Source organism: Oryza brachyantha, chromosome 7, assembly GCF_000231095.2.
Source record: "Oryza brachyantha chromosome 7, ObraRS2, whole genome shotgun sequence".
Lineage (NCBI taxonomy): Eukaryota > Viridiplantae > Streptophyta > Magnoliopsida > Poales > Poaceae > Oryza > Oryza brachyantha.
This window is the reverse complement of record NC_023169.2, coordinates 18853465-18908528: the sequence shown is the minus strand read 5'-3', so window position 1 is coordinate 18908528 and position 55064 is coordinate 18853465. Positions and strand designations below refer to the sequence as shown.

General features: G+C 41.7%; 7 protein-coding genes across 7 annotated transcripts; 1 reads left to right on the top strand and 6 right to left on the bottom strand.

The window, feature by feature from the left end:
• Positions 1–2590: 2590 nt before the first annotated feature.
• On the bottom strand, positions 2591–4394 carry LOC102711280 (NAC domain-containing protein 87-like). Its single transcript, XM_015839485.2, has 3 exons — positions 4097–4394; positions 3697–3974; positions 2591–3574 (listed from the first exon to the last, which is right to left on the bottom strand). Exons 1-3 carry the CDS (start codon positions 4269–4271, stop codon positions 3071–3073), a joined length of 957 nt encoding a protein of 318 aa, XP_015694971.2. The 5' UTR covers positions 4272–4394; the 3' UTR covers positions 2591–3070.
• A 15484-nt stretch (positions 4395–19878) lies between these two features.
• On the bottom strand, positions 19879–20952 carry LOC102717912 (ricin B-like lectin R40G3). Its single transcript, XM_040525699.1, has 2 exons — positions 20499–20952; positions 19879–20401 (listed from the first exon to the last, which is right to left on the bottom strand). Exons 1-2 carry the CDS (start codon positions 20871–20873, stop codon positions 20168–20170), a joined length of 609 nt encoding a protein of 202 aa, XP_040381633.1. The 5' UTR covers positions 20874–20952; the 3' UTR covers positions 19879–20167.
• Positions 20953–23199: 2247 nt separating this feature from the next.
• Positions 23200–24965, bottom strand: LOC102717632 (ricin B-like lectin R40G2). The gene is made up of 5 exons (XM_015839857.2): positions 24746–24965; positions 24529–24651; positions 23919–24437; positions 23608–23836; positions 23200–23526 (listed from the first exon to the last, which is right to left on the bottom strand). Coding segments are annotated over exons 1-5 (1032 nt in total). The 5' UTR covers positions 24905–24965; the 3' UTR covers positions 23200–23524.
• Positions 24966–28108: 3143 nt separating this feature from the next.
• On the bottom strand, positions 28109–30320 carry LOC102711003 (ricin B-like lectin R40C1). The gene is made up of 6 exons (XM_040525698.1): positions 30002–30320; positions 29783–29905; positions 29105–29677; positions 28894–29016; positions 28548–28776; positions 28109–28431 (listed from the first exon to the last, which is right to left on the bottom strand). Coding segments are annotated over exons 1-6 (1227 nt in total). The 5' UTR covers positions 30179–30320; the 3' UTR covers positions 28109–28429.
• A 2192-nt stretch (positions 30321–32512) lies between these two features.
• On the bottom strand, positions 32513–34689 carry LOC102710717 (NAC domain-containing protein 2-like). The gene is made up of 3 exons (XM_006658910.3): positions 34402–34689; positions 33974–34290; positions 32513–33452 (listed from the first exon to the last, which is right to left on the bottom strand). The coding sequence occupies exons 1-3, from the start codon at positions 34574–34576 to the stop codon at positions 32913–32915; spliced, it is 1032 nt and encodes a 343-aa protein (XP_006658973.2). The 5' UTR covers positions 34577–34689; the 3' UTR covers positions 32513–32912.
• A 9635-nt stretch (positions 34690–44324) lies between these two features.
• On the bottom strand, positions 44325–48516 carry LOC102710425 (probable apyrase 2). Its single transcript, XM_015839286.2, has 9 exons — positions 47860–48516; positions 47633–47761; positions 47496–47552; positions 47319–47411; positions 46445–46650; positions 45720–45814; positions 45145–45359; positions 44866–45055; positions 44325–44781 (listed from the first exon to the last, which is right to left on the bottom strand). Exons 1-9 carry the CDS (start codon positions 48163–48165, stop codon positions 44672–44674), a joined length of 1401 nt encoding a protein of 466 aa, XP_015694772.2. The 5' UTR covers positions 48166–48516; the 3' UTR covers positions 44325–44671.
• A 1192-nt stretch (positions 48517–49708) lies between these two features.
• On the top strand, positions 49709–53731 carry LOC102717357 (uncharacterized protein At5g39570-like). Its single transcript, XM_040526129.1, has 6 exons — positions 49709–50492; positions 50593–50769; positions 51177–51320; positions 51453–51635; positions 51929–52093; positions 53375–53731. The coding sequence occupies exons 1-6, from the start codon at positions 49845–49847 to the stop codon at positions 53441–53443; spliced, it is 1386 nt and encodes a 461-aa protein (XP_040382063.1). The 5' UTR covers positions 49709–49844; the 3' UTR covers positions 53444–53731.
• The last annotated feature ends 1333 nt before the right edge of the window (positions 53732–55064 follow it).

The following is a 55064-nucleotide window of genomic DNA, read 5'->3' as shown; positions in this document are numbered from 1 at the left end:
GATTAATATTTTATTGTTACTAAGTGATAAAATATGAATACTACTTTATGCGTGACTAATTTTTTAAAGTTTTTTATAAATTTTTCAAATAAGAAGAATGGTCACACGTTGGACACGGAAAAACGAAAAATAAAGTTATTATGAGACTGAGGTATCCATCTACTCCTCAATCATGCATCCAACCTAGCTCAATTAGCTTGTGTATCTTAATTGGACAAGGATGTGTGATGTTAACTGTAATATCGTACTTAGTAACTCCTCCAAATTTAAACATACTTAAAATGGTGATTTAAATTTGTTATAAACTTTATAAGGTTTCTCTCTACTACTGTCTAGGTGGGGTAATTAATTAAATTTACCCCAGCTGTAGCCTGTAGGGAAAACCCTGACTGTATACGGTTTCTCTCTATAGGAATTTATGATTCATGGGATGGATCGATGATGGATGCATGAATAATAATGCTCTCGTACGTTCAGTGGGGAGTTTAACTTTTTAAGTGCTGTCTCGAATGAACGACAAAAAAGGGCGTCGCTATTGATTAATCGAGGAAGTCGATCGACCGATCGATCCTGAATATATACCCCACATGCATATGAATATGATCGATGAAAATTATGATTGTCTAATTACGAGCTATAGGTAGACCTGATGAAATCCAATTCTCGTGATGGATGGCTAGCTAGTTGGTAGAGAAGAATAAGAGAGTGTGATTGTTTGGTTTTTTTTGAAAAAAAAAATCAAACGATATATTTGTAAATAAAAAATAATCTATAGATAATTTTTTATATATATTTTTGATGATCGAAAAGCCTAGGCTGAAAAATAAAGTTCAATGAAAAAACTCAGAGTTATTTTTAAATTTAAGGTTAAAAATTTAAATTTTATTAAATGGACATAAGCAGAAGCGAGAAGATCACGACGAGAGTACAGTACAGGAGGACTGGCTCTGATCAATCGATTCGTAGGTTAATGGCATGCAGCACTGCAGGGGCCCGTTGACGATGATCATATTTATCAGTAAATCCGAAAGCAACGTGGACGATCGAGCCAGTGCATGCAGCGCACAAAGTTTTGCAGAGCATGAAGCAGATTAATTAATTAGTAATACTAATTATGAGTAGCTAGCTAGCAGCCAGCTGCCAACGTAGCATAATTCAATACGTACAACTCGCCGTGTGTTTAATTAATTACATTAGATTAGGAGCACTGAACAACTCCTAGATTGCGAGTCCAAAGGAATCACACATGCATGTATGTATCCTTGCTTGCTGTAGAGCTTGGCCCTAAATTAGGCAAGGCAATTAAGCAGACTAAATTCAGTACAATGTTACTCACACATAGCATATCGATTAGAGAGGGAGATATAACAAAATAGAGATAGGTATCACTCGCTCGCCTTATAATTTGCTTTGAACAGAGTTTAGAATGCTACGTTTAGATTAAGCGGTTGAGAAAATAGATAACCTATAACTATTTTTAATATAGCTTTTGGGCACTATCAGTATACCCTATCTTTCTGTTTGTGCTTATGATTATGATTATATACTAAAATTTAAATTTTCAATCTTAAATTTAGAGTTGATTTTAGGGTTTTTTACCAAAGTTTATTTTGTAGCGTTGACTTTTAGATCGCTAAAAATACGTATATAACAAATTTATTTACAAATTATGTTTTATTTGTAAATATACAATTTAATTTACTTTTTCGACGAAAAACATAAACAAACCCCGTAGTTCTGCCCTTGATAGCAAGTTGATTGAAGTTTTTCCATACCATTGAGTAGTAGATACGTAGGATTATAGACTATATTTACGAAGCTCCTAACCGCTACACAGCTTCTTCTAGAATCGTTAGCTATGTCTTTGTTAACAGTATAGATTTATAGATATGAGAGATTTTCGAACACAAGTGTATTTTATTCGGGTATGTGGTGGTATATAGAGCTGAGGCCGGGCGCGAATCCCGGGCAACCTCTTGTTTTGCTTGGGTTGGGTTGCGCCAAATGCAAACAAGATTTGATTTATAGACATGGTTTTGTTTGTTGCGTCGAATACAAAGCAAGCCAAGGTGATCGAAGTGGAGAGAGAGAGATTAGCGACATTAATTAAATTCTGCATGCAAGCAATTTCACAAGACGATATATACATATATAGATACAAGAACGCTTAAAAAAATAATAAGCACGACCATAAAAAGTAGTACTCCATCTTGGATTGATTTTAATAAATCATCATCCTCACCACCTTTAATTTCGCCTTCCTATGTAATGTACTGTACCAGGGAGCAATTAACCGCAGGAGGCGTTGCTAATTATAATTACTACTAGTAGTATTTACCTTTACCTTACCTGATGCTGCGTTCAATTCGACTCAATTGCCCAAGTGGATTCATTCCACGACAAGGACCTTCTCGATCTGCCGTTCCAATCATTGCCTCCAAACTAAACAAACCACTAAAATTCCTGGTCGGATTTGGATGAACAGCTAGCTAATTAAGCTAGCATCACATGAGTTAGTAGTGTGAAGCAGCAATGTAAATCACGTACGGTTGGTCAGTCGATCTATCCATTTAGTAAACTGATCATCATGTAATGTAAGCAAACTGATCATACATGGTACGTTTACAAGAGGGTTTAGTTTTTACTCCATCCATCCACACACACAAACACACAGGCCCAACCCAATCACAGGATCAGATTAACCAGCCAACCTTGTCATAACTTTGATGATAGATTTGATTAATCCCTTTCTATCTCACTCCACTAATCACTTCACCACGACTAGTAATTAGCCTATATGTATCATCCCAATCAGAAGATAACTATGTACACACACACTAGCTAGCTAGCTAGCTACCTAATTTAGTTCAGATCGATCAACGAATGAACTCGATCCATGCATCACCCGCTCCATCTGATCTGGACAACTTGATCAGACCAGATTAGCGCGACCTAATCAATCTCTCTCTCCCAGATTAAACCCAAACCTTAATTTAACAAAGTTAATAAACCAACTAATTGAACAGGATCACCATGAGCTGATTGCGGATCCGAACCACCGATCGATGAATCAATAGTTGATCATCTCGTCGGAGTTCTTCCATATGTGGGAGTAGTCCGGGATGGCCGAGTCCGTGTAGTACAGGAGCTCGTCGTCGACCGGATCCAGGCACTGCTGCCTCGCCACCGCCGACATGTCCGCGCCGGCGGCCGACGTGCCCGCCGCCTCCGCCTTGCAGAACCTCCGGATGGCCTGGTCGGCGCTGGAGGGCTGGTGCAAGAAGCCGGCGCCGGTGGTCGCCGGGAGGGAGAAGTAGGTGGTGGGCTGCGGGTGTTGCGGCTCCGTCTTGACTGCGGCGGCGTGGTGGTAGCCGTAGGCCGTGGACGGCGGCGTGGAGGTGGGGGCGTCGGCGAAGGGGTCCATGAGCGCGGGCAGGTCGGCGTCGTCGAGGAAGTCGCGGAGGATGTCGAAGGAGTCGGAGCGGGGCATGGGCGGGGCGTCGAGGGGCGGCGCCATTTGGGCATTCTTTGCCGCCAAGTCTTTGTTGAACACCCGGCAAACCGCCCATTCGTCCTGCTCGCACGCAACAACATCCATCTCCATGAGAAGAAAAAAAAGAGTTTTTTTTTTAAAAAAAAAAGTGGGCGAGCGCCATGGCCGGCCGGCAGCGGCAGGTCGAGGGAGGAGTGGTGTACCTTGGCGGAGCGGGGGAGGTTGGGGGGCAGCTTGCCCTCGAGGCGGTACTCGTGCATGACCCAGGGCGTCTTCTCGCCGCGGGGGGCGCGGCCCATGTAGAAGACGAGCGTCTTCTTCATGCCGACGAGGACGCCGCGGCCGCGGAAGATCTCCTTGTCCTTGCCCGTGGCCTTCCAGTAGCCGCTCGCCGTGGCGCGGTTCGTCCTCATCCCCGTCGGGTACTTGCGGTCCTTGTGGCAGAAGAAGAACCACTCCTTCTCCCCCATCTTCGCCTTGCCTGCGCACGCATCATCCGTCCAATCCAATCAGTAACTAACCAAATCATCAGCGAGCTAGCTTGCGAGGGAGGAAGGAGGAGATCGATCGAAGCTTCTTGCTCGTGCTCCTACTACTACTTACTTGGAAGGTCCCATGGCTCGCAGTTGTTGAGGTTGACGTCGCCGATGACGACGCAGGAGAAGCGGCGGTCCTGGGCCTTGCGGGTCAGGTAGTGGGTCACCACCTCCTCGTCGGTCGGGTGGAACCGGAACCCCGGCGGCAGCTCCAGCTGCGCCTCCTCCGACACCTCCGACATGGCTGCTTAGCTAGCGAGCGAGCTATAAGTCACAGGAGCACTTCAATTGATTGAGCTCTCTAATCAGAAAGAAATGGAGGCTAGCTAGAGAGAGGAGAAGAAGAAGAGATTGAAGAAAGTAGCTAACTGGGCCGGCCGGGTTTAGGAAGAAGGAAACGGAGGCCATGGCGGGGAGCTTATATAGAGAGATGAGAGGGAGGAGGGTTCACATCGCGGGAGCTTGCCCAAGAGTGCCGTGATGGGGAAGACAACTTGCTGCGTAAGCTCTCCCTCCCATGATACTCCTCTAATTACCGCACTTAATTCTTACTGCAGTAATTATTGCTATTGATGCTGCTAATTAATTGGTCTCATCTTTTCACTTTTGCTTATAGCTATAAACCAAAATTTTTATTTTAAATTTAAAGTTAATTTTGTGATTTTTTATTATAGTTTATTTTTCAGCCTTAACTCTTATATCATCGAAAATATGTATATAAAAATTTTATTTATAAATTAGTTTTCGTAAATATGTTAATTGACTTAGGCCTGATGCAGCTACTCACCCTGATGATACAACTGGTGGCTAATGCTGATTAATTAAATTAAATCAATCATTTAATCTAATCTAGTCCAAACCACATCTTCCCTTTTCCCACTGTTTGACGATTTATGCATGGGGGTTTAGATGCAGCTTTGAAAGGTCTTCTTTTTCATAATACTAATTAACTCTTCACTCCAACATGCCAAACAAGGATGCATGCATACTGCTAGGAATCTTTTCTAAATTTCGTTAGGCGTTGATTTCTTCGTCTCTTTTCTAAATTTCCGTCTCCAATGCTTATCTTTGGAGACGAGAAAAAATCAACGGCCGAATGGCCAATTAAAGAGCAGTTGATTTTGAGCGTTCTACTAGATTGTTCATCGATTTGAGATCCTCTTTTTTCTCTCTCCCTCACAAAGATATCAAAGAAACAATAATTACTCTAGATATATATCTACCTAGCTGATTTGATAGATGCCGCCTATCTAATCTGCAGCCTTTTTTAAAAAGTAAATTAAGGAACTGTTTTATTTCATTTTCAGATGATGAACAGTAGGTAATATGTGATCGGCGATATATATCTGCAGCCAAAGCAAAGGCTGCAATTTGATGGGGGTGATGCTTCAAGCTGTCTGCTGCTAGACAGCTTATGAGGAGGCATCAAGGGTAATAATTACAAATTCTTCAGTAGTACTATACTATAAATCCTTTTCTCACCCAGTTTTCTTGTCCTTTCAGGTATCAGCAATAACAGTGTTAGCTACAGGAAAAACAAAACATTTGGCCGGCTTAATTGCTTTGTTTAATCAGATTAGCTGTCTGTTTCCAGTAGATTAATTAAGTCAAGAAGGTATGAATTTAATAGAAATCAGCTCGGATTTGAGCTCCAAAAACTATTTGACAGTAGAAATTAAAATATAGCAACCACATATATACGCGTCAAGATGCCTAATACTTAATCATCAAGTAGCACTAAGCAGAGCTCCAAATGGGAAAAGGATAATCGGGGTGATGGAGTAATTAATTAGCTGCAAGCTAATTTAATCATCGAGGAGCATTAGTGTATCTGTTGATTACCGTACGCGTCCATTTTTTAGCACGCAAAGACCAAATCTAGAAGAAAATGTCATCCACGACGAACCCAAAAAGAAAAAAAAAAACATTCTTATCTGACAATTTTTCAGATCGATGCAGTGCTCGCTACGGAAAATTCAGTCATCAGTTCTGTTATGTGACGCAGGAAAATTCTTTTGTCATTCATTTGGGTAACGAATTCATGCCTTGTCAGCTCCAGTCAGATCAAATTCGTTACATACAGAGCATTATCCTCTTAGTATATTTAGGACTGTCATGAGAATTTTGTGACATTAGCTCAAGAAATTGTGTGACGACATATATAGGCGATGACCTACAGGAAATTTCTCCCCACATGAGCCACTTGCTACTTATAAAAATGAAATAGTATTCCGTATTTTGATGAATCTTGAGTACTACGACAAAATAGAAAAATCCCATCTGTTTAGCGTAAAATAGCTAAATTAGTACCGGCATTTTTTTCCATCCAATAGCATGATGCAACCTAGCAGCTTCCTGCCACACCACAAATTCAGCTGAGTGGATTGAGATGTACATGTTCTGATGTTAATCAAAACAGAATGAAGAGCTTACTACTATTCTACTGCCTATAACATATATGGACAAATTAAGAATAGTAACCAGGCATCTACAATTGGTCACTGTGGCAACAATTATCGTGGCCTAATTTGCTAGTACCAGAAGCAGCCGGCAAGAGAGAATATAATCTGCAAAAGGTTTTAATTCTTGGTGGACCTGATCATCAGAGTCTCTGTCAGCACCACCACAATATCATCAGTTTGGGAGCAGAGAAGTCTTCCTTATCATTCTTTGACAGCAACACTGTACCTTCCTTCCTCCATTAAACAAGTCTTCCTAGCTGCTGCTGCTACTACTCCCTCAGCCTCAAGATTGATCACGGATGGATGAATTGAAATGGAAGTTTTCTGGGGGGCATTAAAATTTCCAACGTGACATTTAAAATCCAATTAATCGCCAGAATATTCTCTGGAAATGTTTTACTCCAAAGCCCGGGCAATTTAATAGTACAATATGCTATATGTGGTTTGGCATGAACACCGGCCGGCCAGGCAGACAAAAGGAAGTGTTTTGATCGATTTGCTTGATCCCAAAGGGCAGAAACAAACAGTGCTGAATACTACATGGCAGATGAAAAAGCCTTCTCCCCTAAGGATTTGTGCAGCAATAGCGCCCATTAATCCTTACTCGACACTTGTAGCATAGCAAAGATCGAATGTCGATCACTGTCTCAACTTCAGAAAGGCAAAGAGCTGATGAGAGTATGGCGGCTGTTCATGAAAAACGATCTCTAATAATATAGCTAGCACTGGTACTTCTTTAAGCCGCAAATGCAGCTGCTGTTGGCAGAAGAACATGCCATTCTCTTGACGAAGTAGCAGCAGAGTGCAACTTCGAGCTGTGCTTGAACCGGCTATTGGTGCGAAACTGCAATTGGAAGCAGGAACAGTTGATGCATTGGTGCGAAACTGCAAATGGAAGCATGTGCACAAGAGTTTTGTTGTTCTGGTCAGGAGAAACAGTTTTTAGCACACGGGTGTATGTGCTTGCATGCCATCTAGATAGTTATCAAAAAATATAAAAAAATTCACAAGATAGATTAATATGAGTTATATCACTTCATAAACATACAAGTTTAAATTGAACTTCTATAAGTTTTTAAAAAAACAAATAAAACTGAAACTAAATATACGCATATTCATAATTGTTTTTGCTATTTTTGCTATAACTTGTAGAAGTTGAATTTAAACTTGCATGTTTGTGGAGTGATATAACTCATATTAATCTATCTTGTCAAATTTTTTTATATTTTTAATGACTATTTAGAGAGCATATAAGCAATGGGTGCATGTATACCCGTGTACTAAAAAACTTCTTTCCTTCTGTTCAGTTGAAGAAACGATCGCAGCAATGTCCATAGATTCTCCTCCTCCTCCTCCTCTCCTATGCACTGCACTGCACAGGACGCGGCTTCCACCTCACTCCAACGTGTTGGCTTGTGGTTTAGTTTCAGGCTGTGTGGGGTTAGCTAGCATTGATAGATCATTCGTCATAATAATATATGCAGATGTAGGTCAACAATTTTTATACACTAGAATTTAAATTTTCAACACTAGAGTTAATTTTAGAATTTTTTTTCATCGTAATTTATTTATTTATCATTCTTTGTTTTTAGATAAATAAAAACATGTATATAAAATTTTTATTAATAAATTATTTTTTGTTTGTAAATTTTTCTTTCGAAATGCTAAACAATCACCGGTAAAGTAGCTATCAGCGTCGGTTGGGCTGTAGCTGGATAAGCTCACTCCAGAAATTACATCACCAGTTTCTTCAGATGTATCAGTTTCTTGATATGAGCAGCAGGTCGCTGGTTGGCTAGTGGACCAGTTGCATCATATCAATTATGAGATCGCCGGCCGCCGGCGTTCTCGTTCCGGGAGGTGCCCGGCGGCGGCGGCCGGCCGGCGTGCTTGCAAGCCAAGACGCAGAGAGAGGCGTCACGCACGCGATGGCAGCACCGGCCCAAGCTGCGACGGAACGGAACGGAAGCTTCGATTCGGTTTAGGCGGTTAAGTTAGGTTCACTTGGCATGATTAATAAGTTTTGTTTGCTGTGTTTGTCTGCAAGGCGACGACGCTGACGCAGCAGCAGAGGGTGATGATGCGACAGATGAGATCGAGTGCTGCGTCCATCAACTAATCCGATTAGCCTCCGTTGCAACGGACCCAACCAACCGTGCGCCTGACCCGGCCGTTGAAAATCTCGCACCACATTACACCAGCAGAGATAGCTGCTGCTGCCACTGACGTATGTGTTAGCTCGATCATCAACAGACGCGCAATGCTTTTGGCTATTTAATTCCACGCGTGCAGTGACATCTTGTTTGCATACTACTAGAATTAGAATTAATTGTCTCCAGTGTTAAAAGTATCGATGATCTGGACTGACAGTAATACTACATGTGCTAGCGAGTCATAAAGATCAATGATAAGTACTACCCATTTCATATCATAAGATTTTTTAGCCTTACCTAAATTCATCAATTGATGAATGTATATAGAGCCTTACTCATATTTAGATATTTGTATTTCGATGGAAATAGATCAACAAAGGACTTGCCGATCTAATATAATGTGTCCCTTTGGAGACCCCTGCCCATCGTATACTGAGGGATGACAATGTTATGGGCATAACCTAATAAAATCAAGGCCTATCCGGCCTAAATACGATACAATCCGGTAATCCAGTCATACGATCTAGATATTAACAAAATCCTAACCGACGCGGTACATCGTCCTTACTTGTTCAGTACAATTTTCCTATGCGAATATATATAGATTAAGTATATCCCATATTAAATATTAGGGGTGCACTAGTTATACTTATGAAGTTATAATCTTTGTTAATCCGTTTGATCAACTGGTGACTCTGAAAATGTGTGTTAAGATAGTGCAGCCAGCTCTAGCCTTCAGACATGGATGTGATCATGGTAATGTGTAGGTGTAGCAAGTGCTTGGAGTCAATGGTTTTAGGTGACCTACCTTGTTGTTATCGGAGGTACTCCCCGGTAATTCAAGGTCAATCAATCAAGCATCACGCGTCCGTGTGCATGCATGCGCTCGCTCTTAATTAATTATTACTGTCTGAATAAAAGAGACCCCTCATCCAATCCAGTTAACCTTCACACTTTTCTCCACTAATCATCAGTGACTGACTGATCGATCCCTCTTGGCTGGCTTTGTACGTAGTACATACATAGACCACACCATGCAGTAGGAGGGCGTACGTACTAGCTAGGTTATCTACTAGTAGCAATTCAACACATGGCATTAATCGACCAGATTATTATAAATATAGTATGCAGGGGAGCAAGTAACGAGGCTCGATCACCCAAGGTAATCTCGTGTCGGAAAGGTAATTAAGGTCAATGTGCACGCACCAACTTTTTCGTGTCACGCGCGCTCAGCTCAACGAATATAACGTCACCTACGTGTCGCCGCTGCCTCCGCACCAATTATACCAACGCTGGTGCCGTTCTCTTCACCTTATTCTTACGCTTTTTATCGAAACCGTTGAATGGTATGTTTTTATATATAATTTAGCTATAGAAATCTATCATCTTATATTTTTAAAATAAATTTTTAGTTTTATATCCGTTAAATCTATTAAAGATAATTTTCATCTTCGACCAAATTACGCGTAGATAGCTAGCTAGCGATAATTTTTACCATCAGCTAGCTAGCCTAACCGTTAATTGTTGGATCGGTTAGGTGAAACCGTACGGCCGGGTTAATTCAATTCAACGGCGAGCCCATAGTTAATCCGGCCGGCGTGCAATGCGTCTCCTCCACCCAACACGGCGGCCGGCGCGGCGGCGGTCTCGCGATGCCCGGCAACGCCGCCGCCGCCCTCGTGACAAATTAATACTAGTATTATGCATGGAGTAGTATATGATTAGTGGAAGAATTAAAGAACACACATGAAGTAGGTACGTATTATACATGATCTTTACAGAAATCGACAACCAACCTCGTTAATCGTACGTGCTTAAACAAATTAACAAGCTGGGAGATGAGACGATATGGACGGTCAATAATTTGCTTCGGTTGGCCGGATGGGTAGATTTCTTAATTAATCTCAAGTAATCATCATCGCTGATGGGATCAAAGAGGCATGTTTGCACTGGTTTATTCATTCGTCAATCAATCTAGTATTTATATAATCTATGATTAACAGTAGTGGTTGGGTCGTCAGGGACTCTGCTTAAGGATATCATTAATTAGCTATGCATGCGTGATTATGACCGCCGTAATACGCTGCAGCGTGCCTGCTTGGGATCATTTACTTTAGTTACCATGCTACTACAGTACTAGTTATATTATTTTCCATTTCTACTCAGGCTCAATACATATTTTATGGGATGTCACATCATAAAATTGTTGACTTAGCAGGGTCATTAAATAAGGGAATTTCATGAGATGAGAGATAAGTTTCATCCTCTTAAAACTCATTTGGTTCAGTTATCTAGTTTACAGTTTTGGTAACTATACCATAAAACTATGCATTAAGACTGGTCTTATAAATCTTCAGCGATTGCTCATATTTTAAAACCCTTAAAAGTAAAATAGGGATTACATTGTTTTTTTTAAAAAAAAACTATGTCCAACCCAAGGAACGATTCATATTTCTCACGTCATATTTCTCTTTCCTCTATATTTCAACGTACGTTGGCTAGATTAAATTGAAGATTGAAATATAACACGTTATCAACTTCTTTTTCTCTTCCTCACATGGAACATACAAACACATCTACCAATGTTCATTCATAAATCTTGCATCAATCCATCATATACAAATCTAATATGTTCAGTTTTTTGGAGGCCCCGACAACTAGCACGTAGGTTGATATTTATTACTTGTCATCAAATCGTTTATTATTATCATTTTGTTTAAGAATATGTTAGTGAGATAGTTTATCTGTTACTACTCCCTCCGTTTTATAATATAAGATGTTTGATTTTTTTTGTTTGTAATGTTTGATCATTTATGTTATTTAAAAAATTATGAAAATATCATTTATTTTGCTTGTGACTTACTTTATTATCAAAAGAACTTTAAACACAACTTGTCGTTTTTATATTTGTACTAAATTTTGAATAAGACGAATGGTCAAATGTTTGCAACAAAAAAATCTAACATCTCACGTTATAAACGAAGGTAGTGTTTATCTAGAGATGGAGTTAGAAAAAAGATTTCCTGATGAAGAAAACGATGGGTAGAGGCTTAGGATTGTGAAGTATGGGGTGGGATTTTGGGACCGTACTATTTTAGAGAGTTCATTAGAGGCTCTGTTGAATCTTATTTTTAGTCTTTTACACTGAAAATGTTTTGATTGTTTTGTTTAATTAGGGACTTTGCTCAAGTTGCTCTTTACGGATACAAAATGCAATGCTTCTCGATCTCTATAGACAAATTAATTAACACTGGCATGCATGCAGGCTCGTTGTTTTTTTATTCATGGTGCGGTTTAATTAAACCAATATAATTTAGGTAGCTTAGCTAGAATTTACACACGCATTGATAACAGAAGGCTGGCACGCCATCGCTCAACACGTGTCAATCAAGTCACGGCATCTTCTTCGCATTTGATTTCTCAACTCTGAACCTGTCATGGATGCCTGCACCATTTAGATCTCAGTCTAGCTAATAGATGCATTATTTTATACTCGTAAGGTTTTACGTACGCAAGTTAAATTAAATGCTGTTTAGCTTGGTTAAAACTACGAGAAACAGCGGGTGCGAAATAAACATCCTTAAATCTATAAAAAGCCAGGATTTTTTAGCAACTGATTTCTTAGAGCAAGTTTTAATAACATATAGTCAGGCTGGCTTTAATTTTTATCTCATACATATATCTTTTTCTCAAGTCCTACCTATGTATTTAATGCATTTTTCGTAAAATATGGATAGAGTTGGCTCTTGCATAGAGTCCATCCTCTTTCCTTTTTATTTTCTTCACTTCAACGGCATCAAAAAAAATCGAAGGGTTACTGCAAAAGAATATATACGTCGGCCAAAGCCGATCATAAGTATACATGATACATTCTTTTGCATTTGCATACACACACCTTCGTGAATTTAATTTGGAGGGTTGTAGCGGCACTCCCTTCGTACATTAATAGATAATAGCGGTAACTTTTTATTACACTTTTGACCAGTTGTCTTAATCAAATAAGTTACATAAATATGTAAAATATAAGTTAAATATATTTAGTGATAATTTTAATAATAATAAAATAAATTATAGTTATGTTAATTTTAATAAGAAACCACAAATCAACGACGTTATTGAGGAAGCATCATTTATCATTCATGGAACCATGGCAATAATTGTAGCAGCCCCAAATTTTGGTCCAAGCGTGACGTCGATCGATCAGTTCTCGGTTCGTTGAGACTGCAGCTTTGTTTTGAATCTCGCGTACCAGCCAGAGGTGTCCGTGGTGACTTCGTTATTTTATAGATCTTGCCGGTGGTTTTCGGAGGTGTTTATAGGGGTAGGGTTTGCATGCATATGTTCTCAGGGGAGGTGTGCATGCGTCGTGTCTGCGTTGTATTATGTTTAAAAAAAAATATCTACATACATGAATCCAAACCGGGCATGCTAGCTGATAAGCCAGCCTTATTTTTGGTTTTTGCACACGCTTCTCTAATTGTTAAATAATATATTTTTAAAACATATTTCTATGTAAAAGTATATCCTCTCATTTCATATTTTTAAATTAGGTCCAGTAAATTCACGATAGATAATTTATTATTTATATCGTTAACAAGCTTATTTTTGGTTTTTGCGCACCCTTTCTCAAATTTTTAAACAATATATTTTTAAAAAATTATTTCTCTGTAAAAGTTGGTCCACTCATATTCTTAAATTAAATTCTTTAACTATATTACAATTAGTTTATTGTTTATATCATTAATAACTATAAAATTTAGAAAAATCTTTCATCTTTCACATAGAAAGATCTAGAACACAGCTAAGCCAAGCACATTAGCACAGTATAAGTGCAGCACACAGAAAAGCTGCGGGGCCGGGGTCGATGAATCGAGCCAACATGCATGACTTGCAAGTAGGTAAATATACAAGTGGCAGAAAGAGTCAAGTGGTATCTGCTGCAGCCGGCCAGCTAGGTTAATCTCTAGCTCTGATATGTTATAATAATATGTGTGCAATGCAGCTGTAGGCAGGCAGAGGTGACGATGAATGGGATGCAGCTAGCTAACTGATCGATGAATGGGTCGATCAGCAGCCTGCATTATTCATGACGTGTTGGTTTTCGGCCATGAGAAATTTTATCAGTTTTTAAGGAGGTAATAGGAGATACTATTGTTTTTTATATGAGTAATTTTACGGTGCAACAAAAAGTAATAAAAAGTACCTTGAGGTACCGGTACCTCGTGGTACCAAATCATTTCTGATCAGCGCACATTTAAATCCAATGGTAAGAAATAATTTGATACCTCGAGATACTTTTTATTAGACCGGTGCAAATCTCTTTTTATATAAAATTTGATATCTTGATACATTAGATACTGTAACAAATTTATATAGAAAACAGTAATACCTCGTGGTATCTATTTAAAGACGAGAAAAATGCTCTTCGGCTGTATATGTGCACTGTGCAAGCTATAGAGCATGCATACACGTGTTGAGTTTTTGCCGCTTCTCTCACTGCACGATCGATTGATCATACCGATCCTTCATCCACGCATCATAATTCATCCTAGCTTCTACTCTCATCTCTCATGCATGGCCACACTAATTCAACTTAGGTATTCGATCAACAGTGGTTCAATTCCATCTTCCCTAGCTGTTCAAACAAAGAGTCATTGTAAGTAGCTTGTTAATTCTGCCACCTGCATTATTTGACTCAGTAATTAATTTCTGTCTGTTTAGTAATTGCAGAGAAATTTCTCATTAGTACACTCATCACCCCCATTATATATTTCACTTTCAATATTCTCTAGAACCTAAGGATGTGTTTCATTGCAAGAACTTGGTGGGTTAGGTTGGAGCCGGTCTATTTTTATGCTGCTTGGTTTGTATAGTACATACGATGGGATGAACCTAATAAAGAATATTCCCTTTAAATCTAAAATGAGATGATCCAGTAAAAAAATGAGATGACTCCGCCCCACTTTGTCCATGACGCACCAACACAATGTGGGGGGGTGTAACCTCATCAAGTCATTCCACCTCCATCCATTCATCTAAAATATCACGTCATCCCTTCATCGATCCTAGCTATTCTATCTTTTCATCCAAAAATAGATTTAACATATCCATTTAACCAAACAGAAAAATAGAATCAACCTATCCCACGATACTAAGTTAGCTCTAACCTACTCTACCTAGTTCATAAATCAAACATATCCTAGATGGATGAAATCAATAATGCAAGCAAAATATGAGATGATGGTACACCAGTAGAAAAAAAAACCTTTTTCCACTGAGGGTATTTTCACTACATAGGCGAGCCTAATTTAAATTTTAGCTTACGAGTATAAACAAAAGCGAAAATACGTGACCCTAATTTAGCCTAAAGTCTACTGCGTAAAAGGCTACCCAGCATCATATATGGATCGATCTGTTTCTTGCGTCAGAAAGACTAACTAATCTTGATCCGATCTCAAGTTTAGTTCTGAACAGTACGTAGCTAACGCTCTTTTTGTTTGCAGTGATAATTAAAATTCATATCTTTTGCCATACATATATCTGTTTACACACTAATTAAAATATGTCCATGTTTCAGCGCCTCGAACTTTGTGGATGATACGGCTGATCTGGACAAATTAGTATTTATACTTAACGTCACCCATAAAGAAGGGATATGCATGCATATATATACATATCCTGTGTCCAAACTTGTACGCCTCAATCCATCCTCACATCCTGTGTATACTCATATGTATATCCAACTAATAAAACGGCGCGTGACAATACATAATCTACGAATTGAAATGAATGTCTTCGATGGATGAAATTAAGCAATAATTAAGAGGACGATAATGTCTGCATCAACGCATAATTGGGCAGAGATTTCTTTTTCCGTCATCACAACGTACAGTAGCTGAAATTAAATGGATACAGTAGCAATCAACGTACCATGCGTCAATGCCTATACATGCTTTAATTTGAGATGAACGCAAATAGTCTTCACAAACATGCAATGCCTGCGTGCGTCGTCTATATGTTTCCACGTACATTATGCGTGTGTGGTACGCATAGCTAAATCAATGCATCATTGGAGATCGGAGCTATTGTCTCTGTTTCATAATATATAATGTTTGATTTTTTTAAACGTTTGATCATTCGTCTTATTAAAAATATAGTATAAATATAAAAAATAATAAGTTGTGTTTAAAGTTTTTTTTATAATAAAGTAAGTCACATGCAAAATAAATGATATTTCTATAATTTTCTTGAAAAAGACAAATGGTCAAATATTACAAGCAAAAAGTCAAACATCTTACATTACGAAACGGAGTAATACCAATGTTTGATTTTTTTTCTTTTAATTTTGTGAACCTTCTTATTTTAAAACTAAAGTTCATCAAATTTTATTTGGAATTTTTTTAGTGTGCTCCAAATTTATTTTGGACCATTCATTATGCCTCTATCCAATGGTTGATAGTTGGCTTACCTCATTGGTGGTAAGATCTCAAAATAAGGAAATATTTTATATGTCATTAAAACATCATTTTGGTATGCATGTTAAATATTAACAAGATATCATATACTGTTTTTACAAATTTAAATTATGAATTGCAAAATTTTATTTATAAAAAAATTATCCATCGTCTTTCCATATCCTATTTAAAAACTATCATGAAACTTGATGCTAAAATGTTAAAATTTAAAATTTGATAGCAACTTAAATATGAGGATCATGCAAAAATAAATGATTTGTCATTTAAAACTGCAGTAGAAATGTTGAAGAACCCATATATTTGAAATGCATGGATTTAAATTTTGGAATGAAAAGTGAGATGCAAAACCCATTAATAATTATGGTATATTTATTTTCCTTAATTTCAGCCATGCATTATTAATTTTAGGAAAGACTATATGTTTATTTTCTGTTCCTACTTTCCCCTTATTAATTAACATGCAATGCGGTTTTTATTTAAAAAATAACATTAACAACCAATGGTTGAGATTTGTTGGTGCTCTTACCCCTACGAAGGTAAGATGGAGCAGGCTCATTTTATTTTCATAACTATCTTTTTGGCCATATCACCACATCTAGCCAGATCGAATAACATCGTCACATTAAGATGAGTTGGTGTGTGGTAGGTTATTTTGTCATGCATGGCCACGTTGGTCAGACTAACTTGGCTAAAAGCCTAAAAGCTTTGAATCTGAAAATATTTTTTCTATGAAATTTAGTTTTAAAATTAAAAGAACAACAAGGTTCACAATAAAAAAAATCCCAATGTACAAATCCTTCGATATGCTCCCGCTACCACACAGCAACTTAGAGAACTGGGGTAGTTAACAAAAAAAACAACAAAATTCATCAGGTGCATGCATGAACCCATACCCTGAATCTGTGCACAAGCATGACCACCTTTAATTCAAGGGCAATATCAAAACAGTAGTATATAATACACCAAGTTAATTAAATTAAATAGTATAATCAATTTGCATTCTAGCTGTTGGTGGTTTGCTGATGCTAAGTTTCTTTATATATATAGTACTAGTATACATGTGGCAATGACATCTTGGCTCTTTGCCATTATCTATTTCCATTGTTAATTTACTATGTATATATATATATGTATAGGTGTTATCATGTTGGTAGGTTGGTTGTACGCTTGATTGAAGGTACGTGGCATTGAGCCATTGACACGACATTTCTCTCAAAACTATACAGTTTGCGTCATTGTCACCATAATACGATTCTCGATCGAGCTAGCAGTATATATGTATAATTATTTACTGGAAACATATATAAATTGATAATGTTTTTTTGTTAATCAACTTGGCTATCTATATATATTTAAGGTACCTAACAACTTTGTCAATATTGATTATGACTTGACTGAACCTGAATGGGATGGGCCGGCACATATATGGCGGCACAGGTCAATAAAATGAAGTTGGCCAACGGTACTACGCTCGTGTCACTTTTGATTAGATTGTTCGGAATTTTTATTCCCCTTTGTATTGTTACATTTTTGTCCTGGGCTGTAATTTTCTACCTGATGACTCTGGTACATCCATCTAGTGATGCAATAGCTTATTTTATCCGTGACACACACTGATACGATTAATAATAATTGGCTGAGCGAAGTGATTCTTCTATAGTAAATGCAACTATGCAAGACTGTAATTAAGTAATATCCACCGAATTATTAAGTGATGGTATTGACATCTGAAAATACTCATCTCGTTAACAAAAACATATCGTTAAGTTATTGTACTACTCCCTCCATATTTTTTTTATATGACGCCATTGACATTTAGGTCCATGTTTAACCATTCGTCTTATTAAAAAAAATTATATAATTATTAATTATTTTGTTATAATATGATTTATTATTATAGAAACTTTAATTATGCATTATAATTTTGTATATTTTGATATAAATTTTGAATAAGACAAATGATCAAACGTGATTCTGAAAGGAGTATTATAGAATACACCTACCTATCAAGTTACACCTGAACGTTAATTCTCACGTTCTTGTAGTAAGACTGTACTACACCTGAACATTATATAGCATAGGTTGGGTAGCATGGACCAAGAGATGTTAAAACATTCTCTTCTGGCCATTCCAATGGTCATTTTTTAAATATTGAATCAATCAGATTTTCGTTCTAAGTATCTTATTGATTCCGAAATCGTTGAGATGATTAAAATCATGGAAATCAATAAAAAAATATTTATATTATGCTAGAATTAAAAAATACTTATGTTTTCAAACAGTATACATCAAAATAAATTATTGCACATTTGCACCGTGCATACAGTTTACTCTAGCAAATAATATAGCGTGGTGGTAGGAAGGATATTAGTTGGTGACCGGCCTATATATCGATCAGTGTCGTGTTTTCAGGTTAGGGTTATTATTGTATATATAGTCGTTCGTGGCTTGCAAATTTGCGTGATAATCTGGCCGGAATTAACAGTGGAATTAATATTATGCAATTATTAGTCGATGTACGAGTCAGTAGGATGATATCAGAAATGATGACAGTGTGAACAATGACAGAATCATTAATCGGGCAGGGCATACACGCACGCATGGATGGGTAAAAGAAGTTTCTGACAAAAGGTCCCTCCTTCCACGTTATAAGCTTTTTCTCTTGTCTAAATTTATACATATGCTGAATCTAGATATATATACAATATATATACATTGATATATGAATGAATTTAGATAAACTAAAAAAGTCTTATAATATGAAACGGAGAGAGTACCATACTAGTTTAAAGTAAAATGTATATTGGTATGATATATATTTGGTGCGTGCGTGCGTCCTGGAAAGCGGTAGATCCAGACGACCGTAATATCGTGGTGGATTGTTAATTTGGACGGTCCGACTCGATCGTTCCTTCTTCCTGGAAAGCTGCACACAATTTGGACACATCTTTGACCCACATATATGTATGTATTTTTCCCTTTAGTATTTTATAATGGTTTCCTTATTTTTTGATAGTTTTTTTTCTATTTTATAATACAGTTCTAAATTAACGGTTGAGATTATTATACCAACTGTTATTTTTTAAACTATCAGGGATCGAATTTTTTTCTAATTTATAATACAACTCTAAATTAACGGTTGAGATTATTATATTCAAAATAACAATAATACCGGTAGAGAGAGCACGATAGTAAAAAAAAAAACATCCAAAGCACGGGACAGAATTTATGGTGGGTCAGATCACTGGCTAGCTAGCAACAACTTCGTTTCTGAGATGCTTTATTATTTGTATAAAAAGCAGGATTTGTGGAAGAAGAGAAGAGGAATGTGCAGTGTGTAGGTGGCACCGACGCACTAGCTTAGCTTCACGGTCGGTGTGTCATCGCGTCTCTATCCGGCCCAGCCCAATCACTCCGGAAGCCCGCTTTCTGCTTGTCGGAAAGCCCAGACCAATAAAAAGATGATATCTGCAAGCTATCACGGCCCATTAATCGTGGGCTAAATCCATTAAGCCGAAAGCTACCCCCAAGGAATTTGCCTGGTGTAATTTTGTTTACATATTTTTCAATTAAAAATTTACAAAACAATATTTTCATTTCAAGTATTTGCACTCTATACCCCTAACGCCCAGCAAACTTACTTTAATTTCGTCGGCAAGTTGTGAACTTGTCATGAAACTGGGTGCAATCAGCTGATCAATTAAGTTATGTTCTAAATGATCTACTAAAGTGTTTAACCGCAAGCCACAATACTGTATGTATATACCAGTCGCCCAGCGAAAGGAGCTTTATTGCCATGTAACGGCTTGTACATATACAAGTACAGCACACGGTAATTACGTATCATACATACATATACGACCATATCAATTATTAAGCTAGCTCGATATGCAGTAACGGGCAAGGGCAAGTAGCGAGCTAGCTGATCGATCGGCCACTTCATCAGGTAGAGATAGATGTATATATAGATCGAGCTGCATCGATTGGGATATATATATGTATGTATAATTAAGCTAATTAAAAATAGTGTGTCGATCGATTAGTTATATTAGTAGTAGGGCTGGATCATCCAGCGCTGGTTGTCGCCCTCGCACCACTTCCAGAGCACGATTTCGGTGCCGTCGCGGACGCCGCCGTGGTACTTGTCGCCGTGGAAGGCGTCGAAGTTGAGGTAGATGTTGTTCACCATGCGGATGCAGCGGAAGCCATTGCCGACGTCGCGGCTCTCCGTCCACAGCACCGACTCGTCCAGCACCTCCGGGTTGTACGGCACCAGCCTCACCTGCGCACATCCATCACCATCACCATGGATTGACCGATCACACTCAAGCTAGCCGGCCGGCCATCATCAATGGCGAATTAAGAGTAAGCTAGCTTACAGGGTGCGACTGGCCGAGGGAGTGCTTGATGGCCTGGCCGGTGGCCTTGTTGACGAGGGCGAAGGCGGGGTAGCCCTCCTCGTCCTTGATGCTGGTGCTCCACCGCATGTCCTTGATCCAGTGCTGGTAGTCGTCCTTGGGGTTCGCCGGCGCCAGCACCACCGCGCCGTTGCGCGCCGTCATCGCGTAGTTGGGGTTGGCGCGGCAGTACACCTTCACCGTCGGCTGCGGCGGCAGCGGCCGCCCCCCGCCGTTCCCCTCGACGTTCACGTGCGACATCCCGTACGGCGCCGCCGGCGCGTACCCCGGCGTCGCGATGCCGCCGCCATAGCCGTACCCGCCGTAGCCGTACTGCTCTCGCCTGTACACGTCCATGGCTTAGCTAGCTAGCTAGCTAGCTTCCTGCTACCTGGTGTTCGGTCGATGTGCGCAGTGCATGGCTAGCCATGGCATGGACAAATTTATAGGCGCGGGGTGTTGATCGATCGATGACGATGCGCAGAGCTAGCTGGGAGAAGAGAAGAGACGAGACGATCGAGATGCTATCTGCATAGGATGAGGCCATTGATTCCATTGATGTGTGTGGCGTTGGAATAATCCAATGTTTCTGGTCAGATTGGCTGATGAGCATCCATTGCATGGTCAGGGGCTTAGGAATTTAGGATAGATGATGCCATTTGACACTTGCTACCCCAAAGGTAGATGCGTGATTCGATCCAGCCACGGATGGATGGATGGATCGCTTTACATGATTCGATTTCTAGTCGTTTTGGTAGCCATCTCGATCGATCTGGCTGGCCTATTATTATTGCAGCCGGGTGCTGGAAAAGCAGTGGCTTGGCTGCACGACGCAGATCGACGGTGCAACCTGGCCGTGGCCGGAGAATCTCAGGTTCGCCGTCCTGCCTGCTGCGTTGTTATTAAGCAGACAAAATTGATTGCTGCACGCCACCAGAGATAAACCAACTGATCGAGCAGAAAATACATGGAGATGGAGATAGATGTACCCCTCCGGTTTTTCTATCTAGCTTTTAATCCTTGTATCATTCATTTTATTTAAAACTTTTATGTACATATGCAAAATTATAAATCATATAAAGTTTCTTTATTAATAAATCAAATCATAATCAAATAATTAATAGTTATATAATTTTTTTAATAAGACGAAGGTTATACACAAAAGTTAACTTATCTCAGATAAAAAAAACTTATTAAGCGCGCGTTTGTGCACCAGAAAATTTAGCCAGAAACATGGAGTAATTAATGGGCATAAACATCAACGGGCCCAGTATTTTCATATATCCATAATGGAAAGTCTATTTGAGATCCCTTCATTATGGGTCAAATTATACTCACGTCCTGCAAAACTGAACAAAGACCGTCCCCAACTTTGTGTCTCTGTTAATTGTTCAATTTGGTCTTCATCCCATGTATTGACGTGGAATTTTTTTATTTTAAAATCATTTTAATAAATAATTTTATTACTAAACTTTGGAGAAAAATATTTTCACCGTATAAATCTTTTGGCCACGCCAGTATCAGTGGTATGAAAAGATAACGCTGCCACGCAACCTGGCGTGACAAAATAATCACGCCTGCCACGCCAGTGTCGGTGGCATAAACTCTGTGTGGCAACATTGTTCTGCCACGCTAATGTTGGTGCATGGCTAAAAGGTTCATACGGTGGAAATATTATCTCCTGAGGTTTAGTAATAAAATTATTTATTAATTTTTTTAAAAAAAATTCATTGACGTGACACCTATGTAGCACTTGAAGAAAAAAAAAGATTCAAAAGAAAATACTTGAAAATAAATCAGGATGATAAAACCATAAAATCAACTTTAAAATTATGTTTTTAATTTAAGCTTCGGCTTATAAACAAATGCAACATTAAAACGATGGGAGCAATGTTCCTCCCTGTCTCAATATTGTCAAACTCCTGTCCTGTGGGCCGAGAGGTGCTATGCCAAAGAGTGTCGGCGCTATCTATTTTTTGGGCCCAAAAAGCCCATTAAAACCATTAGTTTTTTTTTATCGAGAAAAGAAAAAAAACGAAGAAATGTTAGACCATCATGGACAGGGGCCCGATCAGGGCCCACGTAACGGTCGAATACGGCCTGTTTGGGAGCTAGAAATTCTTAGAAGTAACACATGAAAATATGGGTAAACCGTAAACAAGTTGATCAGTGGTACTGTTAGCTTATTATTGCTCTAATTCGTTCGGTGTGCAACTCGACATGTTGTGTTCTTCATTTGATTTGTTTGTTGATTTTTTGAAGTTTGCTCAAGGTTTCTGCTCTTCGGTTGACACTATCTGTTGACCTGGTTTTTTTGCACGTCGTAGTGTTGTTCTGTCATGTTTGTTAGAACAAAGATCGATCGGTTCACTAACAAGACAGTTCACACATTTGTGCTGACAAGTTTGAAGAGACATATCAAAAAGATCTATTACTAGGAGGAGATTGGGATCATCCTGTGGTTACCGGATGATGGGAATTTCCTAGTTTCAAAGACCGAAGTTTAAAGGTGAAAACAGATCAGATCGAATATGACGAGGCGCTTCCAAATGGCTTCAATCGTGGTCTCGTCATACCCAAATTTTCAAAGCAGCTGTTTCATCATTATGACTTGAACTGGTACCACAACCTTTTTTTTCATCACCATTACACGTCAGAGACAGCAGAAGCAGAGAAAACAAAGTCGAGATAAATGAGCCGGTTCACAATTCATTCATTCATTAGGCATACTGTACTGAAGTACAGAGTACAGGGCCTAGCACTAGAAAGCAAGATGGGTTGCATCAGATGTTTCAGAAATCAGGGCCCCTCCTCTCATGACAATCACTGGCTCGCAAATGGACACACACACACAAACTGACACTCTTGAGGACGGACACCATTGCCATTGCCGATACTCCGATCGAACACGGTCTTATTTCGGTAGCGGATCAATTATTAGCTAGCTAGCAGCAGAGCAGACGACGACGATGACAATGGCAATGCAAATGCATCTCCCCGGATAATCTCTCTGCAGAAATGAAAGCAATCAGTAATGTCAGAAAGAATGTATGCAATCAGTTTTGGTGATGGAGAGGTTTGCTGAACTTACACCAGGGGAGGATCTTCCAGCGCTGGTTGTCACCCTCGCACCACTTCCAGAGCACGATCTCGGTGCCGTCGTGGACGCCGCCGTGGGCCTTGTCGCCGTGGAAGGCGTCGAAGTTGAGGTAGATGTTGTTCACCATGCGGATGCAGCGGAAGCCCTTGCCGACGTCCTTGCTCTCCGTCCACAGCACCGACTCGTCCTGGTACTCCGGGTTGTACGGCACCAGCTTCACCTGCAAAATCGCGGCCGTCGATGCATAGTTGAGATGATGCTTCGATTAGAGAGATGGAGTGAGTGAGTGATTGGTTGCTTACCGGGTTGCCCTGTCCGGTGGAGTGCTTGATGGCTTCGCCGGTGACCTTGTTGACGAGCGCGAACGCCGGGTAGCCCTCCTCGTCCCTGATCTTGTTGCTATGGCGCATGTCCTTGATCCAGTGCTGGTAGTCGTCCCGGGGGTTCTTGGGGGCGAGGCAGGCGGTGCCGTTGCGGACGGTGAGGCAGTAGTCCTCGCCGGCGGCGCAGAAGACGCGCACGGCGTGCACGGGGACGCCGCCGACGGTGAAGGCGGTGCCGGCGCTGGGGGAGGCGGAGTGCGCCTCGGGGCCCCAGGGCAGGATCTTCCAGCTCTGGTTCTCCCCCTTGCACCACTCCCACAGCACGACGGCGGTGCCGTCGCGCACGCCGCCGTGGTCCTTGTCGCCGTGGAACGCATCGAAGTTGAGGCGGGTGTTGTTCACCATGCGGATGCAGCGGAAGCCCTTGCCGACGTCCTTGCTCTCCGTCCACAGCACCGACGCGTCCTCGTACTCCGGGTTGAACGGCACCAGCTTCACCTGCACACGAACGCCGACGCGTCAACGCCATCCCCATGGCGATCAAATCAAGCTACCAATCCATTCTTCAGAGATGAGAATGATCACTCACCGGGTGAGACTGGCCGAGCGAGTGCTTGACGGCGAGTCCGGTGGCCTTGTTGACGAGCGCGAACGCCGGCATGCCCTCCTCGTCCTTCACCTTGGTGCTGAAGCGCATGTCCTTGAACCAGTGCTGCAGGCATAGGAGGCGTCGTCGTCGTCGTCAGGTCATCGGTTGCTACGACGGACGGACAGCCATAAGAAAGAAGGAAGGAAAGAATAGAAACCTGGTGCTCATCCTTGGGATTGACGGGGGCGAGGACGACGGCGCCGTCGCGGACGGCGAGGCAGTAGTTCTCGTTGGCGCGGCAGAAGATCTTGAAGATCTGGTTGGGGTCGGACGGCGCCGCCGGCGCCTGGTTGTGGTGGTGCCCGAACCCGAACATCCTCGAATCACTCTACGCTTCGCTAGCTGCTGCTCTACCCTTCGGCTCAGCTGGGTAGACGACGACGATGAGAGGTGGCACGCCATGGCCGCGTTTTATAGACCTCCCACCCCGCTCCCGCGGCAGCCCACGCCACGCACGCCCACTTACAGGTGGGGCCCACGACGCGTGACAAGCGTGTGTATTTGTGTCAGGTTTTGGTCCGTTGATTCGAATATTTGATTGATGATATATTTGGTCTTTTATGTACTGGAGATTCGGTTCGATGAACTTGAGTTGCATACTGCCTGCTCGCAGTAGTAGTAGTTCATTGTGCTGAGATTTGCATCAGCTGTAAGATCGTTAATGCCAAGATTTGATTTAGTGCAGCTGGGTTAATTACTATGCCTACTCAGCACACCAGTACAGTACAGGCTGGTAGTAGTAACATCACCCAGAAGCTCGCTGTGCCGATCGTTTCGACGTCGAACCACTGACGGTGCCAACGGACGCGGCTACTCTAACGTAGATCACTGATACAAATATTAGTCGTGAAATCTTACGTGTTGCTATGTCAGATTTTTAGAGTTAGAGCAAGTGTAATAGTATAGCCAACTACTAGCTCTAATTCATCTTCAGTGAATATAATAGTCAATTCATACCATAGTTACCTATAAAATATTAGTAAATGCTCTCATATGTCATACACGCATTCTGTCTTAGAGTCCGTGTGCAGCTGGGTACAAATTAGTAGTCCACCTCTCTTCTCACTCTCTCTTATCTCTTTAAAACATAGTTATAGCTGGTTTATATACCTTAAAACATAGTTATAGCTGGCTTATATACCTGCTCTTAGGTGACATCTGGTTTTCGATGCCAATGGACTATTGGCCAAAATAAAAAAGGCATTTTCTTTTTCAGAAAAAAGAAGACGCTTTTCACCTGACAAAAGTAATCCTCCTCATTGAGAAAAAAAAAAGCGAGATGCTGCTTTGCTTTCACCATTGTCTCAGAATTCGGACCATCGTTTTTCCCCAGAAAACCATTGTCCCAGTACAATGTGGCCACGAAGGAGAGGACGACGGCTGTGCAGTGGCCCAGGACCGAAGCGTGCGCCTCACGCGAATCCATCCATCCCATAAACACAAGATAGATAGATGTGATTCCAGATGAGATAGCCCTGCCTTGGGCACTGTCGGTTTGTTTCTACGTTTCCACACCCCCTTTGCCTACACAAAGAAACAAACATTAGCGGTTTTATTAACTTCTGAATCCTCCCTCACCCACATTCTTCAGATTCCAATGAGCACATATCTCTACCCTCGTCTCCGCCCAGATGCATGCATGTGTATGCTAGTAAGAAGTTGCTGTATATCATGGCCGCGCAGCGTCTGTACTGTATGGTTCCGGATTTCCATCCCTAATAATCATCGACTGCTGCCTTTAACAATGCTTATTAGCAATGCTTAATCTTTTGCTGCCTAACCACAATACAGCAGGCAGAAACGGATTAGCTAACTTTTTGATGTTCTTTGTCACCGCCCTCAACGGACGCATTTGCTCCGATATAAAGTTATGTGCGTCGTCTATGTGTCCACTGATGAGTCCTTCTAACTTCTACGTCAGACGATCTCGTTCCGTCTAACTTGTCATCTGGGTGAAGTTTGAAGTTTGGACTAGTAATTGTTTGTCTTCTCAAGATCTCGGGAAACATTTGTTTGGAATTTTTGGAGTGTTGTTCAGTTCAGATAGCAACGTACGCGTCACTGATTTGCAGCGTGAAAGCTGGGAGCGTCGTCCAGTAGTACCGTTTCAGCTAGCCTGTTCTGCCATTACTAATACTTTATGAAGGAGTTGGTGAAGCCTGTCATTTAGCTTGTAAATGATCTCACGCTTAATTGCTATGTGTAGGTTGTCCTGTGGCTCTGTGGACATTTGGTGAATTGGAAATGGTGATTTTTTTTTTGAATTGTATATATTAAAGTCTTTGGTGTGTGATTAGGTGAAGAACACTTTTGTCCTTTCTAGGAGCAGCACAACTACAGACCAACTCTGTTGACTCAGCAGAAAATAAAAGGGTAATCTAATCTGTTAGCTAAGCTTGGCTGGGTATACCTGGGCTAGATGGATCATGCATCCCATGTGTGGGTTAAACCTCAGGTAGACAACTTTCTCCCTCGCCGTAATCGAAAACGCGTGTATATTCATCTCTCCAGAATGTGCAAATGTGATGAACAAATCTTGAAATGTTATTTCTTATTTCTTTTTTTTCCATGAGAAAGGATGTTTTGGGCTGCTATATGGGCTTACATTGTGTTGTGGAGGCGCAATAAGGAAATTTTGGGCCACATTTGTTATGGAAAATTGTGTCTGGGTGTGGGCATCTATGGCCCAATTACAATCCCTTCGCTAAATTTTGGCCCGTTTGAAACCTTGCTCTTGTCTCCCAGTCAATCGTCAATGGCCGCTGTAAGTTAACTTATTTAATCGTCAATGGCCGCTGTAAGTTAACTTATTTTATCGTTTTTTCGCATGCACACTTCCCAAACGGCTAAATAGTATATTTTTTTAAAAAAGTTATAGTAAAGTTGTTTTAAAAAATCATATTAATTTATATTATTAATTAATCATGTACTAATCTATTACAACGTTTTCCGTGCCAGATAAGTTAACTTATCCCCACCTCCACCGAACGCAGCCTATATATACTGTTCCAGAGAGAAAAAGACGCAGTTCTATCAGAAGTCATGAGTTCTAAAAAAAAAAAAACTAGCCACGTAGGTTTTGCTCAACTGCTTGTTGACTAAATCTGGTTTATATTACGTGTGCATCTCACACCGAGCAGTTCATGTTTGGATGTACGGCCTGTTTTGAATAAAAACAGTACTACATTGTTAATTTCGTCCGTGATGTAAGACTTGGACGCTTGGGCGTTAAGAGTTAGACCGGGTCGATATTTCTGAAGGAACAAAAGGAAAAAAAAAATCATGGAAGAATTGGAACACGATACGAAGACGACGGCAGTGTCACCTTAGTACTGACGGTAGGCTTACTAATGGCAGCCTAGATTTAAGTCTCGAGTCCATAGTTCTTAACAGCAGCATCAGACTTCACTTTTGCAGGCTTTGGCCTGCATATATACTATGATCGTTCACTTAATTAATTAGTGGCAGGCTCTATTTTCTTCTAGTGGGAAGAATTAGTGGCAGGTATTTAGGTGTGGTGCCATCAGGATTAACCATTTGTCATTTGGGAGTCGAAGCAGGTGTACCAGTCATACATAACAACAACGCATGCAGTATCAAACTGGGCAAAATTAGACAGACGACTCATCATGACATGAACAAAGTACAAAGATGCGAATATACGGTAGGATCTAATGGTGATCGATCATCCACACCAAACAGCGGGATCATCGATCTGATCCTCTGCTGACAACAACACTTGTTTATTCTGCAGTGACATAGAAGTTCAAGTAGAACAGGACAGGGCTCGATCGACGTGTTCGGCGAGGCCAATTAAGAGCGCCGTGACGGATCGATCGATCTCTGCGTTGGAAGAAACAAATTAAGAGCAGTGTCAGATTGTGAGAAAGCAACTAATTAATAAGCTAGCAGCAATGAACTAATGATGGAGAGTTTTAGTAGCTGCAGTAGCTACTTACACCATGGCACAATCTTCCAGCGCTGGTTGTCGCCCTTGCACCACTCCCAGAGCACGACGGTGGTGCCGTCGTGGACGCCGCCGTGGTCCTTGTCGCCGTGGAAGGCGTCGAAGTTGAGGTAGATGTTGTTGACCATGCGGATGCAGCGGAAGCCATGGCCGACGTCCTTGCTCTCCGTCCACAGCACTGACTCGTCCATCACCTCCGGGTTGTATGGCACCAGCCCAACCTGTGTACGTTGAGAAAGACACCAATACAAGTTTAATTATTTGCGAGAGATTCACATCTTGCTACATTGATTAACTTTTGGACACATGCAAGGAGATGGACGATGGATGAAACGTACAGGGTGGCTCTGTCCGAGGGAGTGCTTGATGGCTTCGCCGGTGGCCTTGTTCACCAGCGCGAACGCCGGGTACCCTTCCTCGTCCTTGATTCTCGTGCTGTGCCTCATGTCCTTCACCCAGTGCTACGCACGCAGTTCATTCGATTATTGACGACGCATGATCGATCACGCTGTCGAGCAAGATCGAATTTATTTATGCATGCAAACTAACCTGGAATTCGTCCCTGGGGTTGGTTGGTGCAAGGCACACGCCGCCGTTCCTCACGGTGAGGCTGTACGCCTCGTCGGCCCTGCACAGCACGCGCACGGTAGCCTCCGACGCCAGCACGCCGCCCAGCCTGCTGCCGTACCCCGCACCGGGTGGCGGCGGACGGTAGCCGTAGCCTGGCTCGTGCGTCGCCGGCGGCGGGTAAAACTCCGGGCCGCCGGCTGGTGGGCGGTAGCCGTAGCCCGGTTCACGGTTGGGCGGCGGCGGGTATGCCTCCTGGGAGCCGGACGGGTAGCCGTACCCACCGGCGCCGTATGCTGGCGGCGGCGGCGCGTGTGCCTCGGAACCCCAGGGCAGGATCTTCCAGCTCTGGTTGTCGCCCTTGCACCACTCCCAGAGCACGACGGTGGTGCCGTCGTGCACGCCGCCGTGGGACTTGTCGCCGTGGAAGGCGTCGAAGTTGAGGTGGATGTTGTTGACCATGCGGATGCAGCGGAAGCCCTTGCCGACGTCCTTGCTCTCCGTCCACAGCACCGACTCGTCCTCGTACTCGGGTCTGTACGGCACCAGCTTCACCTGCATCAGCAATTCAGCATCGTCATCGATCTCGTCTCATGCACCCCATCATGGCCAAGCGAATATCGATGAATTGAAGCAAGCAAAGATGGTGAACGCACGTACAGGGTGTGATTGGCCGAGCGAGTGCTTGACGGCGAGGCCGGTGGCGCGGTTGACGAGCGCGAACGCCGGGTGGCCCTCCTCGTCCTTCACCTTGGCGCTGTGCCGCATGTCCTTGTACCAGTGCTGCTCCCCATGTCCATGGATGGATTGATGACACATTAGGTAGTTAATCAAGAGGAGATCGAGCATCGAGAGCGCATGCATGGTGCAGGTGCGTGCCTGGAACTCGTCGCGGGGGTTGGTGGGCGCGAGGACGACGGCGTCGTGGCGGACGGTGAGGCAGTACCCCTCGTCGGCGCGGCAGAAGATCTTGAACGTCGGCTCGTGCTGCTGGGGAGGACCGGCCGGAGGCGGTGCAGGCTGGTGCTGCCCATGGTGGTGGCCGTGGCTGAACATGCTTCCAGAAAAGCACAGTGTGTTCTTGTGTCGCTCACCTCTGTTCGACCGATCGATCGCTGGTGGTGATCGTGTCCAAATGGCTGGGCTTTCTTTTATAGAACAAGTTGGAGGCCAGCGCGCGCGGTATACTAGTTAATGGCACGTCGCCGATGACCGCAACATCGATCGATCCACACTCCGGCCGGCCATCCGCCTCCGCCATGATCGTCGTTTTCCGCGGGCACGGGCCCACCTGTCGATGAGCCGCTTGTTGGGTGGAAAGTGCCGCCGGTGGCTAATCTCTTCTTCATTAAGGCACCCAATTCGGTGACGATGCCACGAACTGACATCACTGAGATTATGCAAGGATTTAACTCAACATCTTAACTACTCCTTCGTCCATTACTAAGATGTTTGTCGAAAGACAAAACTACTTTTCTTTTTTTAAGCTAACTCTGGTGTATTTTACTCGTAGTAGAATTTACTCCACGCCGTCGATCTATTTCTATTGGACGACCATGATTAAATTATACTATCAACAATATTAGGTGTAGTAGAACTTTAAATGGGTAATATCGTCCTTTTTATTGAGATCTTTATTGCCAAAAACCCAAATTACAAAATGTTGCTAATCATTTAATTAATAGAGTAAAAAAATACCATTTTTAATTAATGGTTGTGATTTGTTCTACTGATAACATAATACTACCAATAAAATGTAGTGGAGAGTTTCGTTTGAGGCCTCTTAACTTGATGACAACTAGTTCTTTTCATCCCTAAGCCATAATACTAGATACAACAACAACTTCTTTAATTATCAAAACTGGTATAGACGAGATCACTCAATGGTTTCGATGATGGTTTTGATTGACATGTCGCTGGTTTGATTTAGTACTCGTCCTATGTGACAGTAATGTCAAACCGAAAACAAAATATAAAAACAAAAATTAAAAAAATATAAGGTCCCCATACCAGCGAGATGAAAATACTATGACCAATATGTTAGTGGGTTCCGCAATCCTCTCTATCTCCACGACGAGTTAGCGTTGCCTCTCTCCCTCCAAGCCATCTTTGCCCCATATATTTTGTTTTATTTTCTTAATTGTTAAATTTTGCTTCATGTGCCAAGTAAAATTAAGAGCCACGTAGGCACCATGTCAGTTGAAACCATCATCCAAACCGTCCTGTGACTTCTTTTCCACCGGTTTTGACGTTGGGGGATCTGTTGTATCTAGTTTTTCTATTGGAGGATGAAAATCGAATTTGTTGACGAGCTAAGGGAGCCGAGATGAACTTATTTCTTAAATTAGAACCTGCACCGGCCTAACCAAGAAGGGCTGCACCGGCCCGGAACGACTGTAGGAGCACTGCTTGCTTGTTGGGCCTAAGCACTGCAATTCCCTAGTGGGCCTTCACCTTACGTCTCCTTATTGGGCTGATTTTACACGTAGTGTCCCCTCTTGGGTTGGGCCCTGTACGTCGTCATCGAGATTGCAGGAATCGACAGTGTCCCGCTACTTCTTCTCTCGTTTGCTGAGCCTGACAGCCAGTCACTGTAACTCTTCTCTCTGCCCAATGGTAAAGGCTGGAGATGCGTGAGGTAAAACTCTACCGGGGTAATACTCCGGTCATTTACGTTTATAGATACGTTTGACATTTTATCTTATTTATCTAAATATGTAATTATAAGTCATACTTGATTTTTTTATAAAAATAAATTAAATCATAGCAAAATATTTAATAATTATATAATTTTTAATAAGAGATCAAAACGTGGAAAATCAATGATATCAAATATGTAATTATATGTATTGAGAGGTAAACTGCCGTGCGAATTTAACACGGAATATACTTATACCCTGAAGTGAAATACTGAAATGGTTGGTCCTCACCGTTCCAACGAATCCTCTTCAGACCTTTACCAGTTTACCTGCAACACTGGTGATCTACATCGACTTTTACACTAGTCTTCCGGCATCCGTGACATCGTTGTGGCTGCTGCTGAGAAAGCTTTTACTTTCAATAGCTGTGGCGTGTACAGTAAATCAGCTGAATCAAAACACACAAGTTCAGCCAACTGGTGGTTAAATTATAAGTTGAAACAATTCAGACATCAGTTTCAGTCCTTCAGACTGTACGTATCTTTGCATCTTCCTCTGTAAGAGTATGTTTGCAGTAAATCTCTTCCTTCTTTAAATGGGCTCTGTCCAATCTATCCTTTTCTACAGCCACCTTATCTAGATTATACAGTACATGAAAACAAATTAATTAATTAACTGTTAATATCAGGAGAGCATCACATTCAAGTTTCCAGTTATGCACCTACTACTTCTTAAGAACTCAGTCATGTAATTTTCCAGTTCCCAAAGAAGAGCCAGAATCCATTGCTTAATTTGATATCTACTACAATATCAGATACTAGTATATATATCTCAATTGACTATACTATTATTGTTCTGCATATCTAGTAATATTTAATTGTACAACATTCTCTCTACGGTGTAGAGTACTATCAAGCTCCAGCTAGCTTTGCCCTGTGCCTGAAATGAATACGTAGGAGAAAAAATCGATCGTATACATGCATAGTTCTTCAATACTACAATAATTCTATACCGTACTCCAATCATCATCATCATCATCGATCTTAATGTCGTCGGCGAGCGAGATTGATCATGAAGTCGCTCGCAGCATCCGCGAATTCGATTGGCTTTCCATGGCCAGTTAATCTAGTCGTTGATACTAATGTAAGTATTCAGAATAACTGAGGAGGAAGCATCTGATGGTTGAGGCCGCCCAGGACTGACGACGGCGCCGCTTGCAAGCCGCCCACGGTCGGCGGCGCGACGTCGAAGCACGAGCCGTTCAGCCTCTTCGCCGGCGTGTGGCCGGCCCATTGATCTCCCGGGCTCGACTTGCGCTTGCCGCCGGCGGTGGCCAGCTGGGACGTCGTCGACGAGTAGCAGTCCGCGAGGAAGTTGTCGCCGACGGACAGGAGCTGGTTCAGGGAGGGGTGAACCACGGCGAGATTCTGGTTGACGTGGTTGTGGTGGTCGGCCGGGACGTCGGCGGCGTCGAAGATCTGCGCGAGCGCGTGCTCGTCGAAGAGCTCGGAGATGGACGGGATCTTGGGCAGCTTAGGGATGACGGCGCTGCTCGGCGGCGCGTAGAAGCTGTAGGCGTCGTCCAAGACTCCGGACGGCTCGTCGTGGTCGTACTCGGCGGCGAGCGGCGGCACCATCGGCGACGCCTGGCCGGACTTCTTGTAGATCCGGCACAGCACCCAGTCGTCCAGCTGCACGCACGCAATTAAGCAGATGATGACATCAATCGATCGATCGATGGCGATGAGCACAAAAACGTCATGGCGCCTATCGTTGTCAAAAGCTACAGACTTTAAATCGATCGACAGCCACATATGCATGCATCATGCATGGCATCCAGCCCACTAGCCATTCCATTTCTCTCGATATATATCTACTAGCTAGCTCGATCGAAACAATTCTCAAATTAAGCAAGTGACTGAAAAGAGGAAGGAGAACTCTCTCTCTCTCTCTCTTACGTAGCATCCACGGTTTCATGATGTGATACTAACTGTACTGAATGATTGAGTGATATATGCTTTAGCTAAAGAAACTGAATAAGCTAGCGTCAGTCCAATCATCTGATTAAATTAGAATATCCTATATGTTTATAGCAGAATTAAAAGAAATAGCAGTACAGTAAGTTGGTGCAACTGGATGGATGAGGGAGGCAGAGCGAGCGCACGCAAGTAGCATGAGTTAGTTAAGCTTGGAGATGGAAGATGATACGTACCCTCATGGAGACGTTGCGGAACCTGCAGGAGGAGGAGGAGGAGGAGGGGGGCTTGGAGAGCGGGTCGGCTGCGGCGAGGCGGTACTCGTGCATGATCCAGCTGGTCTTGGTGCCCTTGGGAGGGCGGCCGCGGTAGAAGACGAGGGCCTTCTTGACGCCGACGCTGTCGCCGGTGGAGCTGTCGTGGATGGGCTTGTCGGTGCCGGTGGCCTTCCAGTAGCCGGAGCCGGCGGCGCGGTTGGGGCGGATGCCGTTGGGGTACTTGCGGTCGCGCGGGCTGAAGAAGTACCACTCGCTCTCCCCGTACACCGCCATGGCTGCATATATACATCCACCATCTCTTTCGATCAGTAATCGAATCGAATCCAACTAACTCACTCACTCAGTCGCCATGAATCGATCGATCGAGAGGAAACATGCATGCTTACGTGGGAGGTCCCATGGATCGAACTTGTAGATGTCGACGTCGGCGATGATGGGGACGGGGCACTGCTCGGCGGCGGCGCGGCTGCGGAGGTAGTGCAGGATGAGCTCCTCGTCCGTCGGGTGGAACCGGAACCCCGGCGGCAGCGACGTCGCCGGCGACATCATCTGATGATCCATCGATCAATTCGATCGATATATTAATCCAGCAAGCTAGGTAGCTAGATATCGATCGATGAATGAATCAATGAGGAGTGGGATCGATCGAAGGATCAGTGAAATGAAATGAATCGAAGAAGCCTCCGATCCGGAGCAGGCGAGAGATGGGGCGGCTTATATGCAGGAGACGGCTAGCGTGACGTGGCGGGTGGCAGAGGGCGGTAAATAGGGCGCGGCGAGGAGGGGCAGAAGCGGGAAAGCGCGCGTGGATTTCGTTATTCCTCGCGTCCGGCGTGACTCGGCATGGGCTCGTCTCGTCTCGTGCGTGCTCGTCCATGGCGTCACCGAAGCTGCAACCCGCATCCATCCATCCATCGAATTGCTCCTCTCATCCCTCTGCAACTAACTGCTACTAGTACTATATCTTACTATTAATCACCTATATTGATTAGCTTAGCTGCTGCTACCCGGCCTCACTGCTCATCAATCTCATGTGATCGATGATATCTCACGTACTGTTCGATCGATCCACATCACAGCTAGCTGCGTGCAAGGAATCAGCATATATATCATACATATAGGGTACACAAATACTATCATAGATATATGTAGGTATAGATATATATGCAGTCTTCTTTCTTAATTTCTACATTTATAACTGGTATGTTCGATTTGTAAATTGGTGGATGTGTTTGGTTGGCGAGTTGAAGGGGAATAAAAGTTTAACTAGCTTCAATATAATAATTAATCCCACTTATATAATAGTTAGTTATAAGTACTTTATTAGTACATGTTCTTAAGTGTTATAACTAGCTTTAGATTTATAGTCCACTTGTTTTCCTCCCTCGTCTCATCACAAATACCAGCTTGCTACACCATAAATGTGATACCTCGAATTACTTTCTAGGATGGTAAAAAGTGATAATTTATTTACTCTCTACTTTATATTATGAGTGACTTTGCATTTCTCCTAAGCTAAACCGATTTTATTCGACCAAGCTTATAGGATATATAGCAATATTTTCAATACAAAATAATTAAATACTCTGTAAAAATATATTCAATGGTGAATTTAATGTAACTAATTTGGTTTCAACTTTAGTAGGTTTGAGTTAAGGCAAACCCAAAGTAACTTAATTATTTAATTAATATGAAATAGAGACAATAACGTGTGTACGTCGTTTTATAAGTTGCTCTAAATGTATCACTTCAATCAATCTCGGTGTAATATTTAAAGAAGTTCTTGGATGTGTTGTGAAGAAACTATAAATAGGAGTATCACAAGCTATGATAACAATTATTTGTTACGCGCGTCACATCCAATGGAACTATTTAGCTCTACTGAGCAGCGCTATCTGCAACCGACGAATTGGATCAGTCGATCGGCTCACATGGCTAGTCCTTATCGATCGAAAGGCCAAAAATCTGAATACGTATAAATGAAGTAGACATGCGCATACATTTATTAATTACTCCCAGAGAAATTACAACTGCTAATTTGTCACTTTTGCTAAATTGCGTGTTGTGCGTGTGGTGCTCATTCATTTATTATAGGGTTCGTCTTCGGTTTATTTTACTGAAAAATTTAACCGGCGTCGTCGATCTATTTTTATTTAATGACTGTGATTAAATTATATTACCAATAATATTATGTGTAGTATAAATTTGAAGGGGTAATATTGTCTTTTTATGTGATATTTATTGCCAAACAAACAAAATTACGAAATACTACTAATCAATTAATTAATAAAGTATAAAAATGTATTTTTTTAATCAATGACTGTCATTAGTTTTACTGGTAATATAATACTATTAATAGAATGCAATGGAGAGGGACCCTTAATTATATGTTGCTGGATGATCTATCATAATCTAGCATCCATTCTTCATCCATCGAAACTGCAATTTGTCTTCAAGGGGCCGGTTTGCTTAGGTGGAACACCGTTACACCGAAGCAATATCCCCTATATATGTAAATCAGGATTATATCCTGGCTCGATCAATTGCATGCCTTCGGAAAAAAATTCAGACAACACGTCTGTCAACGATAGTAAATGTGTAATGCCTTTTTCACTTCACTTGTTTGACTGAAAATTGGAATAGGCTCTAAAAATGCACGTGTATGGCAAATGCTATTAACTTGCGAGAGTCATCGCAAAAAGAGTCAGGGGTTAGTATGTACTATTACCACCAAAAAGTGGACTTTGACAGACAACACATTTAAGAAGAAAGATTTATTCCAATATTATATAAAGTAGACGAGACATATCTTACTGTGCTTCTCAGTACTCTCGTTTATAAGCTCTTCTGAAAATCACACAATATTTAAATCTATGGCATCCGAACATATATATTTCTTTGTCCACCATTGACCACCTTGATACGAGATAACCACCACGACGCACCATGGTACACACCTCTGGCCTCTCTCAGATAAACTCAATTATCCCCTTCTCTTATAGAGTTCATCCACAAATCCTGATTCCTAAAAGACCATGTCGTCGTGAAATTACAGCCGATCTCTGATTATTCTTATAACCAATTAATTGGTGGTAGGGTGAAATAGACCCTATTTAGTTCTCAAAAACTTTTCCAAAAACATCAATCGAATTTTTGGACACCTAAATAAAACATTAAATATACATGAACATTAAAACTAATTACACCGTTACGTAAAAAATCGTGAGACAAATCTTTTGAGTCTAATTATTATATGATTAGCCATAAGTAATACAGTAACCAACATGTGCTAAGGATAGATTAATTAGACTCAAAAGATATTTTCAGGCAAAATTTAAATTTATTTTATAATTATACTACATTTAATACTTTAAATATGAGACCGTACGTATCAACGTGACATCTCTCTAACAAAATTTTAGGAGCTGAACGGGGCCTAGGTGCGTGCACGCAATTCAGAACAGCGCTGATTTAAAGTTAGGCTGTGATCCACTTCATTTGCAGGAATGTCATCAAAGTGTACGTGTGAACTTTAACCGGTACGTGGTCGTGGTCTGACCAAAGCTAGCTGAGATTTAAGTCAAGTAGACACGTGCACAGGTTGAGATCAGCTCCATCTTCCGAACACCAAACACGCATCACAATTGGCGACCCGGCCCTATATATGGAATATTGATCTGTCAGAGAAACTCAAATTAATTAACCATCCATCGTAAGCCAACCAACTAATGATCAAATGTTAAGATTTCTTCCATTATTAACACGAAGAGAAATTTTGGAAGTATCTAATAGGGAATAAATCTTACGTTAACGATCGATCGAGGAATTGAGCATGTACTTGGCCTCACTAATAAATGGCACGCCACGAAGAATTAAGTACTACCCGGCATCAAAGTTAACAGCGACACTCAGAGAAGCGAACCTGCAGCTAGCTCCATATACATACATATCGATGTCGTCATGCATCCTCCCGGCCACCGGCGAGAATCAATCCGGCCAGGTGCATGCATGTATATGCATATGGACGTCGCCGTCGACGCGAAGCCCGGCTGGTTTTAACTTTGGCACGGCGTGGTTAATTTAGTCGTCGCACGCATCGCGTTGTCCCTTTCGTCGTCGCCGCCGCCAACGCGTCGCCGTGCGCGCGCCGCCACCTGTAGCAGGGCATGCGTCCGTCCGTCTTATGCTGCATCAATGGCTTAATCACATCGACCTGCAGCTAGCTTGCGGTACCTCGCTCTTGTCATCCTGATCAAGACGCTGACGACGACGACGGCGGCGGCCTTGTGATTTGTAGCTAGCTAGCTCATCGACCGATCGATCCCTTGTTTGGAGTGCTAGCTCCGGCTACCACTGGCTTGGTTTGCCAAAACTGACACCGATTGATGCATCCATCATCTCATCTCCGTGAGCAGATGACGATCTTGATCAGCAAGAGATCGATCGAGCTGATCAAGTGGATTAACTAAAGCAGCAACTGGATCGATAGATCGATCTCCATTATTGATAAAGCGCTGCATGCATCCTTTGCCCCTCTAGCTTTTTATTCTTTTCAAACGTACGTACGTCATGTACTCATGTATACATATACAGGTAATAATAAAGGGACACTGTATATATATTTTTGGGATATATATATAGGAATGATGAGAAGAGGATAACGAAAATAAATTCACTTTTTCAGTCAATTCGGTAGAAGCCCATGCTGCTGATTGCATTTGCACGGGTATATATATATATATATATATATATATGATGGATTGGATGGGACGAGAGCAAAAGGAAATGGATAATTGCTGTTTCTGGCGCGAGATGGATAAGAATAAATTATAAGGTGCATGGTTTGATGGGGATATATGGCGGCGCAGATGTATAGAGATTTCATTTATTAATTTACTTTCGAATATATATGTGACGACGGCCATTCACTTCCTACATACTGGTAGCTAGCTGCTACCATGACCACTGATAATTAATTCCTCTCTTCTAATTACTTAATTTCTTCGATCTGCTAGCAGCCACACAAGTTGAAGATGATCATTAGTGATCCATCTGTCTCTTGACTCTTGAGTACTGAATTCGACATGATCTGACGGATCACCTACAACCTTGAAGTTTCAATAGATTAAGGAAAATGATATACTATATACAAACATGGAGAATACAGTTCAAACAGACTCTGCTTGCAAAACTGAATCTCTGATCGATCACTACTACTGTCAGAGATCATTACATTACTGATGAGTAATAATATATATATCCCTACTTAATTTGGCCAGTTTGTCGTGTGCATGGACACAACCTTAATTAAGTACTTGCTAGTATATTATTGGTCGTTGAGCTAGCTAGGAATAAATAACAATGGACTATACATACAGTACGTACCTACCAACTTTAGCTAACTTTCCCTCTCCATTTTCTGCTTTTCGTTCAATTCGGCCGGTCACTGAAGCTGTAGCCGTGCAGCTAGAATCCGAGTGGCATTGGGTCAAAGGAAGTAAGTAAGGTTGGAGCCGGCCAATAGGGTAAGCTAGCTTGGAGAAACAGACGACGACGACCCTGCAGCACGATTGCAATCTGATTAGGACAAGCAGTACTTAACTAGCTAACTAAGCTAGTAATAGACTTGTAATTAATTAATTAAAAAGGTAGCTAGCTAGTGTGGAAGAAGAAGAAGAAGAAGGGAACATGGGAGAGATGCAGATTAAGGTGCACAAGCAGGTACAACAAGTCCCTGCTTAATTACAGTACATGATTATCTCTCTCGGCCAAGCTAGCTAGCTTCTGATCCCCACGTGCAAGCAAGGCCGGTACATGCATGCTGCCCCTTGTCGTACGGGTCTCTCTGCATATATATATATATATATATATGCATGCATGAAGAATTTGCATGGCCACTTGGGTCTCTCTTAATTTGGCTGTCTGAATTAGTGACTTAATTTGGCCATATATATATGTTATCAGATGAGATAAATGTATATGACGAGAACAAAGTAAGTTATAAGAGCAATTTTGGTACCGAGAGGTACCAAAATTTTAGTGTAAAATTTAATACCTTCTAGTAACTAGGTATCAAGAGGTACCAAAATTTTAATTAGTATCTCCTGTTACCTTTTTAAATACCGTAAAATTGCTCAAGGTATAAGACAAGTACGTTGTGTTATGTATGTTAACATCTACTGTACTTACTGCTACTGCATCATGTCTGCATGCACCTTTTCTGTGGAGGATTAATTGGTTTTCATCGTCAGGAACCAATCCATTGCTATTTGAGTTCGCATGCATACATGCATGATGCATGGATGGACCAGGGCCGGACGCCTTTGACCAGAAGCTAGCACTAGCACTAGCACTAGCACTAGCACTAGCACAGCAGGTGCGTAGCTTGCGACGGCACGCTGCATCCATCCAAGTGAAGTGCTGTTGCACTCAACGGAAAAGATTTTGATAGCTTAATTTGTCGTCGTCGTCAGCTAGCTAGCTTTCGATCATGATCTGATCAATAGCTATACCATATACTCTATGAGTATCTCACAGTATCTGCAGCTCTATGGCATTGAATACATGGCCCATTTCTTTCTTTTTTTTTATTTTCCATGGAAATGAACAGTCATGGATTCCTCCTTGTCGATCCTTTCGTTAAAGTAGACGTAGACGTAGTTAATCTCTCCAGCAATAATACGCAGTTAATTAAATATATGCACGTACCAATTATATATATACTCCTATGTGCACCAGGAGAGAAGAGGATATATTATATTATTTAAGCTCCAAATGATTGTCTTCCACACTCTGCAGGTTTTGCTTATCATTTTTTCTATATGTTCTCATTGCAGTCAAGCTCCACAAAAAAAAACAACTTGATAGCCCAATGCACTTTGCACAAGACGACAATTAACACAAAGAAAATACGTACACACATGATTACCACCACAATTTTGATTTTATTATGTGGCGTTCTAACTTGGATCGACCGACGACGTGTACACGCATGGACGATTTCGTAGTTGACCAAATGACTGCCGTAAAAGGAGAGACTACCGTTCCAAAACTAGATGATAAGAACAAACCAACTGACCAGTAATAATTAAGTCGAGGACGCATGTGTTTCAAAGCAATTTAATATGTATTCAAATACGTACTTAACCTCGAGCTACTGGCAGGCAGACATACCATGCATTGACAGGGTCAATTCATAGAACTCGATCGATCGATCGATTGAATTAAAGATGAAACATGCATGCATGGCTGGGCACTGCACCCTTTGAGTTATTGCATTGTGACATGCACTAGCTAGCTCGGAAGGAAACCCTTTTGATCTGTTAGGAAAGCAGACAAAGTAGTGAAGTGTAGCAGTAGCTGATCGATCTCAAGAGATAGAAAAGAAGAATAAGAAGAAGAAACTTTAATGCGTGCATGGGAGATCGATCGATAACAACGTGATGTTTATCCTCTTGAGTTGTGTTTGAGCATGCATCGCCCTTGGTCACCACCTAAATTAACGTACTCCCTCCATCCCTAAATATTTGACGCCGTTGACTTTTTAATACATGTTTGACCGTTCGTCTTATTAAAAAAATTACTTAATTAATAATTATTTTTATATTATTTCGTGTATTGTTAAATATATTTTTATGCATATATAACTTTACATATTTGACATTTTTTTTTCAATAAGACGAATGGTCAAACGCGTAGAAAAAAGTCAACAACGTCAAATATTTAGGGACGGAGATAGTACGCACGTATTTTATCTGGCGGCAGTAGATGCATATATGCACAGATCGATTGATCGATTAATTTCCAGGTAATTGATTTGGTAATACTGGTGCTCACATCATCTGGACATAGGGGTGGAAATGGGTCAAGGCCCGTGGCTTATTTGACAACCCTATTTAACTTTTAAAAATTTTTAGCTTAAAATTCTATACAATTTTGTTTCAATATGTTTTGAATCCAATCCTTAAATTTTATAGGTAAAATAGTTGCGCCCATTACCACCCCTACTTGGACACCAGGATCCGACGTTCCGTGAAGCATCGCCAATGTCTGTTAATAGTACTTCCTCCATGTTTTTTAAATGCCATTGACTTTTGGGTCTAGATTTAACCATTCGTGTTATTTAAAACTTTTTACATATGCATAAAATTTTAATTCCTATTTTAAATATCTTTAGTAATAGATCAAACCACAATAAAATAATTAATATTTATACTAACTTTTCGATAATACAGACGATCAAATGTAATGCTTAAAAGTTAATTATATGAACGGAGGGAATAGTTATAGTCTAACAAGGTAAAAGGACATACGTATATGGTTAGCTAGCTGCAGGGAATAACGTACTCCACTAAGATTAGTAGATTGTGTGTTCAATGATGAACACAAGCCAGTCACTTACTGTTTGCTGCGTCCAGCAATTTAGATAGTGACATGAATCACTTCACAAAAAAAAAAAAGATTGTGACATGAAGAATTTAAGGCACTGTATGCAGCACGTCGTTAATTCAGAGGAAGGAAGTTTCAACGCACTGTATCCGATCCTGCATGCAGTTCCCCCATTGGCTGTTTTTTGGCTACTTAAAAGTTCTCCATTTTTTCAGGTATGTGTTCCTAGAAAGCTACTCCCTCCGTTCATGTATAAAGTTTTAGCTATACTTAGATTCATCTATTAACCAATGTATATTGTTTATATATATATATATGTTTAGATTCACTAATATCTATATGAATTTAGGATATGCTAGAAAATCTTACATTATGAAACGGAGATAGTATTTAAAAGGTAGTACGTGTTGTACAATTTACTACTAGTAGGTATTAGTGCACGTTTGAACCACACCAGTATATTTACAAGTTTTAAGTATGTGGAACAGTTTATAGCTTAGTAATTAAATTAACATCATGAGCAAAAAATCTCCATGTTCCAACTGACGGCCCTATATATGTTGAATGTGCACAGCACTCATCTGACAGACTTGGAAACAACTTACACCCTTGTTGAAAAAAAAACATATTTGCAAATAAAAGGATAATTTATAAATAAAATTTTTATATATATTTTCTTAGTGATCTAAAAACAAACGTTAAATATATACTTCAATGAAAGGCACTTAAAATCAACCGCAAATTTAAGGTTAAAATATTTAAATTTAGAAAGAAAAAACAAAAATGACGAGGCATTTTAAACAAACTGTGAACAAATGAAATAACATGCATGCATGCTTATGAACGCATGTTCTGAAGCTAACCTTTTGTTGTGGATACTGGATAATGATCTTCGATCTACCTAACTAGAGGGTCCAGGAAAGGTCTACAAGTGCATCATCGCATATGTATCTGTGTTGAGATATTAAAGGCCAATTAAGCAGGAAGCAGGAAGCAAGGTCTGTTAAGCATCAGCAGCTAGCTAGCACTAGCTAGTTTAGTACAACCTGGCTGCTAAGAAAATGATGGCCAGCCAGCCAGACACATGGTTAATTTTGGATGGTCGGCTGTGGTAACTTGCTAATTGTCAATGTGATGTAAAACAAATCCTATTGATCACAGGTAGTAATGAGAGAGAGAGAGAGAGAGAGGATTTGGATGTGGTAACTTGCTTGATTTGGGATCTGACAGGTGTCGACACTGGCGTGCATGAAGAAGATCACTAGATCCGGGAGAGCGTGTACGTGTAGGATGGTTGTGGTGGTGATGGAAAACCGTACGATACGCCACTCTCCCGAGGCCATTACGCTGTAAAGCTCCACGGATTCCTTTCGTATACTACCTTGCTGCTACTACTGTTGCTGCCTTGTTTTTTTGTTTCATTCACCATTTCACCGTGTGTCTGTGTCCGTAAAAAAGACTTTCACGTGCTTTCTTTTTTTCATGGAAAATGACCTTCCAGTGATAGATAGTGGCTGATGCACGATGAGATGAGCGTGATTTGGGACAAAGGCAAGCCAATAATTAGCTCAGCTGCAGTGACAACTGACAAGGGCAAAACATGACAGCTGCTTCCTCTTCGTCACTATAGTAGATATATAGATATAGAGCCGGTTCTGACTGTTCTGGCCCATGTCATGTCTCCGGCCCATCCTAGGAGTGAGCCTGATCTTGGGCCCTCGTGGGCCGTAGCCTCTTAGCTACCGCGGTCAAAGACCTTGTGGCCCAGCCCACTCATTGGGCCGCTCTTCGGCCTATATGGGCCGTCACAGCTTATCCAACTGTGGTTAAGGCCTTTTTGACATTGCGGCCCACACATACATGTCAATCACCTGTATTAGCCCACCGACAAAACAGGAGCTGCTTGTTTGAGACAGTCACAGAAAGAATACTCAAACTACTCTTTAACAGATGGAAGGAAGTAAAGTATAGGCATTAGTACATAATAGCTACTCCATAATCAAGAAAGAATGAAGGGCTCTTGTCTTACTTTCAATAGTACAAAAAAAAAATGTATATACCCCTTGCATGATGCAAGCTGGCGGGTCCTTGTGTATCATTCAATTATCAGGCTAGTGTATAGGAGCAGGTTAAATCAATCGATTCGAGTATCAAAATGGTCATGCTCAGCACCGAGGAAGCGAACGCACTTACCCTCCAAATCCAAAAATTTACGGCGACAGACGCCCTCCTTTTGGTCGATTCACTCTCATGCTAAACTTGTGCTGTCTATGAAGATGCGACCTCGATGGCACTTCCAAGTGGCCATGCTGCTTCCACAAACGCGTTGCTGTAAGGGACTTTCTTTACCAAGGTCATCTCTTGGTGTGAGCCAACACCTGCCAGAGTGGAGGAAGCAAATTCAGTGACAAGTTTATGCAAGTGTGGTCTGATTATATTTAGCTTTTACAAGATTTAATTACCGAATCCATCCACAAGTAAGGTGTACTGGTAAACGAGATCCATGCAGATATATGGGATGTTATCCTTTTGGACACCAGGGTAGGCAGCTTCGGCATCCTTCAAGTTTAACTTGCAGGCACGCTTCGCAGCCTTTTCAAAATCTGAGGGTTTAACCTTAGCTACAGCTGCCTTGGGATTCACAAATCCAGCCTGAGAAGATACCGGGAAATGGTTACTGGTGCATCATGATGAAAGGAGAGAGGAAGTGGAATACATCTTCAGTTGTTGAACAGCCTCACCTCAGCTGCCCTATCGAAGAAAAATGATGCCACAAACAGATTCTTCTGTCCAGCGCCACCACCACCATTCCAAATACCACCAAAAGAGCATTTCATGTGAGTGCATGCTTGGTCAACTTTAAGAGCTTTCACTACATCAGCCTTGCATTTTGAAAAACTAGCACCAGATGGCGAAGCTAATGCTTCAAATTTACCATCACCATATTTGTATTGCCCTACAATCACAATGCAAATAGAATTAAACTATCTTACTAAAATAGAAAAATAAATTTTCATCTCCTACTACACAGATTGGTTATGTGAGTCGATGTGGATTTATACACAGCAGTGTAAATACTTCTAACGGAAGATTGATGGTTTGCAAGAATATTATAGAGGGTAACCTCCTCATTTAAAACCAGGTTACGATCCACTATACACATATCCTCCCTTTCTTGAACAAACTATGCATATGGGTGACAAGGTTTGGAGTTTTCAGAACAAACCTCAGCTAATTTGTAAGTAGTTAAGGCTATACTATGCAAATAAGTAAATACATGATAGCAGCAGAATATGGTAGAAGTATGACGCAGTACCTTGATGTCCCTTCAACGTACAGTAGCTGTAACCTTTACCATTGCCAGCTTTTAAGATCTCTGCTCTAGCAGCCAGCAACCCATAATGCAAATAGCTGTGAAGAAATGTTGGCAGTTATACGTATGGCTCAAAGACTTCAAATTTAAAACTGGTCATGTTATGTAATTTTCTACATCTAACTAGCAAAATAACTATGCTTTGCTATGGAATTATATTACAAAATGCTATAGGGATTTTTTTTATCAACTATACTACTATCACGTGTTTCAACCAAATATAGACTATTCTATAATATCAAGAAATACCATGGGTTATTCTGCAAAACAACCGTAGAAAGCAGTGAAGTGGCCGATAGACATTCAAAGTAGTATAGGTAATAATAAAAAACAATGGAGTACACGTGTTTTCTGTAGAATGCCATGAAGACTACCACACCATATTTATGTTTCTCAATTGGAATTAAGTCATCGTGTTTTGGTTTTAATATGCTATTTTTGTAATTTTATCAATACGAGATAGTATCTTAGAGGAACTCAGGTGCTCAACAACTATCTGCTTTGCAAAGATATAACCTTTGAATTGACAAATTTGACATACGCAGACATAAGATATAGTCATGACAATATGCCATCAGATGCTTCAATGGAAGATTTTTGCAATATCATAACTTTTGTTTCTTGGCAATGTGGCAACAGCCAAACGTTAAGCATTATTTCACACTTACCTGTGAACATAAAGATAATATGTTGCTCCTTTAAGAAATAGCTTCTTAACGTATGTATCTTCACCCTCTGATGGTTTAGGAGCCTTCCCCGCATCCTTCTCTGCAATTGCATATGCCATCTGCACAGATCCACCTCCAAGATCAACCACTCCAACTGTGTCTGCGTAAGTCTTCCCCAGTTTTCCCAACAGATAATTGATGGTAACCTATAAGAATAGAGAAGAGCAACATTTGTTATCTGCTCCTAGACTAAAAAGCAAGAAACTAGACATGAACAGACCCTAAACACTCTAAAGGTCTGTAACTCAACTGTCAGAACTGTGCCATATGGACTCAGATGAATTACATCTATTTTGAAGCAGAATATTGTTCTTGCCACTCTTCATTCAACATTTATTTTCGTTGTATGAATTTTGTATTTGCCAATGGGCTCTGAACTGGTACAGTGGCAACAACCAAATGGTTTTTTTCCTAAATCGATGGAAAAAAGGGTCCTTTTCTATTCTTGAGCTCTAGAACTTATATTTTGAAGCTGGCAAATGTCAGCCCTAACAAACTGCAGATATGTTGTTAAACATAATAGTTTTTTCAACAAAAAAATAACAATGAATATACAGGGGAAATGCAGATGCACTAACTAATAGTCCATCTGTTTCATATTGTAAGACGTTTTGCCTATACGTAGATTCATCTATTGACTAATGTATATTGTTTGTGTATATATCTAGATTCATTAGCATTCATATGACCCTATGCAATGCTAGAAAATCTTCCCTTGTGAAATGGAGTAGCATTTGTTAATCTAATGAATCCGATGAATTTTTAGGAATCAGCTATAATTGAGGCATGTGGATAAATCAGGCCAGTTCTATACCCATTCATATGCGCCTTCCTGAGTTCCATCAAGAACTGTAACCCAATCCGGTTGGGTTTTGAATGAACTCTTTTCGCGAAGAAGATCCCTGACCTGGAAAATTGCTTATTCAATATTTAGCGATAAACAGTATAAATTCAGTGATCGAACAAACAGTAATTCATCAGCAAAGTTTACCGCTTGCAGAATCTGCTCGGACTTTTCTGCTCCCAATGCTCTTAGCCCGGCGGTGGCCTGCGTATGAATTAGTACAGCTTAGAAGATCACAAAAGCAGCATCGGCAAGCTCTACCTGTGTCCTAGCGCAGCGCTCACCCCAACTCTGACAGGAGTCTTGTCACGCAATTCCGCGGGAACCACTCGCTTTGCATCCTCAAGTAGAGGGACGAGCGATTCGGCAGCCTCCTGCGGGTCCTTGGCGTACGCGCTAAGCCCCGGCTTTTTCTGCAAGGGAAAGGGGGGGGGGGGAATGAATTTGGATTGAAATGAAAGATCCAGAGCAGATCCAGATCCAATGGGATCATGATGCATCGTTGGTTTGCCTGGACGAAGAGCTCGATGTCGTCGCCAATGTGGAGCAGATCCAGCTTGCCGTCGAAGCGGAAGACGTGGACGCGGCTCCCGGAGCTCCCGGCGTCGAATATGACGGCGTACTTGGTGCCGGCGGGGCCCCACCTCCTGCCCACGCCGGCGGCGGCGGACCCCGTGGGCGAGCGCGGCATGAGGAGGAGCACGAGGGAGACGAGAGCGAGCGGCGCGAGGATGACGAGGAGCACGCCGCGGTAGCGGTGGACGCGGTCGGCGAGCGTGTCGGGGCGGCCCGCGGGCAGCGCGGAGTAGCGGCGCATCTTGGCGTCGGCGTCGGCGGCGCCTGGGACGAGGAGGTCGGGCGAGGAAGGCGTGCGGTAGCGGATGCGGCCGGGGGGCGGCGGCGGCGACGGCTTGACCGCCTCCTGCTCCGCGGGATCCAGGGCGGTTCGCCGGTGGCACTCGAGGATCTGGGCGTGGCGTCAAGAGGGGGGAGATCCACACTAGTAGTAGAAGACTACTATTATCGCGCGCGGCGCGCCCCCCGGAGGGGGTTTGACTTGCTGCGTCGGGATCTGCGGCGAGCTCGCTCCTCTGCTTCCCCGCCGGCGTGGGCGACGCGGCAAGAGAAGACGATCGAGAAAGTGGCGGGCACGGGACGGGGAAGCGGTTTATACCACGCGATGTCGCGCGCATTCGCCGTGTTGCTTGCACAGTTTGGCGGCCCGCCCGGTCCACGCGACCAACGTCGACTTGGTTTTGGTACGACGACGACGACATGTATGCTCCTTTCGAATTGACCCCTGCATCGCCTACATCAAAATGTGATCTTTTGTGTGGTTCAAAACATCGAAAATGATTTTCTTTCCTTTTCTATTCGACATGCTTATACGTGGTGGGTATGATAGATTTTCAATTTTTAAAATTAGGATTGGTTTTAGATCTCTAGAGAAAAACATTATGTTTGGGGTTTACCTTTTCACTTTCATCACAATTTTTTAAAAGAAATATTGGACCAGAAACAGTTATATATGTACATAATCTCAAATACACCATTTGAACATATGGTCATTATATGGAAGCCAACAATTACTCCTTCTAATTTTTGTTTGATACAATTGAATTCCATTTATATTATTCAGAATTTATATTTTAAATATGTAAGATGCTTAAATTGTTATGGATGCTAAAACAAATTATAACAAAAGAATTATTAATTATGATATTACTTAATAAGGAAAAAGTTTAAATAAAGAGCCAAGAAATAACGTTTTGAAATAATAAAAATTGATAGTAGTAGTAAGCATGAAATTGTTGAGAACACATTTTCTTTGGAACAATTATAAATAATACGCGAGACAACGAAACCCCAAAGGAGAAATGAAGAGTTATTAGAGTCCAAAAGGTAGTTTTACGCGTATTGGCCCATACTGTAAGCTACGGCCCAGTAAGTCGATGTCGGCCACTGCGTCGTCGCACATGGCGCCTTGGCAAATTGCCGCGATCTCACTCGACTTCCGTTGACTTGTCTCGTGCAATTTTCTCGTGTACTCTACGTCCAAGTGGTGGCACGCACGTGGTGCAACAATTTGCGTGATTCGTACAAGTCATACCTTTTCTTTGGGTATCCGCCAACCGCAACGTGACGATGCGAATATGCGATGCGACGCATCAAATGGCTCGCTCCAGCAAATGGGCCTTAAAGCCCACCAATCACATGGGCCGCTTCGCTGGTGCCGTTGTGTACAGACGTGACGTCATACGTACAGTACAGTACCAACTTTGAACGCACTCGACACGAGTTGCGTCTTCTTCCCAAACTGGCGATCCGGCCGGTCGCTTCCCACCGACGCCTCCGTGACCGTGCCCATCCATCGCCGCCGTCGCACTCACCCCGAAATCAACATGCCACCCGCCGCTTCCTCCACTCGTCCCCCCACCACCGCCTCCCGGTGACAGCCATCCTCAATCCCTCCCTAACCACCACCCAGCTAGCTCCATGGCGGCCCCCCCGGACGACTACTACGGCGACGACGACGACGAGTACGACGACTACAACCCCCACCCCTACAGCGGCGGCTACGACGTCTTCGCCACGTTCGGCTCTCCTCTCCCGCCGTCCCCCGCCACCTGTTACCCCATCTCCTCCTCCGCTGCTCCTCGGCCGCCGCTCCCGCCTAAGTCTGCTCCCGCTCCCGCTCCTGCGCCCTCTCCGCCCAAAACGCGGGAGCCTTCTCCTGCTCCTCCGCCGCCTCGCCCGGTTTCCCCGGAGCCGCCGCCGCCGCCCCCCGTGGCGGAGCCGTACTACTGGCCCAAGCCGTACGACTACGGGGATGCGCCGCGTGACCGGCCGGTGTACGCCACGCCGGAGGTCTTCCGGGGCTGGCCGTACTTCGCGGGAGCGCACTGCCACTCGCGGTGCGGTCGCGACTACTGGAGGCAGTGCATGCGGGGGCTGGATTACCTCTTCGGCCACACCGATGGCTACGGCGAGCGCCGTATCGGGGTGGACTACCACGGAGTCCCCGTCTACGCCAACAGGAAGGGTGGCGTGGAGGATGCCGTCGTCATCCAGGTGGAGCCGCCTGCCACTGGGACTGTAGAGTGGCACCACACCGGCGAGGAGCCTGCCTCCAACGACGGCAATGTGAGCGAATGCAGCGCGCCACACTCCATTTTCACTTTAATTTTGACTTGTTGTATACTACTAGTTCACTTGCTATTGCTGTTTTGTATGTTGCACTCAGCGCTTATCCTGGGATGATAATACCAAAGATGAATCTTATGCATATGCGCAACCTAATTACGGTTCATATGACGGGCCTTATGATCAGTCTTACAGTCTTGATGCCGTTTCCGATGAAACTACTTGGTTTCCTCAGAATTACCAGCATCTGCACAAAGAGGATGAATCTCAGTACCAGGTACTACTGCTCACTTGTTAGTGAACACTGGTCAACAAGAATGAGTCAAGTATTCATCAGCCTAAGCATTTAGCTCAATTCCGTGCGATCATTACTATAATTTAGTTGTGTTTGATTTATCTTTCAGAGAACGGGTTAGGCATAGGCATACCGGCGCTGTCTAACTACCATATATACAACCCCACCCATATTTGTTCTACCAGGAAAAAACTTATCGATCTTGCAAATGGACATATTTGTCCCATAAAGTGACAAGTGAAAAGGATGCTTTATTTTGAGAGAGTTGCTTTCAGTGACTGGATAGTTAATCACTGACACATTACTTTTGAATAGAATTAAAGTATTAAATAGATCCTGCCTGTTATATTCGCCTCTAATCCACACCGAATGTTTAAACTCGCATGCAGGAAATCTTGTCCAGCTCTTATATAGAGAGTAAGGTTTCAGCTCAGCCTATTTATTGTTACAATCAGCAGTTTAGTGAACAGCCACTACATGTTCTTTTTGAGCCTCCAGAAACAGTTTATTCTGAGAAGTTGGAGTACTATGAGGTTTGTCATCTACGATTGATGTTTACAGTGCGTTCCTTTCTTATTATGTATTTGCTTGTTCAGGTTGATTACTATGAGAATACAGTATATTTTTATGTGGTCTTATGGTTGTCAAGTAAATATTTGGTGCAGAGCTTCTCAACATACAACAACCATAACAGTGCTGATTATTCGGGTATGTTGGGACATTCATATGACATACAGTCCGATGAACATGCGCCAGATGAACCATTTGAACCAGTTAAGCCTTCTTGGTCTACGAATTCGGGGTACTACCAGTCCTGCACAGATGGAGCATCTACTGAATTTGAAAATGTAAGTTAGATAATTATTTCAGTAATTATGTTGTAAAAGTGTCAAACTGAGACTATCTTTATCACCTTTCTGCTTAAAGATCAAAGTATATTCTGAAAAAAAAATCCAGTTGAAGCTATCGTTATCACATTCGTTATGCTACTGATATCTTGCTGAGGCAAGATTATTTTTTCTTTTAACTCCTTGAATGCTACAGTTTGATCGGATTGAACTTTTTTATTGGAGTATAACTACTTGCCTTTTCTTTTACTAATTTGTTGTGGTACTCAGATACTGATGCATTTGATTTGCAGCATTCTTTAACCTCCAGTGAATTTGGTGGTATTGCAAGCTTATTTGCAACTTCCTTCTACCCTCAACAAACACAAATTTATGAATGTCATGGTGATGAGAACGTTTCCTTGCAGCCAAATTGGCAGTGCAACTGGAATGTGGTTTCTGAAAATGATTCTCAGTCGGTAAGCAAGATGGTGTCCATGTCTGCGAATATTTGATTTTTCGCTCCTATTGAGCGTTTGTCATGGTTGGTATCATGTAGTTGAAGTGCCAAAGATGGTGCACAATGGGCAGAACCAAGCGGCAGCAGATAAACCATATACTGCACCAATTGTGTCTTCTTAGTTTTTTTATTCAGTTTGTTTAGATTGAGATTTTTAAATTCTTTTAGGATTGTTAGGGGATGGACTTATTTAAGAGATCTTGACATTATCTTTGAAATTAAGCATAAATTACAAGTATATTATCTCATCCCCTGTTCCTTCTGATTCTCCCCTGTTCTGGTACTGTCTGGTGCCGTCTCCTTCAATCATGGGCAGGAATCCTGTTGATCCATCTAGCTACTTCCCACTCCTATCCTATTATATCACTCCCTACTACCCATGAATCTATGCTATTATTCTTGGCCTCATGCGTGACTGGTTACCGATGAAAGCTCTCACACATGTCTGAAATTGCTGTTGTTTATTTCTTGCAAACAATACAATTATGAACAATTTATTTTCTTTTTGAGATGCTGTAAATTAAAAATGTCTGGACCTCTATTGTATGTCCTGTGTATCCATTTATATTTTTCTGAAACCTTTCTGTTTTGCTATTAAACATACACTCTATGACACCAAAATAAATTCTGTTACTATAGGGTTGTCATCTGATGATCTCATTTGACTGAAGTACCAAACATATTTTGTTTCAGATGTATTACCTCCATTTCATGTTGCAAGACTTTCAAGCCTTGCTTATATTTATCCATTGATTAATGTATATAATTTGTATATATGTCTAGATTTATTAATATCAATATAAATCTAGACAAGACTAAAAAGTTTTACATTAGGAAACAGGGGGAGTATCTAGTACTTGGTTGCTCTTCATACCATATATTCTGATGTTGGTATAGCTTTTATCTACATTAGTCCCACATTTATGATCTACCAAACTTGCCAGTGCTAGTTGTTCCTGTCTTCTTTTTAAGGCGTTGTGCTAAAATGATAATTGGGACTTCCTTGCAAAAAGGATAATTCTTAGTTACTCCCCAGACAAGTAAGGTGAACTCCGCCTTGCCAGATGATTTTACTGTATGTTAATATTTTAGTTGTCTATGCTTTACCGGTATTTTTGCTAGACTTCAATTGAACAGTCTTGTATAGTGCGTGCATCACATTGTTATGGTTGAAGCATGATTGTGCACGGATGTCCATACTGTCTTTTGAAATGTAATATTTCTCCATTGTTATGTGCAGGGTGATGATTCCAACCATATGGCTGGCTCCTTCTGGCCCTTTGGAGATCATTTTGCACATGCCATATAGTCTATATTGTTGTAATTTCACTCCAATATCTTTTGTATTTACTTTTGATTTTAAATTTACACGACCAAGTGTAAATGAAAAAATATATAAGAGATTGTGCACCAACTGTATGTAGGTTCAGCATATAATAATGTAAGATCATTGACCCTGTTCATAATTACTTCTTTTCATAGTGACATCCAGTTTCTATGAAGTTTTATTCTTTCTAACCTGAGACCTACCATGTACTACCACTATTATTTACATTCAGCCATACTTCTGATTCAGGATATATTCTCCTATTCTTGCAGTCCTGAGTTTAAGACAGTTTTACCTATTTCAGGTTCATCTTATCTGCAGCCGCAATTATTTGGCGCTACTTGTTTGACCTGCTTGAATATAAGTTGATACCGACTGTCATGATGTTTCCATTTTCGTTGAGTCCTCCCTGAAGGAACTAGCCTATCGGGTTCCAGAACCAAATGAACTTTTCAGGATCTTGACAGCACATAGCTTGGTCTACATATCATTTGATAATTGGTACCATATGTCATTCCTGTCTTCTTTTAGTTTTTGTGTCATTTGAATCATTAGTGTGACCAATGGAGCATTTTACCGTATTCCTTACAACAAGTTCTACTAGTAGAGTAGAATCCTTTGCCAATATAACATTTTTTGGCCAAGTTATTTTATCGCTCATCCGTATGAGCATGATTGGTTTAATATTTTAGTTTGACCTTCAAGATTATGCAGATTGTGTGAACACTGAACATACTTCCTGGATATGATATCTGGTACAAGTTGCCTATCTATAGACTGTTTGTTCTTAACTCGACAATCAATCATGCCTGCACAACAGTACTGTTTTCAGGGCTTCGTACCATTCATGAAGACTTGATCGTGAAGCAACAAAATAAAGGGATTTTGAAGTAGACAGCTACATCCTGTTGTAAGCTCTAACTTATGAAGACGATTTCCCTTTTCCAAGCACAATCTAATCATAGTTTTCGGTATCTGCTAGGCCCATAGGTTGCTGCTGTCTAAATAGGAGATCTGTTGTCGTTAGCACTAGTGTTTGTTGGTTGCTATTTTCAGGTCAAATCTTTGCAACTCTCCTGGACCTGGCCCAATTGGTCCTTCGGTCAGGGCCTTCAATGGGAAACTGGAGGGCGAGGATCCAATAACAGAATAGAAATTCTAAAGCTACATGTGACGGTATGTTGAAGTTGTGAACTCTAATCGAATTTAAGACTGAAAAAACATCAGAGCGGCTATAGGTCAACCAATAGCACTATCTGATACATAGTTCCCCCTTGTTTTGCATACTATTTTATCTTATGCTTTTTAGCGGATGACAATGAAACAAAAAACCTTTTCTGCCTTCTACAGTTTCTTCGCTACAAGAATCTACTACTATTTTACACTACAAAGCTTTGGTTCTGATTGTTCCCTGCGTTTTCGAAGTGGTATCAAAAGGTATATCTTTCTCCTGTAATTAAACTTGTTATAATAGCAGCCCCACTCATTGGAAACATATATGTTTTTTATTCCCACTTTCTTTTCTTGAATCATGATCTTTTAAATAAGATTACCTTACCCCTGGGAAAAAAAGCAAAGACAGGCCATAGAAATTAGAAAGATA

Coding starts and splice junctions, on each gene's coding strand:
- LOC102710717 (XM_006658910.3), bottom strand. CDS start 34,576: ATGGATCATCAGATGATGTCGCCGGCGACGTCGCTGCCGCCGGGGTTC. Junction 34,291..34,401: donor CGATCCATGGGACCTCCCAC/GTAAGCATGCAT, acceptor GTATATATGCAG/CCATGGCGGTGTACGGGGAG. Junction 33,453..33,973: donor TCCGCAACGTCTCCATGAGG/GTACGTATCATC, acceptor GCGTGCGTGCAG/CTGGACGACTGGGTGCTGTG.
- LOC102717912 (XM_040525699.1), bottom strand. CDS start 20,873: ATGGACGTGTACAGGCGAGAGCAGTACGGCTACGGCGGGTACGGCTAT. Junction 20,402..20,498: donor CCCTCGGCCAGTCGCACCCT/GTAAGCTAGCTT, acceptor GGATGTGCGCAG/GTGAGGCTGGTGCCGTACAA.
- LOC102710425 (XM_015839286.2), bottom strand. CDS start 48,165: ATGCGCCGCTACTCCGCGCTGCCCGCGGGCCGCCCCGACACGCTCGCC. Junction 47,553..47,632: donor AGACTCCTGTCAGAGTTGGG/GTGAGCGCTGCG, acceptor ATTCATACGCAG/GCCACCGCCGGGCTAAGAGC. Junction 45,056..45,144: donor TCTTCGATAGGGCAGCTGAG/GTGAGGCTGTTC, acceptor GTATCTTCTCAG/GCTGGATTTGTGAATCCCAA.
- LOC102717632 (XM_015839857.2), bottom strand. CDS start 24,904: ATGTTCGGGTTCGGGCACCACCACAACCAGGCGCCGGCGGCGCCGTCC. Junction 24,652..24,745: donor ATCCCAAGGATGAGCACCAG/GTTTCTATTCTT, acceptor CTATGCCTGCAG/CACTGGTTCAAGGACATGCG. Junction 23,837..23,918: donor CCACCGGACAGGGCAACCCG/GTAAGCAACCAA, acceptor GCGATTTTGCAG/GTGAAGCTGGTGCCGTACAA.
- LOC102711003 (XM_040525698.1), bottom strand. CDS start 30,178: ATGTTCAGCCACGGCCACCACCATGGGCAGCACCAGCCTGCACCGCCT. Junction 29,906..30,001: donor ACCCCCGCGACGAGTTCCAG/GCACGCACCTGC, acceptor CATGGGGAGCAG/CACTGGTACAAGGACATGCG. Junction 29,017..29,104: donor ACCCCAGGGACGAATTCCAG/GTTAGTTTGCAT, acceptor CTGCGTGCGTAG/CACTGGGTGAAGGACATGAG.
- LOC102717357 (XM_040526129.1), top strand. CDS start 49,845: ATGGCGGCCCCCCCGGACGACTACTACGGCGACGACGACGACGAGTAC. Junction 50,493..50,592: donor CTGCCTCCAACGACGGCAAT/GTGAGCGAATGC, acceptor TGTTGCACTCAG/CGCTTATCCTGGGATGATAA. Junction 51,321..51,452: donor AGAAGTTGGAGTACTATGAG/GTTTGTCATCTA, acceptor TATTTGGTGCAG/AGCTTCTCAACATACAACAA.
- LOC102711280 (XM_015839485.2), bottom strand. CDS start 4,271: ATGTCGGAGGTGTCGGAGGAGGCGCAGCTGGAGCTGCCGCCGGGGTTC. Junction 3,975..4,096: donor CGAGCCATGGGACCTTCCAA/GTAAGTAGTAGT, acceptor ATGCGTGCGCAG/GCAAGGCGAAGATGGGGGAG. Junction 3,575..3,696: donor ACCTCCCCCGCTCCGCCAAG/GTACACCACTCC, acceptor GCGTGCGAGCAG/GACGAATGGGCGGTTTGCCG.